The sequence below is a fragment of the Onthophagus taurus genome, chromosome 10 (assembly GCF_036711975.1).
Source record: "Onthophagus taurus isolate NC chromosome 10, IU_Otau_3.0, whole genome shotgun sequence".
NCBI lineage: Eukaryota > Metazoa > Arthropoda > Insecta > Coleoptera > Scarabaeidae > Onthophagus > Onthophagus taurus.
Window position 1 is genome coordinate 14,170,328 of NC_091975.1, and position 60,948 is coordinate 14,231,275.

Consider the following 60,948-nt stretch of genomic DNA (forward strand, 5'->3'; position numbering starts at 1 on the left):
ATGGATGTTGCACTACACGCATTATGATAGTAAAATGAGTTTTAATCTTTATGTACAGATGCTATATAATAGATGTGAAAACGTGAACTATACTTAGTTGAGTATGCTGTTCATTCGAGATAGTACATCTACGACAGTGGGAGGAAGCGGAATACTTAATACACTTATCAATAAACTACCTGTTGAGTTACACGTTCCAGGCTATCAATTTTGCGGACCCGGAACAAAATTAAAGAAGCGTTTGGCTAGAGGTGATAAAGGAATAAATCCATTAAATCGGGCTTGGAGAGAACACGATATAGCGTACTCAGAAAATACATCTTTAAAACAACGTCACGAGGCTGATAGACGTTTGGAGGATAACGCTTGGGAAAGAGTGAAAGCGAAAGATTCGACAATTGGGGAAAAAACTTCGGCTTGGTTAGTTACAAACGCTATGAAAGTTAAACGGAAATTAGGGATGGGTCATGAGGGACAAAAAAGAATTAAAAAAGGTGGTAAATTAAAAGATAAAAAAAAAAATAGATCGATATCATTTAAAAGTGTGTTGGTAAAGCAAATCGCTAAAGATTCACCTAAAACAACAGATAATTTACGAGAAGCGGCTCGACTAGCTTTGAAAGACGCACGTATAGCCGTTAAATCTGTGGGTGGAAAGAGAAAAGTTAAAATTCCACGTACAATCTCATTACCTATTATAAGAGGAGGTATACTACTGATACTACCAGCTATATTCGCCGGTCTTTCAGCTCTCGGAGCGTTATCGGGCAGCGCGGCCGGCGTGTATCGCGCAGTAAAGAGCGGTCAAGAAGCTAAAGAAAAATTACAAGAAGCCGAACGTCATAATAAGGTGATGGAATCTATCGCGGTTGGTAAAACCGGGAACGGACTTTATATTAAAAAGTATAAAAAAGCATTGGGTTTATATTTAAGTAAAAAGCAACAAAAAAACTTTTAACTAGGCTACCTAATAGACCTCTTACAAATCTCGATATAATAAAATACGCTAAAACACTCAAAATTCCAAATTTCCGTGGAGTGTATATGCGAAACGGACTTCCCAAAGAAGGTCCTAAACATTATGAATCAGCTGTTGTAAACTTAGATAATCAACGAGGTAGCGGAACCCATTGGGTAGCCTATAAAAAATTTGGTAATAGAGTATTATATTTCGATAGTTACGGAGACCTAAAACCACCTAAGGAACTTTTAAAATACTTTAAAAATTGTCAAATTGAGTATAACCATGATGATTTTCAAAAGGATAACTCGTATAACTGCGGTCACTTATGTATAAATTTCCTACTAAAGACAAGAAATAGCTCATTTGAGTGAAAATGTCTCAGACGTTCACACTGGTTAGTACAAAGAGCGAAATTTCTGAAGACTATTATCCGCCTATAGAATTAGATCCTAACTCAAGTTACTCACTGGGTCTTATTGGATTCTATACGTATAACAGTATACCAAACATTGAACGAGGAGTTAATGATAAATTTTACTTTACCGAAAAATTTGCTATAAACAAAGGGCGACAATCGGTTATATCGACGGGATCGGTAATGCAGGAAGAAATCAAAATTCCTACTGGCGCATATGAAATAACGGACATTGAACTTTTTTTACAAAAACAGATTTTACACCGCATCGGATTGAATACGGTTGATGAACCTGAAAAATTTTTTTCACTCAAGGTTAACAATAACACCTTACAGTGTGAAATAAAAAGCGATTATTTTGAGATAGATTTCACCCAACCAAATACGATAGCTTCTATATTGGGTTTTTCCAATCGTAAACTAGATGCGTTGAAAAAACATAAATCAGATCTTCCGGTAAATATAATACGTGTAACATCCGTTCGAGTAGAATGTAATATAATTTCTGGCTCGTATTACAATAATAAATTATCGCACACCTTATATGAATTCGCTCCAACCGTAGATCCAGGTTTCAGTATAAATATAGAACCAAGGAACCCCATTTATTTACCAGTCGACACCGATCGTCCGATAACAAACATTACACTCAAATTACTCGATCAGCGTGGTAAATTGGTTAACTTTCGTGGAGAAGAAATAGTTATTAGATTAGAACTAAAACGAACTTCATAATGGGACTGTTGTTCCGATTAAAAGGCGATCCTCAATCATCATCTATAACAAGAAAACATTATAACTCAGCTGGAAAGAGAACGTATAGATCAGTTAACAGAAAGACTTCATTGCGAGCGGACAACAGACGTTTCCTCAAGCAATTAGGTTATCATGTCCACACAAAAGTTAAATATATACCGCGAACCCATCGTGGATAATTCTATCGCTCGAGAAGAAGTGCATAGTTATCATCCATCCACAAATTCTTTTCAAAACAACGATATATTCACCATTGAACTAAACCAAGAAGATGTTCTATTTTCATTCTTCGAAAGTTATATACGTATTGAGGGGGATTATAAAGAAAAATTAAACGATCCAACTGATACCATCCAACTAACACACAACTTACCGAGATTTCTATTTGAGTATATCGCATTTGAACATAATGGTACTGAAATCGAGCGAGTACGTGAACCGGGTTTAACATCCCTCATTCGAACTCTACTTCAGCAAAACGAAGTGGAATGTAAATCTTTAGAAATAGCTGGTTTAAAATGGCCACCCGAAGGAAATTTGCCTACAGTGAGTGTAAACAAAGATTTCATGTTTCAAATCCCTTTAAGTCATATTTTCGGATTATTTAGAGACTATAATCACGTTATGAGAGGTCGCTTTAAATTTAGATTTGTTAGAAGTCGTACTGACTCCAATTGTTATAAATCAATATCTAAAGCTGATCCTAGCATCGCAAAGTTTACCGTAAAAACGGTTACATTGTTAGCGAAACATGTGTACCCCAGCCCATCAATAAAGATGAAGCTATTAGATGGTTTAAATAAAAATTCAAACATTTCCGTACCGTTTCGAAAATGGTCTTTTTATGAACTACCTTCAATGAGAAAGGGAAATAAGGAGATTTGGTCGGTCACGTCAACAACTAACAGAGGTAGACCTCAATATGTTATAGTCGCATTCCAAACCAATCGAAAGGATCAACCGACTTCTGATTGTACACTTTTCGATCACTTGAACATTATAGATCTTAAAGTATATCTAAACTCATACTGCTATCCATTTGAGTCGATGAATTTGGAGTTTGCAAAAGAAAATTATGTTGAACTATATAAAATGTTTACTGAATTTCAACCGTATATTTGGGAAACATCTCGAAAACAACCGATTATGGATTTCGCAAGCTTTAAAAAGAGACCTTTATTCGTGGTGGATACCACTAAGAATAACGATGAAGAAGCCGCTCCATCCGCATCGTGTGAGGTGCGTATCGAAATACAAAGCAGTAAAGATTTTCCACCTGATACAAAAGCATACTGTATACTACTTCAAGAATCCATGTACACATACAAACCTTTGAGTGGTGAGGTATCTATAATTATAAATTAAATTCCAACACGAGTTTGAGTGGGGAGGTATTTATAAATTCCAACATGAGTTCATATACATATTAGTTTTCAATATGAAGTTCAGAAGTGCAGTTGTAGACGTTCAAGGGTTTTACGTCAACTCTAAATTCGAAGTTAAGGAATTTACTCTTCTGGATATCACCACCACCGACTACACTATACATTTACACCTTAAGCCTAGTATACCATTCCAACGATTAAGTGTTCAAGATCGGAAGACAGTAAGATATTTGGAACGCAGCCATCACAGGTTGTTATATAACGATGGGTGTATAAATCAATCTGAAGGCTTAAATGTAATTGATCACTTAATTTCTTCCTACGATCAAATTTTTGTTAAGGGGAATCAAAAGAAGCAGTTTTTGGAAACACATAACCATAATAAATCAATAATAACGGATATTGCATTAGAATTTAAGGAAGAAGATGAGACTAAATTAAATTCAACCTTCAATCAGTGTTGGTTTCATATCGGCTCGCCAGCAGTATGTTCGCAGAACAATGTTTTAATTTTAAAAAAATTTTTATGTAAACAAAATTAAGTTATTTAAGTTGTAAATAAATAAATTTTTATAAAGTTGGTTGTCGTTTTATAATAATCAACACCTAATTCACATTTAATCATTTAGTTGTAAACTATCATACAGTGTAGACGTAAATTCATGAATCATGAAAGCAATAACTATCTTTCTCTGGACTTGTATGTGGACAGATACATTGGGAACGATAAGTGAACGTGATGAAGGAATTTATATGCTTCTCGATAAATATGGGTATATCGAACGAGAAACTAATGCGAGTCAAAGTGATTTAAATGCGGACCAACAAAGCTTATTGAATGAAGGTATATCTCGGTTTCAAAAATCATTTAATCTTCCAGTGACCGGTAAAATAGACTTTAGAACCGTAGATTTACTTGGTAAGCCTAGATGTGGTAATGAGGATTCTTTCGACTTTCTGAAATCAGATACTCAAAACCGAAAATGGAGTTCATTAAATATTAAATGGGGTATATACGGTGACCATCATCCAAACGGTCTTACCGCGATTGTGCAAAAAGCGTTTAATGTTTGGTCTAAACACGTAAATTTACATTTTAGGAGAGTAATATCAGACGCTAACATTTTGATCGCTTTTAAATCGGGGAAACATGAACTTATTAGAAATGATAAAGCATCATGTTTAGGTTGCTTCGATGGTATGGGAGGAATTCTTGGGCATGCCGATTATCCTGACATTAACAAAAACACAGTTGAAATTCATTTAGATAAAGACGAAGATTGGGATTTAACTACTACCACATTGTCAGGCAAAACTAATCTATTCCTAGTTCTGGTACATGAAATAGGGCACGCATTAGGATTAGATCATAATAATGAGTTTGATTCTATCATGTTTCCCAGTTATGGATTCCTTCATATTGAAAATTTTACATTAAGTCAGAATGACATTCATGCGATACAGAAAATTTATGGGAATTCAACTTACACACATAAAGTATCTACTACTACTACTACTACGTCAAAACCTACACCCAAAATTGAAACCACAACGTTAAAATCTACGTCTAAAATTGAAACTACATCCCATGAATCTATAGCTCCCTTCACCTTATCTCACATCTGTGATATTGATGACAAGTTTTCAGGATTCTTAATATATAAAAAAATAATTTATATACTTTATAAACAATGGGTTTGGTCAATTGATTTAAAATCTAAAATGCCAGTTCGTTCTACACCTATAAACATAATTGATTGGTTAAAACCTTTGAGAGGTGTTTTAGAAGCTACGAATTATAATTATAAGGTTTCTTTTGGTTCTAATGATAACCTTATAGTTATTATAAATCATTCGATTTATATAATTGAACTTAGGAGTATGTCGATACGTTACAAATGGTATTTTGAAGCAACTGGTTTGGGATTTAACAATCATACTAATATTACAGGAGTTGTGACAAGTAATTACGGATCACCTTTTATATTCTTCGATGGTGTCTATGCTGTTCAAGTGGATTATCAATATGTTAAAACACGACAACTTATAACGTCAGTTGCTGATGAGTTTCCAGGGATACCGAGTCATTTTGATGGTGTTTATAAATCTTCAGATGGTTTATTGAATTTTTTTGTTGGTAATAAAATAGTTCGATATAATGAATATTTAAGAGAGACTGTGGATACCGTAGATAAAAGTCTATCAATATTAGGTATATCTTGTCCCTATACATCTATAATAGATCAACTAAAATTTCTATTATCAAAAATAAGTTCATCATCTAAAATATCTGTACCTTGGTAAAGTTGTAAAATCCCCCATTCTTATTTAATATTAGATATAGGGTACATGTTTATGTGTAAATTTCATTTTAACTAGTATATAACATCCTCTGAAACATGAGTGTCGACGGTGTAAGTTTAGATTTTTGGGAATTAATTGACAAACTGTGGATACAATTCAAAGAGGATCTAAAGAAAGAAATTAAACTTATTGATGAAAGTGTATTTTCTGTAGGTGAATTTAACATTAAAGTTGGTATTAGTGTTGTTAGAGGTTTTATACCATGTGTAGAGTTAATTTTTAAATCGTGTAATGACGAGTTAAACAAAATTTGTCTTCACCATGAAGATTGGGAACGTTTAATTTATATATTCAAACAATTTTACTTCGACAAGAAGGTGATTTCAAGTTACACAATACCTTTAGCGGAAGGAATTTTAAATATTACCCGCGTGAGTGAGAACGTACTATGTATTAGATGTGAAGACTTCGATGTTGATGGAAATTTGAGAACCTCTTTGATACCTATTGTAATTGTTATGTCGGAAGTTCATTATATTTTATATTTATATTGTTTAATTTCATATAGATTAAGTATATTAAATAAATATTATGTTAAAAATCTTATTTAAATAAATTTATTTTAATTTCAAATACTTTACATTTTTTTTTAACAAAAATAACGCAACTTACGTAAGCAACTTTAGATTATTAATATATACTTTAAATTTAAGAAAATAAAAAAAAATTATTTCCGCTATATATTTTATTATTAATTTAGCTATAAAAACCAAGTTCATTCGCCTCTAAAAATTATCTTTTTCACCCAGAACTCATAGATAAGCTCATAGTAGTAGTGGCGTCCTTCACTTTAAACCCTCTGTGGAGATGACGAATCCCTGAACATCCAATACTTTTTATCACGTTGTGGCTCAACATTATACTGTTAAGAAGGTGGTGTGATTGCGAAAATATAGATGATAATAAGAGGAGGCATGCAGTAATATACTTCCCTCATCCTCCTTTTTTTCACTAACACCGAAATTTCTATAACAATAAAAAATAAGATATAATAATACTAGGATGAGAAAAAAAATATTGCTTACCATTGATAGCATCTAAAAATCGATATCAAATACTATGACGGGTGTAATTGGGTGAGGAGGTTGTTCCGAGGGAGATGCAGGACTATCTCTCCAATCTTATCCTTGAGGGTAGTATACCGTGCTTTCGCTTCCATTCCCCTCATCCTCATCCTCCTCATCAACCTCCTCCATCTCCTCCTCCTCCTCCTCATCAACCTCCTCCATCTCCTCCTCCTCCTCCTCCTCCTCCTCCTCTTCACTATCACTAATCATGTACACGATTTCTATATCAATAAAAAATAAAAAAATAAGAGATAATTATAGTAAGATGAAAATATATTGTTTACCGTTCGATGCCTCCTCCTCTTCACTATCACTAATCATGTACACGATTTCTATGTCAATAAAAAATAAGAGATAATTATAGTAAGATGAAAATACATTGTTTACCGTTCGATGCTATCGGCGGCGGCGAATCTACTATATAAATTATTTCTATAACATCAAAAAATGAAAAAAAATAGGGTATAATAATCGTAGAACGAGAAAAAAATATTGCTCACCGTTTGGTGTCACCGCCACCTCTGCTGCTACCGGCAGCGCTGGTAATAAATTATAATAAAAACATTTTTTAAACAATAAAATAATAAAAACATTTTTAAAACAATAAAAGTATACTCACCAAATGCGGGTGTGAGAGGTACTATTGCCTCATCATTCACAAACGTTACTCGGATCGAGTTTCCGTATGCCCGTACTAATCTGCTCCGAGTAAACATTTCGAGACGATTTTCTATTCGAAACTTTAATTATTTGCGTCTATATATATTATATGAACTTTATTTTATTGCATTATAAATTTCTATTTTCATTTGCATACACTGTCAATAAATCAAGGTGCGGCGAAGATAAATTTATTTAAAAGTTACTTACGTAAGCAACTTTGTGGTGACTTTGCTTTGATAATAAATATTTAAAACGTAAATTCATGACTTTCAATTCACTTTAATAATAAATCTAAACGAATTCATTAAATCATAGTGTTCGTTTGCGAGTTATGTGACGCAAATAACCGTGGTAAATTTCAACCGTATTGACGACAAGATGTAAATTCATGACCTTCAATTCACGTTGGTAATAACTTCAAACAAATCACAACGCTCGTTTGCGAGTTACTATGTAACGCAAATCCACACCTTTTAAGATGGATGATGTATCGTTGTTATCTTATAGTTTGCAGTAGTTCTTCAACGCATCAACACACAAAATGTTTGTTTGCAAACGCTGTCAGTCATCTTTTTCATTAAAACATAATCTCGACCGTCATACAAGAACAATACATAATAAAACCCAATTTGATTGTTCAATATGTGGGAAATATTTTTCAAGACGTGATAAATTAAACATACATCAACGATCGGTTCATGGATTTCCAATTCAGTCTAAACGTCAAGCACCACCGTCATCAACTAGTGAGATGCAAGTTCCTGCATCATCATCATCATTATCCACTACTACCAAACGCTATCGAAATTCAACATCACCACCACTTTCAATTAACAAGAAGAAGAAGAATAACAAAGGTACGATATGTAAGGTTTGTGATGAATTTTTACCATCGCTCACCTCGCTTGAAACCCATCTTCGAGCGAAGCATGTTGAAGTTATTGACAATAATATTGAAAAAATAATGTCTTGCTATAAAAATAGGGTAGTTTGCTATAAAATTAGTGGAGCTCAATCTGATGATGATATACCATCATTTTTATTGAAATGTTGTGAAACAGTCAACAGACTGATTGAACAGCATCTCGGTGAATATGGTTCGATTAAAGCTCAGATTGAGTTATTAGCTATTTTTATTAAGTCAGGGTTTGATGAAGATGGTAATGAAGAAATTATTGCGTCAGAAAAAAATTTTAACACCAAATTTAAAATAATTACTCCATCTACTGCGTTGAATGAGGTATATGATGAGATGACTCATGACATTTTAACCCAAAGCGAGGAGTTTCAGGAGCGTGGGTCGGGGTGGGCTTTCTACTCAATATCTCACCTACTCCTTAACATTAACAAATTTCAACCTATACCAGGGTCATCATATATCCGTTTACCTCAAGAAATCGCTAATAAAAAGGCATGCATCAATATTAAAAACTATGAAGATGATGCATGTCTTGCATGGTGTTTGACGGCGGCTCTTCATCCCGCGAACCTTCATCAAGACCGGACTTCGAGCTACCCTCATTATAGTCAAGCACTTCATTTACAAGGGATAACATTTCCCATTATTTTAAAGGATATTATTAAAATAGAAAAATTAAATAATTTAAGTATTAATGTGTATGAATTAGTTCAAAATTTAGATAAGTATGCGGTGGAAGGACCAATTTATTTTACGAAACAAAGACGCGAGATTCATATAAATTTGCTTCATCTATACGAAAACGGTAAGGGTCATTTTGTATTAATTAAGAACCTATCCAGGCTTATATCAAGTCAGTGCACGAACCGTAACGGCTCTATACACCTTTGCGATGGATGTTTCACGCGATTTTCATCAAACGAAAAATTGATTGCGCATCAAAATCATGATTGCAATCATATCAAAACAATTATTCCCACAAAAAATTTAAAATCAAATCCTAATTTTTTCGGTTTATATACCCCCGAAAATATTTTAGAATTTAATAATTATAAATTCACACAGATGGCTCCGTTCGTGATTTATGCTGACTTTGAATCGATTCTACAACCCATCAACTTTTGCGAGCCCAATTCATCCAAATCTTTTACCGAAAAAGTTGAGATGCATCAGCCCTACAGTTTCGCTTATTACATCGTTTCCACCGTTGATAGCAGTTTCAATAAATTCGAAACGTATACGGGACTCGATGCATCTAAAGTTTTTATTTCAAAATTACTCGATGATGTCAAATTTATTTACGACAAATACTTCAAAACCGTAAAACCAATGCTACCTCTAACGATCGATGAGCAACAGAATTTCGATTCGGCTGAAAATTGTTTTATTTGTCAAAATCCTTTCACATCCGATCAGGTTAAGGTTCGCGATCATTGTCACATAAGCGGTAAATACCGCGGCCCCACCCATTCAAACTGTAATCTAAATTTCAAACTTCAAAACATTATTCCAATATTTTTACACAATTTTAGTGGTTACGATTGTCATTTATTTATTAAAGAAATGGCTGATGTGGATGAAGATGGACTTGATGTATTACCGAACAATAAAGAAAACTACATTAGTTTTAGTAAAAGAGTGTTGGTCGATAAAGTAATTGATGAAGACAGATATGTTGAAAATATTTTTTTAAAATTAAGATTTGTGGATTCATTTAGATTTATGGCATCTTCATTAGATTCTTTAGCTGGTAACCTAGAAAAATGTGACTTTATCAATATACGTAAATTCTTTCCACACATTGAACATTTTAAATTGCTAACAAAAAAGGGAATATTTCCATACAATTATATAACCTCTTTTGATAAACTTAATGATACCTCACTACCACCTAAAAGTATGTTTTACAACAAATTAACTTTAGAAGATATAAGTGATGAGCAATATTTACACGCTCAACGTGTATGGAAAGAATTTAATTGTCAAAACTTAAAAGAATATTCCGACTTGTACTTAAAGACTGATGTTCTTTTATTAGCTGATGTTTTCGAGAAATTTAGACGTGTATGTTCTAAAACGTATGGTTTGGATCCGGCTCATTATTATACGGCACCGGGACTTTCTTGGGATGCTATGTTAAAATTCACGAAAATTAAATTGGAATTGTTAACGGATATAGATCAAGTTCATTTCGTTAAAAAAGGCATCCGTGGGGGTATTTCACAATGCTCCCTACGACATGCTAAAGCAAACAATAAGTATATGGAAACTTATGATGCTAATTCACCCTCAAAATTTTTAATGTATTGGGACGCTAACAATTTGTATGGGTGGGCGATGTCTCAATTTATACCCGTTTCCGATTTTAAATGGATGTCTGAACACGAAATAGAAAATTTAGATTTTAATAATATACCTGATATTGCCGATTTTGGGTATATTTTAGACGTTGATATTGAATACCCCGAAATTTTGCACGATCTACATAATGATCTCCCGTTCCTAGCTGAAAACCTACTACCACCTAACGGTAAATGTGAAAGTGATAAAAGATTAATTCCAAATTTATTTAATAAGAAAAATTATGTCGTACACTATAGAAATTTAAAACAAGCCGTTGCTCACGGTCTTAAAGTTTACAAAATTAATAGAGTTTTATCGTTTAAACAGTCTGCGTGGTTGAAGTCTTACATCGATAAAAATACTGAACTACGTCAATCAGCTAAAAATGCGTTTGAAAAAGACTTTTTTAAATTAATGAATAACGCGGTTTTCGGTAAAACTATGGAAAATGTTGATAAGAGAGTCGATGTAAGATTAGTGACCAGTTGGGAAGATATATGTATGAAAACGGGTAGACCAAAATTAGGAGCGCGTAGCTTAATCGCTAAATTAAATTTTAAGAATATTAAAACTTTCACGGAAACATTTTCGGCTATTCAAATGGAACGTCTTCATATCGTTTACGATAAACCTTTATATGTTGGTTTTACGGTTTTAGAGTTGTCGAAATTATTAATGTACAACTTTTTTTATGGTTTTTTAAAACCAAAGTATGGTGAAGGTATTCGGTTATGTTACATGGATACGGATAGCTTCACCGTTCTAATTAATTCCAATGATGTTTATACAGATGTAAAATTAAATTTAAATAAATTTGACACGTCTAACTACAGTCCTGATAATCAGTTTGACGTCCAGTTACAAAATAAAGCGGTTTTAGGTCTCATGAAGGATGAGAATTGTGGTGAAATTATGGAAGAATTTGTGGGTTTAAGATCGAAGGTGTATGCTAACAGAGTCGCTGATGGACGGGTTACTAAAAAATCCAAAGGTGTAAAAAAGGCTATCGTGAAACGTAAAATTACTTTTGAAAATTATATTGAATGTTTAAATTCTAAAGCCGTTTTGTTTAGAAAGCAATTATCTTTTAGGAGTTTTCATCACATAATTTTTACTATGTTACAAAATAAATTGGTTCTTTCACCAAATGATACCAAGCGATGTATTTGTAATGACGGGATTGACACATTAGCTTGGGGTCATCATAGTATTAATTATTAAAATTATAATATTAATAAAATTTTTTTCTTTTTTGTTTTTTATTTCTTTTTTGTTCTGTTCAACTGCTAATAAAATTTTTTATAATAATTGTATCTGAATTCTATAACGTTACATGAATTTTTTTAGTAATTAAATCTGTAAAACAAATATTAATAAAATTTTTAAGTTTTTATTTATTTTTTGTTCTGTTCAACTGCTAAGCATTAAACTGGAAAGGTTTCGGTGGTTCGGTGGTTTATTATCTTTAAAGTTTCTAGATTTCTCCTTGCAGCTATCAGTTCAATTCCTATAACAAGTAAGTATTATGTATATTTCGTTAAGTTACACCACCGAAACTTTTTATATTAATTGTATCTGAATTCTATAACGTCACATAAATTTTTTTAAATTTATGTGCGCCATCTATCGCCCAACAGACCCCCGCTTAACTATCCACCGCTAGGTGGGCGCGCATCGTCTATCCACCGCCGTTTGGCGTTACTTCCGCTAGGTGACGTCCCGTGAAGTAGGTAACCAACATCCACCACCCACCGCTAGGTGACACCTCACGACGTAGACAACCAACATGACATGTTTTAGTTTCACTACACACCACCAGATGGTCAACATAGCGTTAGTTCCACCACCCACCGCTAGGTGGCGTCTCACGACGCAGGCAACCAACATGACATGTTTTTTAGTTTCACTACACACCACCAGATGGCGCTACAAGCATTTCAAATTTCCCACGCTGTGACGTCACTTCCTGCGCGCGCATGCGCAGACGTCACAGGGGGATTAAGGGGATTAACTTCCGGTCGGGAACTCTCGTTTTTATACTACTCCGGTAAATCTGGCGACCATATATGTGATATTCAGATGGTAAATATTATTTTGGAGTATGTTGGAGATAAAAAACGAAATGTGCCCAAAACGTGATATAATGACGATATACGCCGTTTTGAGCCATGTTTCAACTTTCTATCACTTTTGGTTCCGGTAATTCTGTCGACCATATATGTGATATTCAGATGCCAAATGTTAGATTGGAGCGTGTTGGAGATAAAAAACAAAATGTGCCCAAAACGTGATATAATGACGATATACGCCGTTTTGAGCCATGTTTGAACTTTCTATCACTTTTGGTTCCGGTAATTCTGTCGACAATATATTTGATATTCAGGTGGCAAATGTCACATTGGAGCATGTTGGAGATAAAAAACAAAATGTGCACAAAACGTGATATTATGAAGTTATACGCCGTTTTGAGCCATGTTTGAACTTTGTATCACTTTTGGTTCCGGTAATTCTGGCGATCATATATGTGATATTCAGATGGTAAATATTATTTTAGAGCATGTTGGAGATAAAAAACAAAATGTGCCCAAAACGTGATATTGTGACGTATACGCCGTTTTGAGCCATGTTTGAACTTTCTATCACTTTTGGTTCCGGTAATTCTGTCGACCATATATGTGATATTCAGGTGGCAAATGTCACATTGGAGCATGTTGGAGTTAAGAAACAAAATGTGCCCAAAGCATGATATTATGACGTTATACGCCGTTTTGAGTCATGTTTGAACTTTCTATCACTTTTGGTTCCGGTAATTCTGGCTGCCATATGTGGGATATTCAGATGGTAAATATTATTTTGGAGCATGTTGGAGATAAAAAACAAAATGTGCCCAAAATGTGATATTATGAAGTTATACGCCGTTTTGAGCCATGTTTGAACTTTCTATCACTTTTGGTTCCGGTAATTGTGGCGACCATATATGTGATATTCAGATGGTAAATATTAGTTTAGAGCATGTTGGAGATAAAAAACAAAATGTGCCCAAGACGTGATATAATGACGATATACGCCGTTTTGAACCATGTTGGAACTTTCTATCACTTTTGGTTCAGGTAATTCTGTCGACCATATATGGATATTCAGGTGGCAAATGTCACATAGGAGCATGTTGGAGTTAAAAAACAAAATGTGCTCAAAGCGTGATATTATGACGTTATACGCCGTTTTGAAAAATGTTGGAACTTTCTATCACTTTTGGTTCCGATAATTCTGCTGACCATATTTGTGATATTCAGGCGCCAAATGGCATGTTGGAGCATGTTGGAGATAAAAAACAAAATGTGCCCAAAACGTGATATTATGAAGTTATACGCCGTTTTGAACCATGTTGGAACTTTCTATCACTTTTGGTTCAGGTAATTCTGTCGACCATATATGGATATTCAGGTGGCAAATGTCACATAGGAGCATGTTGGAGTTAAAAAACAAAATGTGCTCAAAGCGTGATATTATGACGTTATACGCCGTTTTGAACCATGTTGGAACTTTCTATCACTTTTGGTTCCGATAATTCTGCTGACCATATTTGTGATATTCAGGCGCCAAATGGCATGTTGGAGCATGTTGGAGATAAAAAACAAAATGTGCCCAAAACGTGATATTATGAAGTTATACGCCGTTTTGAGCCATGTTTGAACTTTCTATCACTTTTGGTTCCGGTAATTCTGTCGACCATATAGGTGATTATCAGATGCCAAATGTTGTATTGGAGCATGTTGGTGATAAAAAACAAAATGTGCCCAAAACGTGATATTATAACGTTATACGACGTTTTGAGCCATGTTTGAACTTTCTATCACTTTTGGTTCCGGTAATTCTGGCGACCATATATGTGATATTCAGATGGTAAATATTATTTTGAAGTATGTTGGAGATAAAAAACAAAATGTGCATTAAATGTGATATTATGACGTTATACGCCGTTTTGAGCCATGTTTGAACTTTCTATCACTTTTGGTTCCGGTAATTCTGTCGACCATATATGTGATATTCAGGTGGCAAATGTCACATTGGAGCATGTTGGTGTTAAAAAACAAAATGTGCCCAAAATGTGATATTATGACGTTATACGCCGTTTTGGGCCATGTTTGAACTTTCTATCACTTTTGGTTCCGGAAATTCTGTCGACCATATATGTGATATTCAGATGGTAAATATTATTTTGGGGTATGTTGGAGATAAAAAACAAAATGTGCCCAAAACGTGATATTATAACGTTATACGACGTTTTGAGCCATGTTTGAACTTTCTATCACTTTTGGTTCCGGTAATTCTGGCGACCATATATGTGATATTCAGATGGTAAATATTATTTTGAAGTATGTTGGAGATAAAAAACAAAATGTGCATTAAATGTGATATTATGACGTTATACGCCGTTTTGAACCATGTTTGAACTTTCTATCACATTTGGTTCCGGTAAATCTGGCGACCATATATGTGATATTCAGATGGTAAATATTATTTTGGAGTATGTTGGAGATAAAAAACGAAATGTGCCCAAAACGTGATATAATGACGATATACGCCGTTTTGAGCCATGTTTCAACTTTCTATCACTTTTGGTTCCGGTAATTCTGTCGACCATATATGTGATATTCAGATGCCAAATGTTAGATTGGAGCATGTTGGAGATAAAAAACAAAATGTGCCCAAAACGTGATATAATGACGATATACGCCGTTTTGAGCCATGTTTGAACTTTCTATCACTTTTGGTTCCGGTAATTCTGTCGACAATATATTTGATATTCAGGTGGCAAATGTCACATTGGAGCATGTTGGAGATAAAAAACAAAATGTGCACAAAACGTGATATTATGAAGTTATACGCCGTTTTGAGCCATGTTTAAACTTTGTATCACTTTTGGTTCCGGTAATTCTGGCGATCATATATGTGATATTCAGATGGTAAATATTATTTTAGGGCATGTTGGAGATAAAAAACAAAATGTGCCCAAAACGTGATATTGTGACGTTATACGCCGTTTTGAGCCATGCTTGAACTTTCTATCATTTTTGGTTCCGGTAATTCTGGCGACCATATATTGGATATTCAGATGGTAAATATTATTTTGGAGCATGTTGGAGATAAAAAACAAAATGTGCCCAAAATGTGATATTTTGAAGTTATACGCCGTTTTGAGCCATGTTTGAACTTTCTATCACTTTTGGTTCCGGTAATTCTGGCGACCATATATGTGATATTCAGATGGTAAATATTATTTTAGAGCATGTTGGAGATAAAAAACAAAATGTGCCCAAAACGTGATATTGTGACGTTATACGCCGTTTTGAGCCATGTTTGAACTTTCTATCACTTTTGGTTCCGGTAATTCTGTCGACCATATATGTGATATTCAGGTGGCAAATGTCACATTGGAGCATGTTGGAGTTAAAAAACAAAATGTGCCCAAAACGTGATATTATGACGTTATACGCCGTTTTGAGCCATGTTTGAACTTTCTATCACTTTTGGTTCCGGTAATTCTGTCGACCATATATGTGATATTCAGGTGGCAAATGTCACATTGGAGCATGTTGGAGTTAAAAAACAAAATGTGCCCAAAACGTGATATTATGACGTTATACGCCGTTTTGAGCAATGTTTGAACTTTCTATCACTTTTGGTTCTGGTAATTCTGTCGACCATATATGTGATATTCAGGTGGCAAATGTCACATTGGAGCATGTTGGAGTTAAAAAACAAAATGTGCCCAAAACGTGATATTATGACGTTATACGCCGTTTTGAGCCATGTTTGAACTTTCTATCATTTTTGGTTCCGGTAATTCTGGCGACCATATATGTGATATTCAGATGGTAAATATTATTTTGGAGCATGTTGGAGATAAAAAACAAAATGTGCCCAAAATGTAATATTATGACGTTTTACGCCGTTTTGAGCCATGTTTGAACTTTCTATAACTTTTGGTTCCAGTAATTCTGTCGACCATATATGTGATATTCAGGTGGCAAATGTCACATTGGAGCATGTTGGAGTTAAAAAACAAAATGTGCCCAAAACGTGATATTATGACGTTATACGCCGTTTTGAGCCATGTTTGAACTTTCTATCATTTTTGGTTCCGGTAATTCTGGCGACCATATATGTGATATTCAGATGGTAAATATTATTTTGGAGTATGTTGGAGATAAAAAACAAAATGTGCCCAAAAGTGATGTTATGACGTTATACGCCGTTTTGAGCCATGTTTGAACTTTCTATCACTTTTGGTTCCGGTAATTCTGGCGACCATATAGGTGATTATCAGATGCCAAATGTTGTATTGGAGCATGTTGGAGATAAAAAACAAAATGTGCCCAAAACGTGATATTATGACGTTATACGCCGTTTTGAGCCATATTTGAACTTTCTATCACTTTTGGTTCCGGTAATTCTGTCGACAATATATGTGATATTCAGATGCCAAATGTTATATTGGAGCATGTTGGAGATAAAAAACAAGATGTGCCCAAAACGTTATATTATGACGTTATATGCCGTTTTGAGCCATGTTTGAACTTTCTATCACTTTTGGTTCCGGTAATTCTGGCGACCATATATGTGATATTCAGATGGTAAATATTATTTTGGAGTATGTTGGAGATAAAAAACAAAATGTGCCCAAAAGTGATATTATGACGTTATACGCCGTTTTGAGCCATGTTTGAACTTTCTATCACTTTTGATTCCGGTAATTCTGTCGACAATATATGTGATATTCAGATGCCAAATGTTATATTGGAGCATGTTGGAGATAAAAAACAAGATGTGCCCAAAACGTTATATTATGACCTTATATGCCGTTTTGAGCCATGTTTGAACTTTCTATCACTTTTGGTTCCGGTAATTCTGGCGACCATATATGTGATATTCAGATGGTAAATATTATTTTGGAGTATGTTGGAGATAAAAAACAAAATGTGCCCAAAAGTGATATTATGACGTTATACGCCGTTTTGAGCCATGTTTGAACTTTCTATCACTTTTGATTCCGGTAATTCTGTCGACCATATATTTGATATTCAGATGCCAAATGTCACATTGGAGCATGTTGGAGATAAAAAACAAAATGTGCCCAAAACGTGATATTATGACGTTATATGCCGTTTTGAGCCATGTTTGAACTTTCTATAACTTTTGGTTCCGGTAATTCTGTCGACCATATAGGTGATATTCAGATGCCAAATGTTATATTGGAACATGTTGGAGATAAAAAACAAAATGTGCCCAAAACGTGATATTATGACGTTATATGCCGTTTTGAGCCATGTTTGAACTTTCTATCACTTTTGGTTCCGGTAATTCTGGCGACCATATATGTGATATTCAGATGGTAAATATTATTTTGGAGTATGTTGGAGATAAAAAACAAAATGTGCCCAAAAGTGATATTATGACGTTATACGCCGTTTTGAGCCATGTTTGAACTTTCTATCACTTTTGATTCCGGTAATTCTGTCGACCATATATTTGATATTCAGATGCCAAATGTCACATTGGAGCATGTTGGAGATAAAAAACAAAATGTGCCCAAAACGTGATATTATGACGTTATATGCCGTTTTGAGCCATGTTTGAACTTTCTATAACTTTTAGTTCCGGTAATTCTGTCGACCATATAGGTGATATTCAGATGCCAAATGTTATATTGGAGCATGTTGGTGATAAAAAACAAAATGTGCCCAAAACGTGATATTATGACGTTATACGCCGTTTTGAGCCATGTTTGAACTTTCTATCACTTTTGGTTCCGGTAATTCCGTCGACGATACAGGTGATATTCAGATGCCAAATGTCACATTGGAGCATGTTGGAGATAAAAAACAAAATGTGCCCAAAACGTGATATTATGACGTTATACGCCGTTTTGGGCCATGTTTGAACTTTCTATCACTTTTGGATCCGGAAATTCTGTCGACCATATATGTGATATTCAGTTGGTAAATATTATTTTGGGGTATGTTGGAGATAAAAAACAAAATGTGCCCAAAACGTGATATTATGACGTTATACACCGTTTTGAGCCATGTTTGAACTTTCTATCACATTTGGTTCCGGTAAATCTGGCGACCATATATGTGATAAGTAGTATAGAAACGCCGATTCTAGACCGGAAATTGCACCTCCGCACCTCCGTGACGTCATCAATCCAATGTAAAAGGATAGGGAAGGGTACCAACCTAAGGCGGAGGTGAAAAAAAAAATAGGTTGGTATTGGAAAAGTAACTAGATCTGGTGAATTTTTTAAAAAGTAACGCGCCACCTAGTGGCTGGTAGTGGAACTAAACCATTACCAACCAGGTAGACGGTTACCTTTTTTAAAAAAGTAACGCGCCACCTAGTGGTTGGTAGTGGAACTAAACCACTACCAACCAGGTAGACTGTTACTTTTTTAAAAATCACCAGGTCTGGTTACCAACCTATTTTTTCCCCCAAGCCTTTGGTTGACACCCCTCCCTATCCTTTTACATCGGGCGGATGACGTCACGGAGGTGCGGAGGTGCGACAACTTCCTGTCTAGAATCGGCGTTTCTGAAAGATGGCGCGCCTCACAACTCTTGAATGCGCGTGCGCAGGAGCTTGGGAATATTCCGGAAAATAATAATAACACAATTTAATTTTTCCCCCCAATCAACCCAATAAAAGTATTAATAAACATTTTAATTACATAATAAATAGTAAAAAAATAATAAAAACCTTAATGTTATGGTACTTTTTTTACAAATTCAATTATATGAGCGGGCTTCGGTTTACCAACATCCTTTATTATTATTATTATTATTATTATTATGCACTATACATTGATCTTGTAACCTTCTTGATCGATAATACCCTTAGCGAGTCGGGTAAGTAAAAACGTTGAGAAGCAAGCCGCCCCCGCTTCTAACTCCATCACAACGGAAGGTGACGACCATGCGCAGCTCGACGAAGACGTTTTCCATGAACAATAAATAGGGTAAATCCAACTCAACTTCGAATAAATTTTTTCTTTGGTTTAAACTCACAAAGACTGAAAAAAAGAAGAAAAAAAAACACAGAGACGACTATGAGACATTGCGCGCGGTTTACGTTTGACGGGTAAATCCAACTCAACTTCGAATAAATTTTTTCTTTGGTTTAAACTCACAAAGACCGAAAAACAGAAAAACACAGAGACGACTACGAGACATTCCGCGCGGTTTACGTTTGACACGTTCGATTTCTAAAGTAAAACTGATTATGAGTTACGCGATACAATGCTTTCCTCGCCGGGGGGGGGAAGTGTCAACTTACGACAATCGGCGCGGCGCATCACCAAGTAAAGTGTAATGCACCTCGCCGGCGGAAGTGTCAAATTACAATCGGCGCGGCGCGGCTGCAATAATGCTGAGCAATGGAATAATTGACCTAAATGAAATGCTATACATATATATATAATTAATATTAAGAAAGTAAAAAAATAATACAAATTATAAAATTGTTTTAATGCATTTTCATTAACAAAAATGATGTACGTGAAAAAAAAATACATTTAAATAAAAGAAGGAAAAGGTTTCGGCGGCTCAGTGGTGATGTAAATTAACGAACTATATAATACAGACTTATTTAATTTAATTTTACGCGAATTGAACCGATAGCTGCAAGGTGAAATATAAATACTTTAAAGACAATAAACCACTGAACCACCGAAACCTTTTCAATTTAATATTAAAAGCCTAGCAGTTGAACGGAAATACAAACAAAAAAGATGCGTGAGTAGTGTAAGAATGCCGGTTCTAGACCGGAAGTTGCTCCTGCTGCTCCTGCGGTGACGTCACGCCTCAATGTATTAGGTATAGGGGGGGATACCAACTAAAGTTTGGGGGAAAAAAAATTAGGTTGGTATTAAAAGTAACTAGAGATCTAGGGATTTTCATAAAATTAAACAGAAAAATTTAAATATAATGACGCTAGCTATGATTGAGAATTGAATTGTAAATTAGCGTAACTTGAGCTGAAAAATTAAATGGTGGTGGTGGTGGGAATATAGGATTAAAAATAAAAAAAAATCATTACATTTCAAATTAACAATAAATTACATTAGCATAATATATAAAAAAACCAATATATAATATAATCTGTGATTAACTTGAAATGACTACATTTAAGAAATAGATGCCGATGGAATTTCATCATTTGAACCAATATTCTTCTTCTTCTTCTTTATAAATTCAATCTTTTGCACAGTACATGTCTTGTTAAGTTCAAGTTCTCCAAGATATACCAAACACATTTCACGTAGTTCAACAATTTCAGCATCGGAAATCACTTCAGCAATACGTTTAGGTAGAAACACAATAAATCCAGCTTCCAGTTCAACAATTACCATAGGCCAAGCTCGGCTTGGAATACGTTTAGCTGCTACAATTGGATACGGTGTATGTAAATGTAAATCACTCACTTTTTTCTTAGGTAAAAATTCACACTGTCCTAAACGATTTAGATGTTCCATCTTTTCAATAAGCGGTGTATAAACTTCAAGTGAACAGCTTGGAGTGTAAGTTCGGAATGAATAAATTTCGCACCAGGCGGTATAATGTAACCGCAAAAAAAAATAATGTGGTTAGACGCAATAACATCTCTCTAGATAAACAAATTTCAAATAACAACTGTTGATAAAATTAAAAAAAATAAAATTATCAAAAGGAAAATTCGAGAAACAATAGAAATTACTCACAGTATAAAAAATAAATCGATCCTAAGTGTTCCCAACACATCGCAATGGTTGGTAAACCATGTTCTCCACAATCTCAATATGATTTTGATGGGCTACATCGAATTTATAACTCATCTTTTTATAATTTGATGTTTATGTTCTGGTTTAGATTGAACTAATTCTATAATGTCTTTTTCACCACATTTTATATTAATTTTCTATCTGTCCTATTTCCCGATGTTGTCATCCGAAGAAATTTATCTGTTTTTTTGTAGTAATTTGTTTTTCGTGGTATTTCGTTTGTTCGTCACTGTATTTTTTGCAGATGTATTTCTCAGTTGTGATAATTGCGGTTTTTGTGGTTTTACTTTATTATGCACGTGTTATTTTTTTATTTTATTATCTATTTACTTAGAATAACATTTTAATCAGTTGTGTCCCACAGATTGATTTCATCGGTTCTATATCGGTTAAAAATGGAAAATTTTAATCAAATTGGTGCTTCATTGAATAGTAAACTTGATTTACTTAACAATATATATGCAAGATCCAGTAAAACCTTGGTTAGAGTCTCTCGTTTGGAGTGTAATAGAGTATATCGTATAATAGGAATTGAGAGATATGTTAATTCGAGTAGTACATATCCCAAAGTTTTAATTGAATTGGAGGATTTTAAAGTCTATATACCTAAATGTTATGAAGATGAGATATTAAAGGATGATACGTTTACAATTTTAACATTTTCAATCAATTCTATCGGATTGATCTTTAAAGGTTCTACCTATCTAATGGATATTTTAAATTTTGTAAATTTAAATGAAGTTTAATTTTTTTATAATGTGAGTATTTCTATTGTTTCTCGAACATTCCTTTCAATGATCTTTATTTTTTATCTTTTTATCTTTTACCAACAGTTGCTATGGAAAGTTTGTTAACCACAAGCGGATATGCGCGTGAAAAAACAACTATATTTTAAATAAAAAACAATGTATTAAATGAAAAAATTTATTTAAACCAATAAAATGTATATTTAATCATTACAATACATTTTCTTTAGAAATCCAACTGTTCTGAGACGAATCAAAACCTAACCATTTCACGTACAATCTATCCCCTTTCCTCCTTCTTATCACTTTTTCAACGAGATAAACGTCAGGTTGTTTAGATAAACTGAGCTCAAATTCATAAAATGCTCCTGAAATGGGTTGACCATTCATGTCCTCCAACAAATATGTTACAGGGTTTGTTATCTGAACTTTAGCAATTTTAAACAATTCAGTAGTCCAATTTGGTAGGTATCCTTTATCGAAAACATGTTTATGTCTACTGATTCGTACCGTATCACCAACTTTAGACTTTCATTTACCAGTAATTTTTACGAAATTGTAGACTGTATTGAGAAGCTGATTTTCAATAGATTTAGAATTTATTAAATTAGGAGCTAGGAGCTAGCTTTGTAGTCCTATGCTTTAAAGCGTTATAAATTTTAGCTACGTCATTCAAAAGATGTAACCATTTATGATTCCCGTAAAGACTAAAGTATTTATAGAGCCTTCTGTTTTATCTGACCAACCGCTTTTATCGGCACCTATACTTTTTCGAACTGAAAAGCGGTTGGATGGGTAAAACAGATTGGTACAGATAAATTTTAACAGGCCGGTTTTAACCGATCTGTTTTATCTGACCAACCGCTTTTATCGGTTGTAACACCGATAGTTTTTCAAACTGAAAAGCGGTTGGATGGGTAAAACAGATTGGTTTCTGATCAAATTATACCGTTGACGGATGGAATTCTTATAATTACTGGGGGACGTTAAGGATTGTCACAGGTTGTTATATAAACTGTTTTAGCAGATAAATTTTAACAGGCCGGTTTTAACCGATCTGTTTTATCTGACCAACCGCTTTTATCGGTTGTAACACCGATACTTTTTCAAACTGAAAAGCGGTTGGATGAGTAAAACAGATCGGTTAAATGCAAATAATATATATGACGTGTTTAAACTGGAATAAATATGAAATCGGTTCGATTTAAGGAGGAGATTGAGATTTATGAAGTAAAGTGTGATGATGTACATAAAAGAGCAAGAAGCGGGCGGGAATGGTTAGAGGCGGCAATTGATAGACAACGATTTCAAAGACGTATTAAAGAAATTGAACGAATTCTTGACAAAATATTGCGTGAAAAATTGTTAAAAATGAATGAATAAATTAAACATAATAAAATACATTGTATTAATTATTTTAGTTTTAATATATAGTTGTATAAAACGTGCATATAAGTTAAATGTTATGTATGGTTGAATAAAATTCTATCCCCACCACCACCACCACTACTACCACAACAACCAGTCTCATAACCCCACGGAACATACTTACTTATTTACTGAGAACGCTTATCGCAAAATACTTGGGAAACGTTGATGCACAAAAGAAATGTTTAAACAAAATATATGATTTGAAGGAGATAAGTATACTACTAAAATAAGGGTCAGATAACATATTACAAAAATTGTTTTATTTAAAAAAATCTACATACTACTACACAATATCTGATTTCTTAATCCAACTTCTTTCATCTATTCCAAACCACTTGACGTACATTCTGTTTCCTTTCCGTTTTAGAATCTTTTCAATCAACTGTATGTCAGGATAATGAGTCCGTTGTAATTCTTCAGTGTAGAAAGCTCCTTTAATGTTATCACCTTTCAAATCTTGTAATAAATACGTCACTGGATTACTATATTGAATCTTAACAATTTTAAAAACTTCATTGCTCCAGTTAGGAGTATACCCTTTGGTGAACACACCACGATGTTTCGATATTCTTACAAAGTCATTCAAATGAAATTTTATGGGTAATGTTTGATTTTGATAATGTATTTTCCTATTATAAACAGTACGCAATAGCTTTTCCTCATCCGCCTCTATTGGTTTCATGCCTGTAGTGGAATGCTTGCGGGTATTATATGTTAATAAAATTTGCGGTAATAAATTTAACCACTTAAAAGATCCCTGCACACTAAATTCTTTCCACATTAAACCTTTTAAAGTTCTATTTAAACGTTCAACGATAGATGCTTTTAATGAGCTAAACGTAGAGTAATGATTAATTTTTAATTTACTCATAAGTGAGATAAAATCTTTATTATAAAACTCTTTTCCTTGATCGGTTTGAAGGTTTTTTGGTACGTTTGCATCCTTTAAAATACTTTTCATTGCTTTAGTAATATCTTTACCCGATTTAGTTTTTACCGGACCAGCCCATGCATATTTGCTAAAGACATCAATTACAACGAGTATATAACGATAACCACTATTTTGTCGTGCATAAGGTATCATCTCTACTAAATCAGCCTGGTATAAATCATTTATCCCTTTAGTAAGTACATGTCTCCTTTTAAAATGTATTCGAGCAGGTTTATGAAGTTCTTCAGCTAATTTTCTTTTAATATCAGAGGACATGTTACTACGATTTCAACAAACAGTGTATTAATCGTCGCAGTAGGAGATGGAATAAATCTTAATCTATCACCTTTCTTCAATTTGATACCCTTCCCATTTGAGCTATCATAAATCCTATTGTTTACTATAAAAGTGGTGTCCGATGGCTCAATAGTGATAGAGTAAATTTCTCCTGATTCAATAGGAAAAATATAATATTTTTTTAAATTACTCAGCGCATAACTATGTCCAGCTTTCCCACCAGTCAAAGAAATATTCAAATAAGAATAATGGTTATGTTCTACTGAGGAGGCGGAGGAGGAGGAAGAAATATGATGTCCGAACTTGTGGATAGTCATAACTAAAATGATGAATGTATTGTAGGTTTATACAATTATATGAGCTTCTCGTAACTCTTCTGTAATACTATTAATTTCATTACCATGTGACGTATTACCGGCAAGCTGAGAGGCTATTAAAAGTTTTAATCTATTTACTAATTCATTAGGATCATCCCAATAAATAAAATTTGACCGTTGATTATTGTACTGCTGCTGCTGCATGAGACCTTCACCAGTTCTCATACGAACAGGAACGCTTTTTACTCTGCTACGTCGTACAACTCCTTCCGTCGCATTTAAAACAGGTGCAATTATTTGACGATACTTGTCCGACTTGTCACCCATAATTTGTTTGCTTTTATCTTGGTTTTTGTTTAATGCTGCTGTTGTTTTTAGTATTTCAACGTAATTCTTTTGATCGTCACTAGTATATTGTTCTGGTTCCCTCTTGAAAATTAGCTCATACAGACCTTTCGTACCCTTATAAGTTTTATTTGCAATGGTTATATCATTCGTTTTACTACTAAAGGATATTTCACTATCTCCAATGTAATATTTATCAGTTAAAATATTAACACGAACTCCCTTGTTGCTAGAATCGAATTCATTGTTATCATCTCTTACATAACCCTCAATGTAGGATCTTGTTAGAGGAGCAAATTGTTCCAAGTATAAGAAAAATGATTCTTCAGGAATATTCATAGTTTCTGGTAATGGAGATTCATCTGCTGCTGTCGCTGCTGCTGCTGCTGCAGGTGGTGATGTTTGCGTTGGTTGTGGTGGTGGTGATGGAGATGTTGCAAAAACATCGTCATCGTCATCGCTTAATATTGATATTGTTGGTGATTGAGGCGCTTGTTGTTGTTGTTGTTGTTGTTGATGAAGTTCTGGTAGACGTGATGCTTGTACTGCTTTTGATACTCTTCTTTTCTTTGTAGGTATTACTGTTTTAAATTCTTCTTCTTTAACTTCCTCCGATTTAAGCTTTTCCTCCTCCTCTTCCTCCTCCTCTTCCTCCTCCTCCTCTCCCTTCTTAACTTTAATAGGATGTTTAATTGTGGAAATTATTTTTTCTAAAGGGGTTGTTACTGCTTTATATTGCTGTTGAAGCAAATGTTCAGATTTATGTTTCCTTGCTTTTAATTTATCCAATTTCTTTTTCACATTTTCTCTTGTTTTAATAAGCTTTCGTGTTAATTGTTTTGAATCCATGTTTTCTGTACAATGAATGAACACTTACTGACTAATGCATGTGCTTACTGTAGAGTTTTATTAGAACTGTTCAAGTCGGCTTTAACTGATCTGTTTTATCCGACCGGTTTTAACCGATCCGTTTTATTCGACCGGTTTTAACCGATCCGTTTTATCTGACCGGTTTTAACCGATCCGTTTTATCCGACCGGTTTTAACCGACCGGTTTTAACCAATCCGTTTTATCCGACCAACTTTTGTTTTACTTTCATCGCGTTAGTAACAAACCATGCGTTAGCTTTTTCACCAATCGAAGAATCTTTCGCTAATACTCTTTTCCATGCTTCTGCAGCTAATACTTTATCTGCTATATGTCGATTGTGTAAATCTGTGTATTGTGTATAGGCTAAATCATGACGTTTACATGCTCTATCAAGGTCATTAATGCCAGGATCTCCACGTGCTAAGCGTTTCATGAGATTTGTCCCAGGTCCACAGAACTGATAGCCGGGTAAATGCAGCTCTCCACCTGTTCGTATCACTAACATGACTGATATAGAAACATACACAATCACAGTTTTATATACTAATGAAACCCATTACGATATCTACCATTGTTCATATCGTCCTCCTTACTGATTACAAAAAATCCGAATCTATCTCTCCAACACATTGAACACATTTTCTTAAAGACGTTGAATTTCATATCGGGTATTACATGATCGTTATAAATATGTCTTAAATTTAGATCATCTTGTTTGAAAAGTATTAAAAAGTTTGCATTATCACGTATTAAATGCTTTGGAATATGCGTGTAACTCTGACATAAATAAAAACTGTCTATTGCCTTATGTCGTCCCATACAAAAATAATCACGAATAATTGATTGTTTATCGCATGCTACATCATCAAATATAAAAACCGAATCTTCATTCGCTTTGGAAGGATGCATTATGTCATCACTACTGCTATACTCATAATATCCTAAACCTTTTATAGGCTGTAGTAATTTTCTCAAATATTCATATTTGCTTTGATGCAATGACTTTGAATACACATACACATTTTTAAAGGATAGTCCATTAGGATCCTGTAATAAGCTAATTATCAGATTTGTTTTACCAGAGTTAGAAGGTCCGGATATTATGCAACGTAGATTATTTGGAAATAAATAACTATGCTTTTTGTTTTGAGGTGATTGATTATTATTATTAAATTGTATTGTTACATCATCAACATTTAATGTGTAAGGTTGTTTTATCACTTTCATGTTTATTGTATAACTAACTCTTATATCAGTTTGATTTTGAATATATAATGTTCTAATTTGTCTGTTGACCATTGAAGTGATTATCAATATCATCAATATTTAATGTGTAAGATTGTTTTATCACTTTCATGTTTATGGTATAACTGACTCCTATATAAGTCTGAATCTGAACATATAATATTCATTTGTCTGTTGACCATTGAAGTGATTGAATGATCATGAAGAAAAGAGTCAGTGGAAAAGCCATTTCTTTTAATAGAGCCGTTAAAAATGCTAAAATAAAATTAAAAGAGTCAAGCACTAATGATTTGAAATCTGCTGCAAAGTTAGCTTTACGTGCCGTAAAAGGTATTGTCAAAAAGAAACCTCGTTCTAGAATTATTACAATTCCGAAAAGCGGTGGTATCCTTCCGCTCATTCCAATTTTTGCTGGTTTAAGTGCATTAGGAGCTTTAGCAGGTGGCACTGCTTCCGTTATAAGTGCTGTCAATAAAGCGAAGCAAGCACAAACGGCCCTCAAGGAAAGTCAAAGACATAATCAAACGATGGAATCAATAGCTTTAGGTAAAGGTCTATATTTAAAACCATATAAAAAAGGATTAGGTGTTTTTTTAAAGACACGCCAAGAAAAACCATACAACAGCAGAAAGCGCTAACAAACGTTGACTTGATGCGTTATGTAAAAATATTGGGAATACCAGAGTTTAGAGGGATATTCATGCGAGATAAATTGCCTATACGTATTAGTAATAATGAAAGAGGTATTATTAACTTGGATAGTGTGAAAGGGCCTGGCACTCATTGGACAGCCTATATTAAGAAGGGAAATATAATTACTTATTTTGATAGTTTTGGTAATTTAAAACCAAGTAAAGAAATTGTGAACTATTTCAAGAGTGCTGGAAATAATGTAATTATTAAATATAATCACCATCAATATCAAACCTATAACACAAGTAATTGTGGTTATTTATGTTTAAATTTCTTACTATCGGACGCATAATAGCTTCAACAATCAAAGGATGTGGACGTTTGATTTAGTAGGAAAAACATCTGTTCTAACAGCAAATTACCACCCTGCAATAGAACTGAATCCTAATTATCAATATGAACTGGCACTTGTAAGCTTTGATGGTTACAACTCAATTCCAAATATTGATGAAACAAACAATTGCTTAAAAATAGATCATGTATTGATAACACTACCAACAGGATCTTATGAATTAATACACATTTCGAATGCTATTAATAAACAACTTAAAGAAAAGAATATTAATGGTGTGACCTTTAGCCTACAAGCAAATGAGGATACGCTACAAGCAGTGATCACATGTAACAAAACTATTGATTTTAATATAAACAACTCCATCTCAACAATATTAGGATTTAATAAATCAGATGTACTGGATCCAATAAGATCCCCGCATAGAGCTCGCAATATTGTAGATATATTTAAAGTAAATTCTATACAAGTACTATGTAGCATAACACATGGAGCTTATCACAACGACATACCTGCGCACACTATCTACTCATTTTTCCCTACAGTACCTAAAGGTTATAAAATATCAGAAACTCCCCACAATTTAATATATATGCCTTTGAATACACAAATAATTAATAATATTACCCTTAAAATAGTTGATCAAAACGGAGTGTTGGTTAATTTCAGAGGAGAAGTCATCAAGATAAGACTACATTTAAAGCTCTCTAGTAATAATGGTTCTTAAGGTGAAAGGTTATATAAACCCACGAAATCAAACCAATACTTTTAGTTCTCCTCACACTGTGAAACAGTTAACACCTCAAAACAAACAATTTCTTGAATCATTAGGTTTACAATTAATAAAATAATATTCAATATGAGTATCTTAAACGTCTCGGATAAAGTAGAATTTGATAATTCACTCGTACGGATTCAGTATCATAATCATTTACCATACTCATCAAATTCGTTTAACAATAGCGATGAAATTCGTATTGCAATTCAACAACAGGACGTTTACACGTTACCAAGTCAATCTTTTATTTACGTACAAGGGAAACTATTGAAAGATGACGGAACCGTTGATAAAGATTCAAAATTATCAGTAAATCCGATCGCTCATATGTTTAGTGAAGTACGATTTGAATGTGGAGGGAACGTAATTGACAGAGTAAGAAATCCAGGAATAGCTAGCACATTAAAAAATCTTTGCTCATTAACAAGATCGGAATACTATCATGCCTCTAACGCAGGTTTCGAATATCCAAATGTTAAAGTAAATGAAAATACAGGACATTTTGATTTTTGTGTTCCCTTGAAATATTTTCTTGGTTTCGCAGAAGATTATAATAAAATTTTGATAAATCTCCGTCAAGAATTAGTTTTAGTACGCAGTAATTCAGACAAGAATGTTATCGAAAGTCTTTTACCTAATGTGATAATTACTATTAATAAAATAGTATGGAAAGTCCCTCATGTTTCTGTAGCCGATGTTGAACGTTTAAAACTTTTAGAGTACATTGAACAAGGAATTGAATTAGACATGGGATTTAGATCATTTGATTTACATGAATACCCATCATTACCAAAAAGTAGACAACACACATGGACAATTAAAACATCTACTCAATTAGAAAAACCCAGATACTTTATATTAGGGTTTCAAATCAATAGAAAAGATAATCCGTTACGTTCTGCATCACAATTTGACCACTGTAATTTAACAGATATGAAAGTGTTTTTAAATAGTGAGAAATATCCCTATGAAGCTTTAAATTTAAATTTTAAGACAGGTCAAATTGCAGTTTTATATGAAATGTATTGTAATTTCGCAAAAACCTATTACGATCGAGAACTTGCAGAACCAATGTTTAACAGAGATACATTTTTAGCACATACACCGATTATTGTAGTTGATTGTTCACGGCAAAATGATATTTTAAATGTTGGAACCGTTGATATTCGCATTGAATTTGAAACGAGTGAAGAGATACCTAATGCTACTTCGCTCTACTGTTTAATCTTACATGATAGAGTTTTCAAATATGTTCCTTTAACTGGTATGATTAATCAAATATAGATCAGTTTGTAAACAACTCTATGTCAATAACATTATGTTTTAATAAAGTAGATGAACTGGATTTTTATGTAAACAAAATAAAGTTAGTCGTATTTAAGTTGGCTGAAATTTTATTAGAAATATTCCTAATTTCCTGCGCATGCGCATTCAAGCGACGCCGACGGGAGGCACGCCTTTAAACGCTCAGCAAATTTAAATTTTAAAAATGTAACAATCCGTCAGGTAAATATATTTTATTCATTAAATATATTATTTTTTTTTTTATTAAATGTATTATTCTTATTCATCGTCTGCGAGCGAGTTTCCTCTTATCTAATCTTCGCACATATCCTACCGCATATTTCCTGCGATTCGTTAACGCGTCAACAACCGCCGCACTCGAAAGACCCGATTCAGTTCGTTTTTAACCGCTGCTGATTCCTCTAGTTCGTAAATCACGATATAAAAGAAAATGTTTAGTACAATTTCAAGTACAACGGTCTTCCTCTTCTTTCTTTTTATTACGACAACATTGTGCGATAGCGGAGAAGAAGAAGAAGGAGAAACAACCGTAGCAGTTACTGCATCACCTTCAGCTGAAACCTTAGAGATTACTACTACTACATACTACATTAGCATCATCTCCAGCTGATATTCGAAAAATAAATAATTTTCATTATCAACTACTCCGGTTGAAGACAGATCCTAAAGTAAGTTTTAAAGTTAAAAATCCTAAGAAAGGAGGAGGAACCTCCGCAAAACAAGATCAACCTACAACAACCACAGCGATGAAAGATGCATCTTCGATCATCAGAGGTTCAGTGTCTTTAATATGTTTAAATATATTAGGGTTGATGGTAAAAAAAAATTTGAAGAAAAGAAATTGTGTTTTAAAATAAATATAATATTAATTTTTATTTATTAATTTTGTGTTTTATTTATCCACCACACACCAGAGTGCGCATAACTCAGTCCTACTTACACCACTCAAATCTAGGTGGCGCCATTGTATTTAAATTTTTCTATTTAATTTTCTAAAAATCCCTAGATCTCTAGTTACTTTTAATACCAACCTAATTTTTTTCCCCCAAACTTTAGTTGGTAATCATATTGAGATTGTGGAGAACATGGTTTACCAACCATTGGGATGTGTTGGGAACACTTAGGATCGATTTATTTTTTATACTGTGAGTAATTTCTATTGTTTCTCGAATTTTCCTTTTGATAATTTTATTTTTTTTAATTTTATCAACAGTTGTTATTTGAAATTTGTTTATCTAGAGAGATGTTATTGCGTCTAACCACATTATTTTTTTTTGCGGTTACATTATACCGCCTGGTGCGAAATTTATTCATTCCGAACTTACACTCCAAGCTGTTCACTTGAAGTTTATACACCGCTTATTGAAAAGATGGAACATCTAAATCGTTTAGGACAGTGTGAATTTTTACCTAAGAAAAAAGTGAGTGATTTACATTTACATACACCGTATCCAATTGTAGCAGCTAAACGTATTCCAAGCCGAGCTTGGCCTATGGTAATTGTTGAACTGGAAGCTGGATTTATTGTGTTTCTACCTAAACGTATTGCTGAAGTGATTTCCGATGCTGAAATTGTTGAACTACGTGAAATGTGTTTGGTATATCTTGGAGAACTTGAACTTAACAAGACATGTACTGTGCAAAAGATTGAATTTATAAAGAAGAAGAAGAAGAATATTGGTTCAAATGATGAAATTCCATCGGCATCTATTTCTTAAATGTAGTCATTTCAAGTTAATCACAGATTATATTATATATTGGTTTTTTTATATATTATGCTAATGTAATTTATTGTTAATTTGAAATGTAATGATTTTTTTTTATTTTTAATCCTATATTCCCACCACCACCACCATTTAATTTTTCAGCTCAAGTTACGCTAATTTACAATTCAATTCTCAATCATAGCTAGCGTCATTATATTTAAATTTTTCTGTTTAATTTTATGAAAATCCCTAGATCTCTAGTTACTTTTAATACCAACCTAATTTTTTTTCCCCCAAACTTTAGTTGGTATCCCCCCCTATACCTAATACATTGAGGCGTGACGTCACCGCAGGAGCAGCAGGAGCAACTTCCGGTCTAGAACCGGCATTCTTACACTACTTGCGTGTTTAAGAAATATATAAAACTTACTTATTTAATTGAATTTAAGCGGATTGAATTGATGGCTGTAAGGTGAAATAGAAACAACAAAATGATGTGTTTAAGAAATACATTTGTTATTATTTAATTTTTAAGAATATATAATTTTTATAATACAATTACATTTATATTAATACAGATGAACATCAGGGTCATCGGTCGGAAAGTTTTTACGTTTCAAGCTTCTTGACGAAATCCAATAAATATACAGGGTGTGTTTTACCAATGTCTTTTGCACCCTTATAAATTATAGACATTTTGCTAAGTTCCATAATTTCTTCGTCGGTAATATCTTCTGCGATGCGTCTTGGTAAATAAATTACGAATCCAGCCTCCAGTTCAAGTACCACGGACGGCCAAGAACACTTTTTAAGCCGTTTCGCACACTTAATCGGGTATGGAGTGTCTGTTTGAAGCGCAGAAATTGATTTTTTCGGTGGGAAATTGCACTGACCCAATTGACTTAGACGAGACATGATTTGTTTCGTAGATTAATAATAATAAAACGTAACCTGTTAGCTTGGAAATAGCTGTCATACTAAATAAATTATTTAGAACATGTAATTATATGTATGAAAATAATGGGGGTGGGGAAATGTGTAATAGAAGTTTCTAGAAGGATGATGCAATTCGCACGTCAGGTGTTATTGTTATCTAAAATGCAAATCAAGCAGTTTTTGTGTAATAGAAGTTTCTAGAAGGATGATGCAATTCGCACGCAGGTGTTATTGTTATCTAAAATGCAAATTAAGCAGTTTTTATTATTAAATCACCAAAGTTATGTAAAGTTCATTGAACCTCACCAACACTTGTTTCAACATGTTTAAACTTGTTTAAATTAAAATAAATATAATTTTTTAACGCAAGTATTCGTCAACATTCTTAATAGTAGTAAGTTTAAACTCATGAAATCATATCAATATATTCCATTAAGTAATAATTTATTTCAGATAAATTTTACAAGCAAAATTCTCGAATTAATTTTAACTTATCCTTCGAAAATTTAGTGTTCATAATAAAATCAATGTAATCATTAAAATGCAAATTGTCTAATACTTTTAATTTGTATGAAATTAAAAATTCCTTAGATAAAATGTCTTGAACTTCCATCAAGGTTAATATAATCGGAATAAAAAAATTATTTTCAGGGTCCATATCTTCATATGTGATGCACACACAATTCTCAACGTCTGCAGTAACTCTAAGAATTCCATCCGCTAACGGTATAATTTGGTCAGAAAAGTTCATTTTAAAACGAATGATTTTAAATACATTAATCAATTGTTCCCAATCTTCACGTAGAAAAGAGAGTATATGTGATTTCGATTCTACATCATTCCAAGATTTAAAAATCAATTTCACACATGTTATAAAACCTCTCGCCACATTAATACCAACTTTTATGTTAAATCTATCGATCGAATATAACGTTTCACCAATAAATTTATTTTCTTTCTCTATATCATCACGAAACTTCTTCCATTGTTTATTAATTGATACCCAGTAAGGGCTTTCAGAAATTTCACACCCAGTGTTAACATCCATATTTCATCAAATTTAGTTGTAAACTGAATACATTAATTTTTTAATTATATGATATAACTCACACCCAACCCAACCCTCTCCCAATAAATTTTACAACTATTATAATAATAAAACTACAATCAATTTTTTATTTAAAAATTATTATATTTACAACTTAAATACAAGTAACATTATTGTGATTATATAAAAATTTTTGTAAAATTAATACATTGTTTTGTGAACATACTGCTGGAGAGCCGGTGTGGAACCAACATTGATTGTTGGATGAATTTAATTTAGTCTCATCCTCTTCCGCAAATTCTAACGCAATATCCGTTAGTATTGAATTGCTGTTACGTGTTTTCAAAAACAGCTTCTTTTGATTTCCCTTAACAAATATTTGATCGTAGGAGGAAATTAAGGTATCAATTACATTTAGACCTTCTGATTGATTTATCCACCCATCGCTATATAGCAACCTGTGATGGTTGCGTTCCAAATATCTCACTGATCTTCGATCTCGAACGTTTAACTGTTGGAATGGTATACTAGCTTTTAAGTGTAAATGTATTATGTAGTCGGTGGTGATATTCACAAGAGTAAATTCTTTAACTTCGAATTTAGAATTGATGTAAAACCCCTGAATGTCTACAACCGCGATTTTGAACTTCATATTGTAAACTAACATATGACCTCATGTGTAATTTAATTTATAATTACAGATACCTCCCCACTCAAAGGTTTGTATGTATACATGGATTCTTGGAGTAGTATACAGTATGCTTTTGTATCAGGCGGAAAATCTTTACCGCTTTGAATTTCGATACGCACCTCACATGATGCGGATGGGGCGGCTTCTTCATCGTTATTCTTAGTGGTATCCACCACGAATAAAGGTCTTTTTTTAAAGCTTGCGAAATCCATAATCGGTTGTTTTCGAGATGTTTCCCAAATATATGGTTGAAATTCGGTATACATTTTATAGAGTTCAACATAATTTTCTTTCGCAAACTCCAAATTCATCGACTCGAATGGATAGCAGTATGAGTTTAGATATACTTTAAGATCTATAATGTTCAAGTGATCGAAAAGTGTACAATCTGAATTCGGCTGATCCTTTCGATTGGTTTGGAATGCAACTATAACGTATTGAGGTCTACCTCTGTTAGTTGTTGACGTGACCGACCAAATCTCTTTATTTCCCTTTCTCATTGAAGGTAGCTCATAAAAAGACCACTTCCGAAACGGTACGGGAATGTTTGCGTTTTTATTTAAACCATCTAACAGCTTCATCTTTATAGATGGGCTTGGGTACACATGTTTCGCCAACAATGTAACCGTTTTTACAGTAAACTCTGCGGTGCTAGAATCGGCTTTTGATGTAGATTTATAACAATTGGAGTCAGTACGACTTTCGCTAAACTACATCAGCCTTTAAGCGATTCATTAAAAGATATGACTAATAAATTAAGTGAAGTGAAACCTTCTTCTTCTGTACATTACCATCACCACTATCAACCTACTGATGATGTCGGTGTTGACGTTAAAACGAAATTTGATGAAACCGATTTTAAAACTCCGGCATTTAGGAAAAAATTAACTTTTCCTGAAAGTGATGATGAATTTAAAACGCCGCCGGATGCAAAACAAAAATTGAAGGCGGAGGATTTACCTATAGAAAATCTACCGAATCAAATTCGGGATTTATATTATACGTTTGGTAAAAGAGGAGAAATTGATGAGAGAATGGGTATACGTTATGATCCTGATGAAAACGATTGGATGATTGGATCGAAGACTGTCCAGTTTAAACCTTCTCATATTGTTCTCGGAGGCGAAAAACGCATACAAGCCTCTACGGGGTTATATGAACTTATACAGTTAAAACGACCTACGAACTATACCGAAGAGGATCTACAACGTTACAAATCTGTTCTAGCGTGTACGGGTGCGCATAAGCGAAATTTTACGGGTCCTATAGTTGGAAATAAATGGTACAAGTATACTAAAATTATTAAACCTTTATTTACATTTAATAAGTCGGGGGGTGGATTAATACCCGGACGACATCTTGAAGTGAACTCGAAAATCGTTGAGTATAAATATTGGGATGATGTTAACGAATTGGTAGATCGATTGAAATTGTTGTACGCTTCACATGCGGCAGGAAACAATTCCCATATTAATGAAATCACATCCATTATAGAAGAACTGAAGGAGAGCGGCGTTATATCATAATAATAATAATAATAATAATAATAATTTATGCGTACCAATGAACGGTGGATCAAGCGTGAGTGGTGTGAGCATTGATAAGTTTGGTCGTACATTACGTTCTGCGCGGAATAAAGTATTGAATGATGAGAATTTAACTACATCTCAACGTCATATTGGATTCCCTTTAACCGTAGATGGAGATTATGATATCCAGGGGCGTAAACTATCTAACGTTCAACAACCGACGGATGAAAATGATTGTGCGATAAAAATTTATGTAGACGAAATATGTGAAACATTGAAAGCTACAATCTTAAACGAAATTAAGGTCATAATAGCGGACGTTCAAAGAATTATTGGAGATCATAGTAAACGTATACATCAGGTGTCAACAAAAATTGATATTAAAAACTCTACACTCTTACGCGACATTAAAAAAATTAACGCGGAAATCCTATTAAATGGTCAGCAAATTACAACTCTAACAAAATCATTCAACACTAATTTAAATGCATTTGATATACTCACAACAAATCTTCGAAATGGGATACAGGGTGTTGCAGATCGTCTACTTGATATGGAAAGCACTATAAATTCACGACTAGATATATTGGAGAAAAAAAGTTAGACCTAATCCATGAACGTAATAATGCAGGTATCGAAAGCGAAACAAACTATAGTTGAAGAACTTCATCGTCCCGCTAGACGTTTATTTCCTAGACGAAGAACTATACTGAAGGGGATCGATGATTTATGGCAAGCTGATCTTATTGAAATGATTGAATTTGGTAAAATCAATGTTGGACATAAATACATCTTAGTGGTTATCGATTGTTTTTCAAAGTATCTCTGGATGCGTCCGTTAAAAAATAAATCTTCAACGGATGTAATATACGCGTTACGTTCAATTCTCTCTGAAGGTCGTGTACCTAAAAATCTACAAACTGATCAGGGAAAGGAATTTTACAATACACACTTCAAAAAGTTGATGATGGAATTTAAAATTAATCATTATTCAACGTATAGCGTAATGAAGGCTGCAATAGCTGAACGCGTAATTAGAACCATAAAACAAAAGTTGTATAAAATGTTTAGTCTTTACGGAAATCATAAATGGTTACACTTATTGGATGCTATTACAACTCAATATAACAATTCAAAGCATTCAACCACGAAAATGAAACCATCTCAAATAAATTCGAAATCTGTAGAAAATAAACTTCTCAATACGGTGTACAATCATATTAAAATTGCCGGTAAGGGAAACTTTAATGTTGGAGATGTAGTTCGCATTAGCAAGCATAAGCATGTCTTCGATAAGGGATATTTACCCAACTGGACCACTGAGTTATTTAAAATAATTAAAACACAAATTACGAATCCAATTTCTTATTTATTAGAAGATATGAATGGACAACCTATTAAAGGAGCTTTTTATGAATTCGAACTTCAAAGATCCAAACAACCTGATGTGTATCTTGTTGAAAAAGTGTTAAAGAGAAGAAAAAATCAAGTGTTCGTTAAGTGGTTAGGATTCGATTCATCCCATAACAGTTGGATACCGAAAGACAATATCGTTTAGGTTTAAATGTTTTTTTCTAAGTAAAACGTATATTTACTTTGCATTATTGTCAACTTAAATATTAATAAATCCTATTATTTATTTAAAACTTTTAATTTATTACATCCTTATAATTAATTAGCGTTTTAAATTTCTATTTATCCGTATTTCATTTACACCAATAATTCTATTGCTCAGCATTATTGTAACCACAATGTAATTTAACACTTCCACTGACGTGGTGCATTGAACTTTACTGAACCTCGGTGATTTAATAGAAACTGCTTAGTTTGCATTTTTATGTAATATAAATACCTATTATTTCTAGAAACGTTTTACTTCACATTCATCTGTGGTACTCGCAACATCAGCAGTTTTAATAAGCGGTTGCTCTCGTTAAAGTTTATATTTGACACTCTCAATTTCAAATCTCTTTGAAGATGTTCGCGTGTGATAAGTGTCAAAAGTCATTCAACGCCAAAAGGAGTCTCGATCGGCACACGCGACATTCGCATACTAATAACGCTAGGAACGAGTGTTCTTTATGCGATAAATCTTTTTCGAGATTCGACAATTTTCAAAGACATAAAAGATTAGTGCATGGTTTAGAAGTTGGTCCTCAGCGTCAAATGCCACCTCCAGCAATGGCAAATTATTTGAAAGCGAAACCCACCATCGATGTACCACCATCTACATCATCGGCGGTGAGGTCAATTTTGCAACCTTCTGAACGTCTTCCTCAACCGCTGTTGGGTGATAATGGTTTAGAAGTTGGTCCTCAGCGTCAAGCGCCACCTCCAGCAATGGCAAATTGTTCGAAAGCAAAATCCACCATCGATGTACCACCATCTACATCATCGGCGCCGGCGGTAAGGTCAATTTTGCAACCTTCTAAACATCTTCCTCAACCGCTATCGGGTGATAATAGATCAAAGGTATGCGATTTGTGCGGAATTTCTTTCATGAATCATATGGCTTTAGAGTCACATCTCAGGATGAATCATACGATAGAGGTTGAGAAAGGTGTTGAGAAGATTGCAACTTGTTACAAAGATCGAGTTGCGTCTTATAAAATATCTGGAGATCGTGATGATGATGATGATATCTCCACATATCTAGCGCGTACCCGAAATACTGTCGGAAATATTATCACATCTTACATGGCCCTGAACGGCTCGGTGAAGGTGCAACTCGAGCTTTTATCCATTTTTATTAAAACAACTATTAATGAAAATGGTGATGAGACCGTTACCGCCTCTGAAAAGAATTTTAATTCTAAATTCGAAATTATTACACAATTCGCCGATTTTAATGAAACTTATGATAAGATGGTGGCAAGTATTAACCATCAAGCTGAAGAGTTTCAGGAGAGGGGGTCCGGTTGGGCCTTCTTTTCTATTTCATACCTTCTTCTAAACATAAACAAATTCCAACCAATACCCGGCTCGTCGTACATCCCGCTTCCAGATTCAATCGCTACTAAGAAAGCGTGCATTAACATCAAAAATTACGATGACAACGCTTGCTTAGCTTGGTGTCTGGTATCTTATCTGCGGCCGGCTGAACGTCGTCGAAATTTAACATCATCGTACCCGCACTTTTCAACCGTACTAAATTTAAAGGATATAAAGTTCCCCGTTCATTTAAAAGACATCCCTAAAATTGAACAATTAAATAATTTAAGTGTAAATATTTATGAACTAGTTAAATCATCTAAAGAATACGTGGTAGAAGGACCAATTTATTTTACAAAAAATCGACGGGATACCCATATAAATTTACTTTATTTATATGAAAATGGACACGGACATTACGTTTTAATTGTAAATCTATCACGTTTGATTTCTAAACAAGTATACAACCACGGCCATTCTGTACACCTTTGCGATGGTTGTTTAACACGCTTTTCCACACAAAAGTTGTTAAACGATCATCAACTGCATGATTGTAATCATATTAAAACCATTTTGCCATCGAAAAATGTGCGCTCAAGGCCAAACTTTCTAGGTTCGTATACGCCTGAAAATATTTTACAATTTAATAATTATAAAAATACTCAAAACGTTCCCTTTGTTATATATGCGGATTTTGAATCGATTTTAAAGCCGGTAGAGTTTTGCGAACCTAGTAGTTCAACATCTTTCACCGAAGCGGTAGATATACACATGCCGTATAGCTTTGCTTATTATATCGTTTCAACATCCGATGTTAAATATTATAAATTCGAAACGTATACGGGCCTCGATTGTGGTAAAGTTTTTGTTTCAAAATTAATCGAGGACGTTAAATTTATTTACAACGAATATTTAAAATGTATTAAACCAATGCTACCTCTAACCGCTGCAGAGGAATTGAAATTTAATTCGGCTTCATTATGCCATATTTGTAAGTCACCGTTTGATGGTTTTAATCAGAGTAAGGTTCACGACCATTGTCATATTACCGGCAGATTTAGAGGTGCCGCACATTCAACGTGTAACCTTAATTTCAAACTCCCTAATTTCATTCCGATATTTCTTCACAATTTTAGCGGCTATGATTCACACTTATTCGTAAAGGAATTAGCTGATATCGAGTCGGAGGGTGGTATCGATGTTTTACCCAACAACAAGGAAAAATACATTAGCTTTAGTAAAAACGTTTTAGTTGATCGCGTTAAAAACCAGCACAAAGATGATTTTGAAAACGTCTACATGAAAATGCGCTTTGTAGATTCATTTAGGTTCATGGCATCCTCTCTCGATTCGCTCGCCAGCAATCTTGTGGACGATGACTTTATCCACGTTAAAAAATTTTTCATACGTCACGAACAGTTTAAATTGTTAACAAGAAAGGGTATTTTTCCTTATCAGTATATTGATTCTATTGATAGATTGGGTGAAACATCATTACCCTCTAAAGATGCTTTTATGAATAAGCTGAGCTTCGATGGTATAAGTGAAGGTGAATACAATCATGCGCAAACCGTTTGGCGTACATTCGGGTGTCAAAATTTACGTGAGTATTCTGATCTATATCTAAAGACCGATGTACTTTTACTTGCAGATATCTTTGAAAAGTTTCGGGAGGTTTGTTTTAGTACTTATGGGTTAGACCCTGCCCATTATTATACAGCGCCAGGTTTATCTTGGGATGCTATGCTTAAGTTCACGCAGATCAAACTCGAACTTTTAACAGATATAGATCAGGTACATTTCATTAAAAAGGGAATTCGCGGGGGCATCTCGTTTTGCAGCCATCGTCACGCTAAGGGAAATAATAAATATATGACCGATGGCACTTTCAATACCGATTTACCTTCAAATTATTTAATGTATTGGGATGCAAATAACCTCTATGGATGGGCAATGTCTCAATATATGCCCGTTAATGAGTTTGTTTGGTTGGATGCGGCCCAAATTGGAAGTTTCGAATTTAGAAACGTATCCGATACCTCAGATTACGGGTATATATTGAACGTTGATATTGAATATCCGCGTGAATTGCACGATTTGCATAACGACCTACCATTTCTAGCCGAAAATATATGCCCGCCAAACTCTAAAAGCGTGAGCGATAAAAGACTTATTCCAAATTTATTTAATAAGAAAAATTATGTAATTCATTATAGAAATTTAAAGCATGCCGTCGCTCACGGTCTTATAGTTAGAAAAATTAATCGCATTTTATCTTTTAAACAATCAGCTTGGCTTAAACCTTACATCGACGTTAACACACATTTACGCCAAACTGCCAAAAATAGTTTTGAAAAGGATTTTTTTAAATTAATGAATAATGCGGTTTTCGGTAAAACTATGGAAAATGTAGATAAAAGGGTCGATGTGAGGTTAGTGACAAGTTGGGAAGATATATGTAAGAGAACGGGTAGACCAAAATTAGGGGCACGTAGTCTAATTGCTAAATTAAATTTTAAGAATATAAAAATTTTTACGGAAACATTTTCGGCTATTCAAATGGAACATCTGCATGTGGTTTACGATAAACCCTTATATGTAGGGTTTGCAGTTTTGGAAATTTCTAAATTACTCATGTACCAATTTTATTATGATTTTTTGAAACCTAAATTTGGCTCTGAAATTCAATTGTGCTACATGGATACCGACAGCTTCACTGTGTCCATTACCACAGATGATGTGTATGCATTCGTTAAAGATAATTTAGAACGCTTCGATACGTCAAATTATCTTCCGGATAATGAGTTTAGCATCCCACTACAAAATAAAGCGGTATTGGGGTTGATGAAAGATGAAAATTCCGGTAGAATCATGTCAGAATTTATTGGTTTACGTTCTAAATTGTACGCTAATAGGGTCTGTTCCGGCCGTATCACTAAAAAGGCTAAAGGTGTAAAGAAGGCTGTGGTTAAACGCAAAATTACCTTTGAACATTATTTGGAATGTTTAACGTCAAAACGAGATATTTACATGAAACAATACTTGTTCAGAAGTCAAAAGCATAGCATATATACCATGCTACAAAATAAATTGGCTCTTTCATCACGTGATTCGAAACGTTATATTAATGATGATGGGGTGAGTACATTAGCGTGGGGTCACTATCGTATCAACACTCCATTATCATAAATAGTTTATATTTTTTGATTATATAATTGTAAAAAAAGGATTTCGATGGTTGAATTGCGAATCGCGTTTAAATGTAATTTTCTATTCCCTTTATGTTGTAAGTTCAATTCGGCCACTAAGGTATTTGTTAACGCTACTCCATCGAAATCCTTTTTATTATTTAAATTTTTGATGTAAATCCATTTTAGTTGTAAGTTAAATTCTACTGTTATTTAGTTGACTTTTAAAAAATTATGTTTAATTGTAAATTTAAATCATATGTGTCTCAGTTACCTTTTAAAAATCGAAGTGTTCACATCGTGGTCATAATGTCTTGGACTGACTTTCGTCTTAAACTGAAGCAGTGTTTAAATACCGATTTCCCAGAAGAAATTACCCAGCTCGATTTGGTACTTGTAGACATACGAGACATCGATGGTGATAAAATAAATGATTCGCAATTTGTACAATTTTGTGAATTTGAAAATAACATATGGAGGGTTTATCGCAAGGGTGATATTCTGTATGTTGGTAGTGATGAAGACTTTGAAGATCATCGGAAATTTAAAGACTTCCTAAAAGTTAATGGATACTTTCCTGATAATGAATCAGCTAAATTAATTATTGACGACCATATTACTGTTAATGATTTTGAATATATTAACGATTGTTATTACAATTATAACTATTGGCATGTGTATCGTAATGCAAATACTATATTTGTTAATTTTACCGATTGTTAAATTTTGTATATATTTAATTGTGTATAAACTTTCAAGATTGTATTTACGTACATCATTTTTGTTAATGAAAATGCATTAAAACAATTTTATAATTTGTATTATTTTTTTACTTTCTTAATATTAATTATATATATATGTATAGCATTTCATTTAGGTCAATTATTCCATTGCTCAGCATTATTGCAGCCGCGCCGCGCCGATTGTAATTTGACACTTCCGCCGGCGAGGTGCATTACACTTTACTTGGTGATGCGCCGCGCCGATTGTCGTAAGTTGACACTTCCCCCCCCGGCGAGGAAAGCATTGTATCGCGTAACTCATAATCAGTTTTACTTTAGAAATCGAACGTGTCAAACGTAAACCGCGCGGAATGTCTCGTAGTCGTCTCTGTGTTTTTCTTTTTTTCGGTCTTTGTGAGTTTAAACCAAAGAAAAAATTTATTCGAAGTTGAGTTGGATTTACCCGTCAAACGTAAACCGCGCGCAATGTCTCATAGTCGTCTCTGTGTTTTTTTTTCAGTCTTTGTGAGTTTACACCAAAGAAAAAATTTATTCGAAGTTGAGTTGGATTTACCCTATTTATTGTTCATGGAAAACGTCTTCGTCGAGCTGCGCATGGTCGTCACCTTCCGTTGTGATGGAGTTAGAAGCGGGGGCGGCTTGCTTCTCAACGTTTTTACTTACCCGGCTCGCTAAGGGTATTATCGATCAAGAAGGTTACAAGATCAATGTATAGTGCATAATAATAATAATAATAATAATAATAAAGGATGTTGGTAAACCGAAGCCCGCTCATATAATTGAATTTGTAAAAAAAGTACCATAACATTAAGGTTTTTATTATTTTTTTACTATTTATTATGTAATTAAAATGTTTATTAATACTTTTATTGGGTTGATTGGGGGGAAAAATTAAATTGTGTTATTATTATTTTCCGGAATATTCCCAAGCTCCTGCGCACGCGCATTCAAGAGTTGTGAGGCGCGCCATCTTTCAGAAACGCCGATTCTAGACAAGAAGTTGTCGCACCTCCGCACCTCCGTGACGTCATCCGCCCGATGTAAAAGGATAGGGAGGGGTGTCAACCAAAGGCTTGGGGGAAAAAATAGGTTGGTAACCAGACCTGGTGATTTTTAAAAAAGTAACAGTCTACCTGGTTGGTAGTGGTTTAGTTTCACTACCGACCACTAGGTGGCGCGTTACTTTTTTAAAAAAGGTAACCGTCTACCTGGTTGGTAATGGTTTAGTTCCACTACCAGCCACTAGGTGGCGCGTTACTTTTTAAAAAATTCACCAGATCTAGTTACTTTTCCAATACCAACCTATTTTTTTTTTCACCTCCGCCTTAGGTTGGTACCCTTCCCTATCCTTTTACATTGGATTGATGACGTCACGGAGGTGCGGAGGTGCAATTTCCGGTCTAGAATCGGCGTTTCTATACTACTGTGATATTCAGATGGTAAATATTATTTTAGAGCATGTTGGAGATAAAAAACAAAATGTGCCCAAAACGTGATATTGTGACGTTATACGCCGTTTTGAGCCATGTTTGAACTTTCTATCACTTTTGGTTCCGGTAATTCTGTCGACCATATAGGTGATATTCAGGTGGCAAATGTCACATTGGAGCATTTGGAGATGAAAAACAAAATGTGCCCAAAACGTGATATTATGACGTTATACGCTGTTCTGAGCCATGTTTGAACTTTCTATCACTTTTGGTTCCGGTAACTCTGTCGACCATATATGTGATATTCAGGTGGCAAATGTCACATTGGAGCATGTTGGAGTTAAAAAACAAAATGTGCCCAAAGCATGATATTATGACGTTATACGCCGTTTTGAGTCATGTTTGAACTTTCTATCACTTTTGGTTCCGGTAATTCTGTCGACCATATATTTGATATTCAGATGCCAAATGTCACATTGGAGCATGTTGGAGATAAAAAACAAAATGTGCCCAAAACGTGATATTATGACGTTATATGCCGTTTTGAGCCATGTTTAAACTTTCTATAACTTTTGGTTCCGGTAATTCTGTCGACCATATAGGTGATATTCAGATGCCAAATGTTATATTGGAGCATGTTGGAGATAAAAAACAAAATGTGCCCAAAACGTGATATTATGACGTTATACGCCGTTTTGAGCCATGTTTGAACTTTCTATCACTTTTGGTTCCGGTAATTCCATCGACGATACAGGTGATATTCAGATGCCAAATGTCACATTGGAGCATGTTGGAGATAAAAAACAAAATGTGCCCAAAACGTGATATTATGACGTTATACGCCGTTTTGGGCCATGTTTGAACTTTCTATCACTTTTGGTTCCGGAAATTCTGTCGACCATATATGTGATATTCAGTTGGTAAATATTATTTTGGGGTATGTTGGAGATAAAAAACAAAATGTGCCCAAAACGTGATATTATGACGTTATACACCGTTTTGAGCCATGTTTGAACTTTCTATCACATTTGGTTCCGGTAAATCTGGCGACCATATATGTGATATTCAGATGGTAAATATTATTTTAGAGCATGTTGGAGATAAAAAACAAAATGTGCCCAAAACGTGATATTGTGACGTTATACGCCGTTTTGAGCCATGTTTGAACTTTCTATCACTTTTGGTTCCGGTAATTCTGTCGACCATATAGGTGATATTCAGGTGGCAAATGTCACATTGGAGCATGTTGGAGATAAAAAACAAGATGTGCCCAAAACGTGATATTATGACGTTATACGCCGTTTTGAGCCATGTTTGAACTTTCTATCACTTTTGGTTCCGGTAATTCTGGCGACCATATATGTGATATTCAGATGGTAAATATTATTTTGGAGTATGTTGGAGATAAAAAACAAAATGTGCCTAAAAGTGATATTATGACGTTATACGCCGTTTTGAGCCATGTTTGAACTTTCTATCACTTTTGGTTCCGGTAATTCTGGCGACCATATATGTGATATTCAGATGGTAAATATTATTTTGAAGTATGTTGGAGATAAAAAACAAAATGTGCATTAAACGTGATATTATGACGTTATACGCCGTTTTGAGCCATGTTTGAACTTTCAATCACTTTTGGTTCCGGTAATTCTGTCGACCATATAATTATATTATTTAACTGTTATTTAGAGTTTTTTTTATTAAAAGGACGTTTTAATCATTTAACTTTTATTTAAAATTATAATTTATTATATAAGATTTTATAAAAACGGAAGCGTAACTTGAACACCGCGTCGACGATTTGAGTACTTCGTGGAGTCGGAATTACAATTCCCCGATGTCGAAGTACTCGCAGTTATTTATAACAATTAATTGCTGACGCTTCATATTCGGCAATTACAGTTGTTAAGGGGCAGCTACATTTGGTAACTCCTCCCGTCTTAAAGTGAGCCAAGGATTTTGAGAGCTTCTCTCCGGGACTTGGGTTACCGAGTTGTCGCTATCCTGAACTTTTTTCCCTTTTCTAAAACAAACTAAAATAATGATTACAATAATTATGGTCACGGTTCCAATGAGCGACGTCATCGAACTCCCTAGACTGAAAAGGTGGTTGGTTCTGAATTCTCGTAGTCGTTGGTCTAGTTCAGTGAGATTGGTTCTCGCACCATTCATTGTTGCCAATTGGAGATTCTTCATGTGGATGTTTTCCAGTTGCCAAGGTGATTTATCTTCAGGTATGGTGGACAAATTTACAACGGCCGAATGGAATTGACGATCTGGTAAATTGTTGGTGGTGGTGCGTAAGATTTCCTTTCCCATGTGGACGCTACAGTCTGGAGTAATTTGTATTAGAAGATTTCCTTCCAGTGGACGAACTTCCTGACGATCTTCGCACACCGTTTCTCCTGTTGAGTTGGCTTGAAACAGTATCCATTCCGATTCGGTAGGATGTTGTTACGTTTTTATTCTTTTTTCTGTTCTTAGTGTTTCTCCTCAATAGACAGGTAGCAAAATTTGTTTTATATTTTTTTTGTTTCAGCAGCAGTATTCGAGAATCTGTAACGAAGTTACATTATTTTTATTTTTCAAAAACCGAATATTCCGAAAAATTACCGAAAATTAAATATATCCGAGTATACTTCCCACACTACCTCGATACGTTACAGTTTCCACCCGATCTATAGAAATTCCGAAAAAGATATCTTATCTCCTTATCACCGCCCGTTTATGCAACCCAATTCACATTTTATTAATTTTGATAATTTTCTTAATTAGACTTTGATTTTCTCCATTTTCCATTTCGAAACCGTTATCTTAAATTCCAACAACGTTCCCTGACCGAATCATCAATAAATGAAAGTGATTAACAAACTTGTTGAATCACGAAAACATGTGCTTTCCGAAAAATTATTATCAAATAATTAAATAATGCCGAAACTAACAAATTTCCAAACAAGATACGAAAAGCCACATGTTTCTATCAGTCCAGCCGACCGTCCCGAGGAAGTTTCAGCAGCCAGCGAGCTACCGTCGAGCTACCGTATAGCGACTATTTTTTATGATGCGGAATTAGAAATCGTAGACCGACCAAACCGATTTCAAACATTTACAAATATCATGAAATAACCGTTGAACGATTCTAAAGATGATCCGCTTATTATTAATACAATAATTCACCGAAAATCATCCCGCATCGTAATTAATTAAATTACTCCATTCCTGATGGTCATCCGTTGAAAATATTGCCCATGTAGGATTGCCCCGAACATCACCCAACTGCTGGAATTGTTTTGTGTTAAGGTGCGCGTAAATTAATACCGATTAATTGGTGTTGACGTGAAACACGTGGTCGGGAAAACATCTGTGAATATAAGTGCCGTAAACAGTGGCCGATTTTGTTAAAAATATTTTTGTGATTTTCTGTATAAGTAAGGGTATCTTTTGATTTGTATTATAAATTTTTCCGTTAATTATTGTTGATTAATTGTTAATTACTCCGCCGTTCTTTAATCGATTTTACCCGTTCAAAAACTGTAATTATGTAATTTTATTTCCCGCATCCGATAGCGCCGTCAGAATTTTGCTATTTTTGTTAATTAGCGCCGCGCATTGTAAATTAGTCGTTGATAACTTGTACTGATACGATCCCCCACGCGGAAAAATCCAGTTTTCGCCCCAAAATGGTATAAATAGCCGGCCAAAATTCTGAGTTTTAACAGTTCTTCATCAGATCTACAACAGTTCTTCATCAGTACTACGACCGTCTTTAACAAGTACTACAACAGTCTTCGTCAACAGTTAATTTCCGAAATATCCGTATTTCAGTTTACCGTAAGTCCGATTTATTTTGATAGACTTTGATTTTATTTTGCTGTTAATTTTCATTGATTGTTGTACATTTTGTCCCAACCTTAATACTCTTGGAAGGTTCTTCGAGTATTCCGTTCCTTTGCACCTTAGGAAGGTTTCCAGGTGTATCCCATACCTCCGCCTCAATTTTTATTTGTTTAATTTAAATTCAATTATTATAAAGTCAAAGTCTTGTTAATTTATTCCCACCGTCCCCATTCTCCGACCGTGGTCACAAAGCAATAAACTGCCCTCCTATTTGTTTATTTTATTATTAATAAAGTTGGTAGTTATTTGTTTTCCGAATTTTTCTTGTTTTCTTCTTTCCCATACCGAATCCCTGGATCTCCGACTGTAACCCCCAAAAGTTACCTGGAGGCGAAAGAGTTCCTTAACTCTCTAAACATAAGGTGGCGCCCGAGACCGTTAACATCCCGAACACATAACAGGGCACCAAGACCCCTTTTCCTAGGACCGAACCAGGATAAGGTCGTCGCAAATCCTTTGTCCTTACCTTTCCTTTTACCCATTAGATGTCGTTATTCCTTATTTCTTTAAAATTTTGTTTGCAAAATATCTATTAATAATCTTATTAATTTTGTTTTGGGGAGGGAGTTTTTTTTTTTTGTTTGTTAATAAGGGATTTAGTTTTTAAATAAAAGACAGATGTTTAATACCTACAGTATTTATTTTGACTTTTACTTTTGGGAGTTGCGCGATAAGGCACATTTTTCTTTGGAAATTCGAGTCGAGTATAAATTCGGACGGGTTTTGAAAACTCGGTCTCTTTGGTTTTGGTGACAATTCTCTCCGTCGGTGGTGAAGAAAAGCAACGACGAGTGTAAATCAGCGTAGATACACATTTTGGAAAATTTGCGCTTAAATTTTGGCGTCTTGAGGCTAATCCGAAGTCATCGGAAATATCACTCCCGTTGAAAAGTCGCGGTTAAGTCTTTTCTATAACCCGATCCGGATATTTTAACCGGATTTAATATTTTTCACCATTTTCCATAAATTTTGGGCGTAGACCTCGACCAACTGAGGTAAGAATTGCTTATTTCGGTTAATCATAACTTTTCCCATCCATATCACAACATTCTTATTATTTATTGATTAGCATAATTTCATTGATTAGATTTACACTTTTCATTAAAAAAAAAAAAAAAGAAAATCAACCGTTCACACTTACATCCGTTCATTCTTTTCATCCATTCCCTTAGCGAATTTTTTTTTTTAATCGGTAATTACGATCCGTAGATCTTTCTTTTGGGGGAACCATTTTTGTTAATGAAATTCTTGGTCCTAAAGTTCTGAGCACATTTTATTAACTTTAATACCGCTGGATATCCACTCCTTACGATCCTTAAGATCATCCAACTCATACCTTTTCGAAGTTGACTATGAAAGTATAAAAAAAAAAAGAAGACAACTTAAGGTCAGATCAACAATTCGTTTTAAACTTTGAATTTTTTTTATTCTACTTTATTGTCTGTTTACTGTTTCAATTATTAAGTTTGATAATTCAATTTTTTTTTTGTACATTATAATAATACTTACCTAGTATAATTTAGGATCTTATTTAAAAAAAAAAAAAAAAAAAAAAAGAATAACATACAACTAAATTTAGGATATAGAATTTTGTTTTGTTTTGAATTTGCGAATCATTTGATTATAATTTATTTTTTTACTTTTGTAAAAGAGTTTAATTGGTATATTTTTTTTTGTTATTATTTTGATATTCAATTTTTTTTTTTAATTTAATCGATTTCTGAAACAAGTACTTGAGGTAGACAATCGGTGTCCCGGTCAATCAGGTGTTTCATTTTTTTTTTTGGTTATCCAATTAAATCTTCTTAGTTTCATTTTTTTTTTTGATATTTATTTTTATTTGATTTAACCTATATAATTTATTTTATTTTATTTGATTTTTTTTTGCAATATATTCATATCATTTTGCTTACCTGCATCTATTGAGTTTCTTTATTTTCTCTCTATATCTTTGTGTTGTTAAATTTTCGTTATTGTATGAACTCTTGTTTCCAACATCACAATCAGTGCCCGTTGCGAATTAACGGATTGTGTGGCGCCTTAAATAAATCGAACCTTCCCTTCTCCAAACGAGTTTGCCGGGGAGTTCGCAACAAACTGGTTAGGTTTAACGATAACGTAAATTGTTTTGCGGGTTGTGTGTCGATCGGGTGACAATTTCAAAATTGTCATAATTTTCATTTCGGGTGCGTTTTGGTTTACCTTTTTTTTTAAGCCGTAACAATGTATACTTTCTTCCTGTAGTCGAGATGTTTTCTTATGATTACACATTGATATGGGAAGGTGTCGCAATATTTCGTAAGCGCACGTTGGTCGTTTGCTTGTATCTAAACTTGTAGCTTGGCATAGGTATTCTTCGCGTTGGAATTCTTTACATTTGGTACCGGTCGTAAAGTACTTATCTTTATTTTCTGCTAGGTACGGTTGGGGGATGTTGAGAATAAGATAATGGGATTATTGTTTAATAGGTAATGGAATTAAGTGATAATACTGGTAGGTTGTCATTTCAATTAAAGGAATTTGTAACAAGAAGGTGAGAATGTGGCCCTTCATGTACGCTTTTACTGTTATGGTCTTTTCTATTGTTTCCACAAATTTCATCAGTTCGTCATATTCTTTCGTTAATTTGTCAATTTGTATCGCTAGTGGTTCGAGGTCACATTGTACCACCGTTGTCCATTGGCTGACCTGGTTTTTGGCTGTTCCCAGATGTAATGGAAATAAAGGGCCGTCTAACGTTGTTATTCGGACCTCGGGTCTTGCCCAGGAGCATCTGAAACAATACCGTGTTTAAGATGTCTTGTATGGTATGTTTGTACTCCCCTTCTAGTTTGAACTTCTACTGTGCTATTATCATTTACTTTGATAATGGTGTATGGTCCAAAGTAGGGTTTGACCATTTTATTGCTTTTCGTTATATTTTCTACGTATACCTTTTCTCCAATTTTCCATGTTGAAACTCTTACTTGTTCTTGTTGTTTTTCTTGAGTTTTTAGTTTCCGGTTCTCGTCTTTTTTCTTTAAGCTTTCGTACATAATTGCCATTCGACTTTTACGTTTGTCTATAATATCTTGATACGTCGGGGCATCGTAAAATAGGTCGAGTGGATTTCTCGTTTTTGTATGGCCAAAAAGTGCTTCAAATGGAGTCATTCCTGTTGCGCTATTGATGGTGTTATTGTACGCAATTGTAGCAGATCGAATTTTCTTTTCTTTTGTTATACCGGGATCTTCATCAAGGCATCTCAGATGTTCTAGTAAGGTAGAATGGAATCTCTCTACATTAGCTTGACTTTCTGGGTTCTTTGCTGTACCGAAGTGCAAAGTGATTCGATGTAATACGGCCAATTCTTTTACTACTTGGTTGTTAAACTCTGATCCTTTGTCGAAACGAATTTCTCTCGGGATTCCGTAGTAATTGAAGTAGTCCAGAAATGCTTCGACAATATCTGTTGGATTTTTACTTTTGATTTTAATCGCATGTCCCAAACGTGTAAACGAGTCTACAATTGTTAGATATTTATTGTTTGCGAAAGAGAAAGTATCAACGAATAATTTTTCGAATGGGGCGTCTGGAGTTTCAGTTATCGGTAATAATGGTACATCGTGTCTTCGATTGTATTTAGCCCTGTTACATATTTCACAGGCTTTAATAACCTTGGTGATTGTTTCCTCCATTTTCGACCACCAGTATTTCCGTTTGAGATGTTCTAAAGTTTCTTGTATACCACGATGGTTCGTCATTCCTTCGTGATACGTTGTTACTATTTCGATCGTCTTTGCTTCATCTGAAATAGCTTCCGCTCGTCGTAGGCACCTGATTATCCGTGGTCCTCTATCTGATATTTCATTATTATAAACGTTACACATTTGTTGATAGAGCTCGTCGACAGACGTGTACATATAAAATGTTTTATTTCCAGCCATGTAGTTTTTATATAAATTTAGAATGTGTTCGTATTGGTTTTCTGCTGGGATTCGTACCAAGTGTATGGTGTTATCTCCTCTTGTTTTGATTGTAATTTCTAATCCATTTCCCAAACTCTTTGTTATAATGAACTGCGTCTTTTTGTAAGTTAATTTTAAAATTAGCTGAATTTAAACGGTCGAAAACTTTAATTAGTTTTTGTATATGCTCTTGCAGCGATGAAGAGTAAATAACGATATCATCGAGATATACCAGGCATGTGTCTTCTAGTAAACCACGTAAAACTTCGTCCATTAGACGCTGGAAGGTAGCCGGGGCGTTTTTCAATCCGAAAGGCATTCTTTTAAATTCGAAATGGCCTTGTTCGGTGCTTAACGCTGTTTTTTCTCTATCTTCCGGTTCCATTTCGACTTGGTGGTAGCCTGATGCCAAATCGAGAGAGGTGAAATAGTTTGCCCTGCCCAATTTATCTAATATATCGGCAATGTTTGGAATTGGATATTTGTTTTCTATCATTCTTTCGTTTAGTCGTCGGAAGTCAACTACCATTCGATATTTTATTCTTCCGTCTTTTTGGGTTGTTACAATATGGACAGGTGCGTTCCAAGGCGAAACGCTTTCTTTCACGATGTCTTGTCGTAGTAGTTCCATAGTTTGTTTTTTTATTTCCTTTTTTGTCTCGATTGGTTGACGATAATTTCGAACATAGATGGGTCTATTATCTTTTAGGTTAAGATGATGTTTTATTTTATGAGCAAAAGTTAATTGTTGTCCCTCTATATGGAATAAATGTTTGTATTTCGATAATAATGCTTGAAGAGCCTTCTTTTCTTCTAAATTTAGATGATCCAATTTCAAATTCTTTTCAACATTTTTTTCTTGAAGTGCCGCTAAATGGTTTTTATCTATAAAATTATAACCGATGTTTATTTCTTCTTCAATTTCGCTTACAGGTTGCACTTCTATCGGCGTCGGATTCAAACGGATCAGGTTTCCATAATTGTTTGTAACAAAAATTTGCGTTTCATGGTTTTTTACTTCGACGAGTGCTTCCGGGATCATTACGTTGTCTGTATCATCTTTCATTACAGGAAACAAAGCTAAGCCATTTTCAATGTTAGTGACCTGAAAACTCATTAATGACTGCGAGTATGGTTTAATTGTTTGAGTATTGTCAATTTTGTAAGGAATTGTTGTATTATCTGTAACAATGACTTGTTTCTTTGTATCAAGCGAAGCTCCTAATTTTGTTAACAGATCGAAACCAAATAAACCATCAAATGTACGTGAATAATCAAAGCATACAAATAAATGATATTCCGGTGATTTAAAGATGTTAGGAAGCGGTGCGTAAACCGCGCTTCTTGTTTTTTTCAACTCCGTGAGGTGTTCTTATATTAAATTCCTGACTATCGCATGCGTAAACCGATTTAACTTCTTCATATAACTTCGAATTGATAAGAGAACATTCTGCTCCCGTATCTATAAGAAATCTTAAGCCTTCAAATTCGACGTAGGGTAGTAACGGATCTTGTGAATAGGCTTTGTTCGAAATCGTTACGTTAATTGCTCTTGAGACGTGTCCTGGGGAAAATCCTGCGTCTCAACGTCTTCTGTGTATTCGACGTTTTCATCGATATGTCGTTCCCCATAGTTATCGTCCGTTTGGTCATCATCAGGATATTGGACATAGATATTGGCTTCGGTTGTTTCTGATGGAAGCTCAATATTATTTGACATCCATTGTCTCTTTGGGGCTGGTCGGTTGATAGATGAAGCTGGACGTTTGTTACTATTGTCTATTTCCATCGGTGTTGGTCTAAATGGTCGTTGTTGAAATTGTGCCGGGGTTCTCACAAATGGTTGATTGTTTTCTTGTCTGGGATAAAACATTGGACGAGGTGGTAGTATTGCGGGTGGAATAAATTTATTTGGCTGTCCATACTGTTGTGGCATAACCATGGGAGGTTTTTGCATCGAGTTTGGACGTTGAGCTACCATGGGATGTGGTCTGATAATGGTACGCAATGGCGATGCAATTGGCTGCCTTGTATTAAAAAGAAAACGCTGTTTCTGGGTGTTATAGTTAGTAATTTCCAGGGCGTATCCTTCTGCTGTCTCAATATCGGTGGGCTGTCGTAATTTAACTTCTAAACCGATGTTGGGATTTATCAAGTCTAATCCAAATAGGTAAGTTCTTAGAGCTATCTGGTTGTATTGCTCTTGTTTGAGGTTGCGGATCGGTACATTGTCTTCTTCCAAGTTAACCTTAGAAAGAAGAGTGTAAAGAGTTGATTTAATCTTATTAGAGTAGCTGGCTGTACTGTCTTCTTTTTGTGGAACCAAACTATTCAAATCATAAACAAGAACCTCTTCGGATCGTTTATCACCGAATGAATGAATTAGAATTTGTTTAAGTTCGGGCCAAGTGGTGGGTGTTTTATTTGCATCCACCGCCTCGCGTGCTTTGGCACATAGTCTACCCATAAAAATCATTAACAGTCTTTTAGATGTGCGAATTTCCTCTGGTCTTGCAGGTGCTGTTGGTAAATATTCTTCAATCAAGAATTCGCAGGCATTAATATAACTCTTCAGAGTTATTCTGTCTCCGCCAAAGACTGGTATCAAATCTTGGTCTACTTTCGATATTTTTCTTGCCATTTCTATTTCGTTGATTGCCTCCAGTAAGTCGTTTAAATTGTCCAGAGCGTATTAGGTTTAAGTCGCGGAAATGAAAAGGAATAAAGGATGGCAGAAATAAAGATACAGTACAATAAGAATGAATAAAATTGTTGTCATTGATTCTCTTTTGAGTAGTCCCGGGAATCGATCGGCAATTGGAGAGGATCCAAATTCCTCGGCGGGTTCTACTTTTCTTCTTTCTTCTCGTATCCGGTAATAAAGAACTTGAAAGTTCACCACAAGTGTTCCGTAAGTCGGACCGATTTTAGGCACGATACAAGATTTAATCACTCACGTTTACCGGATCCTACTGACTGCGCCAATTATATTATTTAACTGTTATTTAGAGTTTTTTTATTAAAAGGACGTTTTAATCATTTAACTTTTATTTAAAATTATAATTTATTATATAAGATTTTATAAAAACGGAAGCGTAACTTGAACACCGCGTCGACGATTTGAGTACTTCGTGGAGTCGGAATTACAATTCCCCGATATCGAAGTACTCGCAGTTATTTATAACAATTAATTGCTGACGCTTCATATTCGGCAATTACAGTTGTTAAGGGGCAGCTACATTAGTAGTAGACAAAAGCCGATTCTAGAACCTCCTCTCAGAACCTCAGGTCAAGGTCAAGGCCAAGGTCACGTCGAGTGACCATGACCTTGACCTTGCCCTGAGGTTCTGGGAGGAGGTTCCAGAATCGGCTATTGCAAAGGGGGTCGTTGACCAGTAACCTTGACCTAAACAATGACCTTTACTTTGAGCTCACCTCAGGTCAAGATCACGTTGAGTGACCATCACCTTGATCAGTAACCTTGACCTGAACAATGACCTTTACTTTGACCTCAACGGAGACCTTGAAGTCAACCTTAATTGTAACCATGACATTGACCTTGTACGTGACCTGAAATGAAGGTTACACGACATGAGTTCATTGAAAACCCCACTTCGGAGGAGGTATGCTTTAAATAGCAGATAGAAAATCGTGTTCAACAGTATTGAAGTAAGAGTGTTGTGAACATGTTGACCTGCGACGTGTGTTACAAAGAGTTTACTAGACCAGATAATCTTGTGAGACATCAACGCACAGCATGTATTGGGAAACGTCGAAAGGTGGAAGAGGATCAACAAGGAGATGTTATAGTGTGTGAAATATGTGATGAACACGTAACCAGACAATGTTATTCCTCACATCTGCGTAGCAACAAACATAAACAGAAAGCCTTCGTAATAATAGATGATGGTGTAGAAAAAATAGATTCGATATTTGGAGATAAAATATGTAGTTTTAGAGTGAGCGATCATGAACGGAAGTACGTAGACATGAAGGAATTCAGTAACCGAATTAGAGAAAATGTTATCAGTTTGATACAGTCCGTGAGGAATGTAAATGGTAGTTTAAAAGTGAATACGGAAATTTTTGGATTGTATTTCATAAATACGAAGGAAGAAGTGGAAATCAAATCATTCAACACAAAAAATAAAATTATAACAGTAGCCGTAGACTTATACCAAACATACGAGGACTTTATGGACGAGATTATGGTGAAAATGTCGGAATTCCAAGAACGGGACTCAGGTAAGAGTATAAGAATAGAAAAGTAGTAAAATGCGAAACTAAAGGTGTTAATACTGCAGGTTGGACCTTGTTGGAAATATTATATCTTGAAGTGAACTGTAACAAGTTTAATCCTACAAGAGCATCGAGCTACATCGACTTACCGACATCCATAAAAGGGAAGAGAGCGGTAATAAACGTGCAAAATAACGATAATAAGTGCTTTGCTTGGGCACTGATGTCCGCACTGTACCAACCCACAGGTTTACCGCAAAGAATATCATCATACCCAGATTATAGGGAAACAGAATTAAAGTTTGACTGCGTAACATTCCCAGTACCCATCAGAGACATACCAAAATTTGAGGAAGAAAATAACATTTCAATTAACGTCTATGGTATAAATTCTTGGTATAATGGAGAGAAAATGGTAGATGATATTGTAACTGTATGTATATGTAAACAGAAACGGGAGCGTCATGTAAACTTATTAGTAGTCAGCGACAATTTCGGGAATAACCACTATTGTTGGATAAAAAACTTATCTCGACTGATAAATACACAATCATCGACTCATGAACATCAAAGATATATTTGTGAGGGTTGTTTGCAATACTTTTCAACTGAAGACAAGTTGGTACGACATCAGATGGATGACTGTAAAAAAGTGAAAGCAACAGTACCAAGCGAACAAATAAAAGTGAATAAGTTCGGACATCTAGAAAAGGAAAATGTTTTACAATTTGAAGGATTTGAAAAAAAAATGAAAGTTCCGTTTGTGGTGTACGCCGATTTCGAGGCGATTCTGAAACCCTTAACGCCCGAAGAAGGAAAAGTTTACGATGATAATAAACCATATACGGCCCGATGTTTTGAACACGAACCATACGCTTTTGCGTACTACATTAAGTGTGCTTACGATGATAACTTATCGAAATTCCAAATATACCGAGGGCGAAACGCTGCTCTGGAATTTATTATAAGATTGGAGAAGGATGTAATAGAGATCTATAAACAACATTTGAGGCAAACAAAGGATATGATACCGCTAAGCTGTCTGGACCAATTTGTACATGAACTGAGTTCCGTATGTCACATTTGTGATAAACCAATAAACAAAGAAGAGAAAGTGTGTGATCACGATCACTTGACAGGATTGTATAGGGGTCCTGCGCATTCCGTCTGCAATATAAATTATAAATTACCGATGTTTATCCCTGTGTTTTTCCACAACCTGTCGAATTACGATGCCCACATGTTTGTGAAAAGTATTGCCCTAAACAAGGAGGAAGTAGAGGTGATAGCACAAAACAAAGAAAAATATATTTCTTTTTCCAAAAAAATAGTTGTCGGAGAAACAACCGATAACAAGGGAAAGAAACGCAAAGTGTTTATGAAAATAAGATTCGTCGACTCTTTTAGATTCATGGCGAGTTCTTTGGAAAAGTTGGTTTCATATTTGGATGATAAGGATTGTGTGGAAGTGAAAAAAAAATTCAAAGACTCTGAAGAATTTAGATTGATGCGCCAGAAAGGTGTATTTCCATATTCGTTCGTAGATTCGTTTGAAAAGTTGGAGTATAGTAAATTGCCTGATCATACACAGTTTTACGACATATTGAGTTCAAGTAATATTTCAAAGGAACAATACTCTAGAGCACAGACTGTATGGAATAAATTTAAGTGTACAACGTTGGGAGAATACAGTGACCTGTATTTGACGTCAGATGTGTTAATGTTGACTGACGTCTTTGAAAATTTCAGGACAATATCTTTGGAGAATTACAATCTGGATCCTTGCCATTATTATACTGCGCCCGGGTTTGGGTGGGATGCTCTGTTAAAAATGACAGGTGTAAAATTAGAATTGTTATCAGACATTGACATGTTACACTTTTTTAAGAAAGGAATTAGAGGCGGTCTCTGTATGTGTGTAAAACGATCTGCAATAGCAAACAACAAGTTCCTTGACGATTTTAACCCGGAAAAACCATCATCATATATTCTATACTTGGACGCTACAAATTTGTATGGGTATGCAATGAATTGTAAATTACCAACAGTCGGTTTTCGATGGTTGTCGAACCAAGAAATAGCAGATATAGATGTGGAGTGTTTAGATGATGAACACCTTGGTTATGTGTTTGAAGTGGATTTGGAGTATCCCGAAAGGTTACACAACCAGCATGATGATCTACCGTTTTGTCCCGAAAACATAATCGTTCCCGGATCGAAGCATCCTAAGTTGATTGCGAACTTACAAAATAAATCGAAATACATAATTCACTATGTAAACCTACGTGAATGTGTGAAAAAAGGTCTTAAGCTAACCAAAATACACCGTGCATTGCAATTTCAACAATCGCCGTGGATGAAACCATATATCGATTTTAACTCTGAGAAACGAATGAATGCTACGAATGAATTTGGGAAAAATCATTATAAACAAATGAATAATATCGTGTATGGGAAAACGATGGAAAATGTTGAAAATAGAGTCGATATACGATTAGTGTCACATTGGGAGAATCGTTACAGGAGACCCGGTGCAGAAGCTCTTATCGCAAAGCCGACTTTCAAGTCATCGAAAATTTTCTGCCATAATTTGGCAGCCATTGAAATGCAGAAGGTGGAGGTCAAATATAACAAACCTCTGTATGTAGGGTTTGGCGTACTGGAATTGTCGAAAGCGGTCATTTATAACTTTTTTTATAATTTTTTAAAAGAGAAATATGGTGAAAACGTATTATTGTTATATACAGATACGGATTCGTTAATTCTCGAAATATTTACTGAGAATGTATACCAGGATATCAAAGAAAATATAGAGATGTTCGATACCTCTAATTACAAGTTAAACAACAGACATAATATTCCTCCAGGGCCGCCGATAGTTGGAAAAATGAAAGATGAGTACCCAAATACGATATTAACACCGTTTTATGGTACAGGAGCTAAAGCTTATTGTATTAACACTTTGGAAGGAGTTGTCAAGCGTGCCAAGGGTGTGAAAAAGTATGTTATCGATAAAAACTTAAGTGTTTCAGAATATAAACGGATTATCGAAGATGGAGGTTCTGTGCGAAAAAAGATGTATGTCTTTCGCTCCTCCTATCACACGATGTATACAGAACTAAAGAATAAAGTGGCGCTCTCTGCACATGACGATAAACGTTACGTGATGGAGGATGGATGTCATACTTTAGCTTGGGGAAACTATCTTATTGAAGATCTACGCAGGGAAGATCTTTTGGACAACTTATTGGAGTTGTTAAACGTAAACATGTATGGCTAGTTAAATTGCGATCAGTTAATTTGTAAAAAAAAAAAAAAAAATACTTGCTTGTATCACAAAACTTGTATATAAAGTAGAAAGTAGGTTGTTAAAAAGGTTACTTGAAATAAAATCAACGAAATTAAAAAAAGTTTTTTATTTTCTTAGTGTAAAAATTATAATACATCTTTTTTTGCAATCCAAGAATTATGAGAGCTATCCATTCCCAACCATTTCACTCGGACTTTATTTCCTTTTCGACGAAGAACTTTTTCAATTAAAAATACATCCGGGTACTCTACCATCTTTAATAAGGTAAGTCCTGGGATTAGTATTTTGAACTGTCGCTATGGTGAAAATTTCATTGGACCAAGTTGGTTGGTAACCTTTAGCAAAAGCGTGTCTGTACTTGCTAATTCGCACGTGTTCCCCCACATTAAATTTACGGTGGTTGGGGT

At 34.4% G+C, this 60,948-nt stretch overlaps 6 protein-coding genes across 6 annotated transcripts; all 6 read left to right on the forward strand.

Moving 5' to 3' along the window:
* The first annotated feature begins 2,267 nt into the window (after positions 1-2,267).
* On the forward strand, positions 2,268-3,500 carry LOC111421839 (uncharacterized). Its single transcript, XM_023055037.2, has one exon. The coding sequence runs from the start codon at positions 2,268-2,270 to the stop codon at positions 3,498-3,500; it is 1,233 nt and encodes a 410-aa protein (XP_022910805.2).
* A 689-nt stretch (positions 3,501-4,189) lies between these two features.
* On the forward strand, positions 4,190-6,410 carry LOC111421838 (neutrophil collagenase-like). The gene is made up of 3 exons (XM_071199399.1): positions 4,190-5,732; positions 6,038-6,333; positions 6,393-6,410. Exons 1-3 carry the CDS (start codon positions 4,190-4,192, stop codon positions 6,408-6,410), a joined length of 1,857 nt encoding a protein of 618 aa, XP_071055500.1.
* A 1,955-nt stretch (positions 6,411-8,365) lies between these two features.
* LOC139431520 (uncharacterized) lies at positions 8,366-12,097 on the forward strand. Its single transcript, XM_071199400.1, has one exon. It carries the CDS (start codon positions 8,366-8,368, stop codon positions 12,095-12,097), a length of 3,732 nt encoding a protein of 1,243 aa, XP_071055501.1.
* Positions 12,098-29,722: 17,625 nt separating this feature from the next.
* Positions 29,723-30,925, forward strand: LOC139431522 (uncharacterized). The gene has a single exon (XM_071199401.1). It carries the CDS (start codon positions 29,723-29,725, stop codon positions 30,923-30,925), a length of 1,203 nt encoding a protein of 400 aa, XP_071055502.1.
* Positions 30,926-38,833: 7,908 nt separating this feature from the next.
* Positions 38,834-42,976, forward strand: LOC139431523 (uncharacterized). Its single transcript, XM_071199402.1, has one exon. It carries the CDS (start codon positions 38,834-38,836, stop codon positions 42,974-42,976), a length of 4,143 nt encoding a protein of 1,380 aa, XP_071055503.1.
* A 13,702-nt stretch (positions 42,977-56,678) lies between these two features.
* LOC139431525 (uncharacterized) lies at positions 56,679-60,511 on the forward strand. The gene is made up of 2 exons (XM_071199403.1): positions 56,679-57,237; positions 57,297-60,511. The coding sequence occupies exons 1-2, from the start codon at positions 56,679-56,681 to the stop codon at positions 60,509-60,511; spliced, it is 3,774 nt and encodes a 1,257-aa protein (XP_071055504.1).
* The last annotated feature ends 437 nt before the right edge of the window (positions 60,512-60,948 follow it).

Bases quoted from the DNA above. Each gene is read 5' to 3' on its own strand.
- LOC111421839 (XM_023055037.2), top strand. From the start codon at position 2,268: ATGTCCACACAAAAGTTAAATATATACCGCGAACCCATCGTGGATAAT.
- LOC139431523 (XM_071199402.1), top strand. From the start codon at position 38,834: ATGTTCGCGTGTGATAAGTGTCAAAAGTCATTCAACGCCAAAAGGAGT.
- LOC139431522 (XM_071199401.1), top strand. From the start codon at position 29,723: ATGAGTATCTTAAACGTCTCGGATAAAGTAGAATTTGATAATTCACTC.
- LOC139431520 (XM_071199400.1), top strand. From the start codon at position 8,366: ATGCAAGTTCCTGCATCATCATCATCATTATCCACTACTACCAAACGC.
- LOC111421838 (XM_071199399.1), top strand. From the start codon at position 4,190: ATGAAAGCAATAACTATCTTTCTCTGGACTTGTATGTGGACAGATACA. The intron at 5,733-6,037 runs GTATATCTTGTC...TATTTTCTGTAG, and splicing joins TAAAAGTCTATCAATATTAG to GTGAATTTAACATTAAAGTT.
- LOC139431525 (XM_071199403.1), top strand. From the start codon at position 56,679: ATGTTGACCTGCGACGTGTGTTACAAAGAGTTTACTAGACCAGATAAT. The intron at 57,238-57,296 runs GTAAGAGTATAA...TTAATACTGCAG, and splicing joins ATTCCAAGAACGGGACTCAG to GTTGGACCTTGTTGGAAATA.